Genomic DNA, 70,427 nt, shown 5'->3' on the forward strand with positions numbered 1-70,427 from the left:
GGGCTCGGGTCGGCCTTCCCGGATGCAACAGCGGGAAGAAACTTCAACAATTCACGATGATATTGTTACAGCGCAGTTTCTACGTAAGGATATTGTCTCCGGGGTTTCTAATGGAAAGGGATTGACCAAGCCCACTGTGGTTTGGTAGAAGAGGAGGTTGAGGTGGTGACTGTGCCGGCCGGTTCCCGATCTGTTCGCTTGGCTCTTCCCGGACCACATCACTGTAAATAAACCCATTCCATCCATCAAGACCGTGTCACGTGGTGGAGGTGCGGGGTAACAACGTCCTGGACCCTGTGGAACCAGCGAAATCCTGCGTTCTCCGTTGGAGTAGGCGAATCGCCGGCTTGGATCCAGCTGACATGGCGCCGCCCCGGAAGGGTGAAAACTCTCCCCCGGTTGTGGTCAACGGTTGGCCCCACAAGTAACCACGCTCGTTCTCTGGGGACAATGACGAAGATGTCGAGGAATGGCTCAAACACTACGAAAGGGTGAGCAAATACAATCGCTGGGACACAGCAGCGCAACTAGCCTATGTAGTGGTGTATCTCTTCGGAACAGCTTTGACCTGGTTCGAAAACAATGAAGCAAAGCTCACGACATGGGCTATCTTCGTCGAGGAGCTGACGATATCTTTTGGCGACTCCATTTCCCGCCGAAAAAAGGCCGAGCAGATGCTCGCACAGCGAGCACAGGTACCGGGCGAGACTTGTACGGCGTACATACAAGAGGTCCTTAAGCTCTGCTCTCTTGTAAACCCGACCACGACTGAGGAGGACAAGGTCGCGACCATTTGCTAAAAGGTATAGCGGAAGACGTATAAAATTTCTTGATTGCAAAGGAAAACCTAGCCTCTGCAGCAGACGTGGCCAACCACTGCCGCACATTTGAAGCTCTCAAGCTTCGGCGGATTTGTCCCAAATTTGGCCGTCTTCCACTGTCGCTAGCGTGGACACTGGTCCATCTGAGGATATCGCATCCTTGGTTCGCCGTATTATACGAGAGGAACTAGGGTATCAAGTTCAAGCATACACCGCCAATCCGCCTGCCTATTCGGGGCCTCCTGCAAATTTCGTGTACCACCAGTGCGCCGTTCATGAGCCTTGTTTTCAAGTACCAGCATCCAGATTACAACTCCGCTACACAGAGCCCTGCGGTACGTTTTCGCAAGATGGCGTCAATGTTCAGAGCTTCCGAGCGCCATCCCGGTGACTCGGCTACGAGAATGTATCCCGTAGAGTTGTCGCTGGCTACCCACGCCAACAAGTCGAACCAGCCCGCTACCGGGACCGCTATCGGGAACCACCTGTTTGCTATTTCTGTGGCGTCAGTGGGCACATCGCTCGCTTCTGTCGCCGTCGTCAGCAGCAAGCTCTTCGGTTCTTTGCTTCTTCTTCGCCCAGCCGAAGCGATGGCCCAATCCACAAGGATCCCCTTTTCCACCACCCGGCTCCGCTCACCAACCGCAATGCGTCTCCCGCCGTCTCTGACCGTAGCATCACGCCACCGCTTCGCCAGGGCCGGTCGCCGTCGCCTCGCCGCCGGTCCGGGCCCCCGCCGCTGGGAAACTAGCTGGTGCGGCCGACAGGGGTGAGGTTGCGGAACGGTCGGTTTTACCAAATCCCCTGTCAGTAGTGATGGTAGAGAACAAGGTGTGTATTTGTGTCGACGGTGTGAACGCAACTGCTTTGGTGGATACTGGTGCTAGTGTGTCAGTGACCGCCTTGGACATAAAGTTATGTTTGAGTGGGATGGAACTAGACATTTCCATGGGGTTGGTGGTGAGCCTCTGCGGGTAGTTGGAAATATATCGGCAGACGTTGTGCTTGGCGGAGACACCTTCAGAACTGAGTTTACCGTATTAGAGTACGCAACGCACAATGTCATTCTGGGTATCGACTTTTTGAAAGAATGTGGGGCAAAGTTAGATTGCGGTGCTGGAGAGATTTCATTGCGAAGTGTATTGCCTGTCTGTATCGAGCAAGCCACCGAAACCGGCCGAGGAGTGTTCACTGTTGCCGATGATACGCTATTGCCTCCTATGTCAGCCATGTTCGTTCCCGTGAGGTGCAGCCATATGAGCACGGGTAGCTCCTGTGTGGCGTTAGTTGAGCCCGAACTGGACACAGCGATGAAGAAAAATGTGTTCGTACCTCGGGCTTTGGTTCATCAGGAGGGTGGCTTTACTCACGTGTGGACAGTGAACGCAAGCTCAGAATCCATACTTCTCCCTCAGGGCCTCACGCTCGCCACTTGTGCCGATAATTTAGATACTTCGCTGGACGCTATTTCTATGGCTGCCCCTGCGACTAATGTGGAACCGGACTATACAGCCAATTTCATCAAAATGGTTAATAAATCGTTGCCGTCCGAGCAACGACACGCATTGCAAAAATTTCTGGCTCGGCACGCTTCGGTGTTCGATTTTGCGCAGGGTAAATACCCTCCTGCGCCGCCAGAGTCTCGGACGCAACATCCAATTTACACCGGTGATGTAAATTTACACCATCAAATTTACACCAATTTACAATTTACAAATGTAAATTTACAAATTTACACCAATTTACACCACCCATCCGGCAGAAACCTTACCGCGTCTCTCCTGCTGAGCGCAGCGCTATAAATGAACAGACTGAGGAAATGCTCCGGAACGGTGTGATTCAGGAATCTACCAGCCCATGGGCCGCCCCTGTAATACTGGTTAGAAAGAAGGACAACACGTGGCGATTTTGCGTTGACTACCGTACACTTAATAATGTGACAAAGAAGGACGTCTACCCACTTCCACGGATTGATGACGCCATCGATTGTCTGCATTCTGCCTCCTACTTTTCGTCGGTTGATCTTAGATCGGGCTACTGGCAGATTCCTATGCACCCGGACGACAAGGAGAAGACAGCATTCGTCACACCAGATGGCTTGTTCGAATTTAATGTTATGCCGTTCGGCCTGTGCAACGCGCCTGCAACATTCAAAAGATTCATGGACTCTGTCCTGCGGGGCCTGAGGTGGGAAGCCTGCATGTGTTATCTAGATGACGTCATAATTTTCTGCAGGACGTTCGACGAGCATAACCAGCGGCTTAATGTTGTTCTCCAGCGCATCGCACAGGCCGGCCAGGTCCTGAACTCGAAGAAGTGCCATTTTGGCGAGCGCCAGGCGCTTGTTCTTGGCTTCCTTGTTGACCACGATGGAATCAGGCCCGTCCCCCAAAAGATTGCTGCGGTTCGTGACATTCAAAAACCCCGATCACTTAAGGACCTGCGGAGTTTCCTTGGACTGTGCTCCTACTTTCGTCGGTTTATCAAAGACTTCGCCAAGATCGCCTCTCCCCTCACAGCTCTTCTTCGTAAAGACACGCCCTTTGTGTGGACTCCCGAATGTGACTCGTCTTTCACGGAGTTGAAGCATTTGTTGACGTCCGGTCCTGTGTTGCGCCACTTCGACCCCTCGGCCCCCATTGAGATCCACGCAGACGCCAGCGCCATCGGTGTTGGGGCTGTGCTGGTCCAGCCGCATGGAGGTGCGTATAGCGCTGTCGCCTACGCAAGTCGTACCCTCTCGAAAGCAGAGCGTAACTACACTGTGACCTTACAGCTTTCTCACATAGTGAGGTGTCCCGCAACTTGAACGCAGAGCTTGCACACAACGTCATCGCGACCCTTTCCTGTGACCCACTTCCAGGTCTTTCAGCAGCGCTCCCAACGACAAGTGCTGGTGGGTGGCAGCCACGCCGACGTCGGTGCGAGCCATCTACACGCAGAGCCTTCCCTCACCCAGATAAGGTACGAGTTAACACACAACAAAAAGGAAGTCAAAATACGGTACTGCCAGCCAGTTTCCAAACTCGTGCAAAAGTGGCATACATGGTGTTGTTACAGCCAATGCCGCTGCATTACATGGCGTGTCGCATCAGCTGGAAGCATCTCAACAGCCATTTTCCTGCTGCCCTCTCCCACTCTTCCCTGATAGCTAGCCTTACACGAGCTGCTCGCAGGGCCTGTACAGGACGCCTAGTGTCTCTGCTCACCTGTGGTGTGGCGCGCAGCAGCGACATCCCAGTGCTCCCATGGGAAAGCGGATCACGCATCAGGCAATGTTGTTCAGGTGCGGTTGTTACAGCTCACACTTTGCTAGCTTTGACGCAAAGTCCTCATACACATTCAGGAATCTTATACCCCTGCTACACTAGCATCCGAATGTCATTTGAACCAAATGTCATTTGACTCAAATGCCAAGTTGTGCTGCTACACTAGGTTTTGAAATGCCATTCGGTACAAATGAGCACCCAGAGAAATATTTGGGATTTCAAATTCCATTCCTAGCACTCTCACACGCAGCGTCTTCGATAGACAATAAAAAATATAATACTTCCGTACATAAAATAAACAAAATATTTTTGTTTGTGGAACTTTGTTCACTTTTATATTACTTAAAATATGACATCAACATATTTAATTTTCATACTCTCAATACCAGTGGGTCAGTTGCAAAAAAAAAAATAAATCTACACAAACAGCCACCACATTAGAGTCAAAACTGGTGTCTCTTCTAATTTGATATCATTTTACTGCCTTAGACTGCTCCTGAATTTGATTGTTGTACTATTGCACGAAAACGGAACGGGACGATGACAGTGCCACTACAGCACAGCAAGCAACTGTGAAAGCTTTCCAATGCCATTGGAATTGTAGTGTAGCACGACCGATCCTGAATCGCATTCGAAGCACCCTATTTGAGTCAAATGAATTTGACTAGTACGAATTCTTGGGCAAGTTGGTGTGGCGATCTTGATGAATTCATAGCGCAAAAAAGGACGAGGACAGAGAGAGAACACACAACACAGCGCTAACTTCCAACTAATTTTATTTCACACAAACGTACAAATCTGTATCCCCAGCCTACCCGCAATCACTTCCCACCGTCACCGCCAATGCTGGCGTGTTGCAGCCCTGCGCAGAAATGTTGCCTCCTTATCCGACACATTCAGTGACGGCACACTCACACCGGACAACCCCGCTTTGCTAATCAAATCTGCCTCTGCTATTTCTCTTACTTTTTGTTCCTTGTGCTTCGACCGCATCACACATTGCTCAAACCGCGGCACGCAGCCGCAGTCGTGGCAGTGAACGGACAAATGGCCATCCCTGTATTTGCTGACCTTCCGCCTGTGCTCGCCTAACCGGTCGTTAAGACAACGGCCGGTTTGGCCTATATAACGCTTTCCACACGAAAGGGGAACATCATACACCACACCGACTGCGCACTTAACACATGGTTTCCTATGTCCTTTTACACACCCAACCGGTGCTTTACGGAAGGGGTTAGTCAACTTGCAAATTTTGTTCAATTTGTTAGGTGCAGAAAAAACAACCTTTACGTTCACCCGATTTGCAATCTTTTTGAGACGTATTGTGCAGATATGGAATTACTGCTACTTTTTTCTTTTCACCCTCCTGTGACCTGCCCTTCCTCTGTTCTAAATTCTTGAGGTTCCTCTCAGCTGCCGACAAAAGAATGGCCGCCGGATACCCGCCCTTCAAAGATTACTGAAAAATCATCAACGTATCTACAAACTTTAACATGAACATCATCTAAACGGTCTGCAAGACATCTGTCCAAGTGGGCTAAAAACAGGTTGCTTAAAACGGGAGCCAAACAGGAACCAATACACACTCCCTGCTTTTGAACATAGTATTTCCCATCCCATTCAGCAACAGTTGACCTCAAATAAAACTTTAGTAACTCAAGGAACCCGTCCACTGAGACCAGGGCCGCATTTTGGAAACGCACCGAGCCAAACCGATCAATGCTTTCTTCAACGCTTTTAAGTAGCTCTTTATGTGGCAGCGAATAATATAAATCCTTGATGTCTATCGAGCAGGCCAGAAAACCCTTGTCACTATTTAACTTCAAAAAATCTACAATTTCTTCAGAATTCCTCACCATGAACGGGTCGTCAATAGCTAAAAGGTTCAGTTTCTCTTGCAGGAACACTGCCACTGTTTTTTGCCATGTGCCGTTTTCCGAAATTATAACTCTGAACGGGCAATCCACTTTGTGGATTTCCAAAATGCGGCCCTGGTCTCAGTGGACGGGTTCCTTGAGTTACTAAAGTTTTAGTAGAACTCATCCAACCGAAGCAAAAGAAAAAGGGATCCCACCGCAGTTCATAACTGCTACTCGGAGTTGCGATTACAACACTCAACTCCTGGCCGTCCAGCTGGTGACGGAGGCCCTGGATAACCAGAGGCCTGAAAGTGACCCATCAGATGGGTTACGAGTAAGCCCTGGCTAGGGCCGCTCGGTCACGACGTGAGAGGCCACGTCCCCAAACAGCCGGTGTCTAATAAAGTTGTTTCTCTCTCTCTCTTTGAGGTCAACTGTTGCTGAATGGGATGGGAAATACTATGTTCAAAAGCAGGGAGTGTGTATTGGTTCCTGTTTGGCTCCCGTTTTAAGCAACCTGTTTTTAGCCCACTTGGACAGATGTCTTGCAGACCGTTTAGATGATGTTCATGTTAAAGTTTGTAGATACGTTGATGATTTTTCAGTAATCTTTGAAGGGCGGGTATCCGGCGGCCATTCTTTTGTCGGCAGCTGAGAGGAACCTCAAGAATTTAGAACAGAGGAAGGGCAGGTCACAGGAGGGTGAAAAGAAAAAAGTAGCAGTAATTCCATATCTGCACAATACGTCTCAAAAAGATTGCAAATCGGGTGAACGTAAAGGTTGTTTTTTCTGCACCTAACAAATTGAACAAAATTTGCAAGTTGACTAACCCCTTCCGTAAAGCACCGGTTGGGTGTGTAAAAGGACATAGGAAACCATGTGTTAAGTGCGCAGTCGGTGTGGTGTATGATGTTCCCCTTTCGTGTGGAAAGCGTTATATAGGCCAAACCGGCCGTTGTCTTAACGACCGGTTAGGCGAGCACAGGCGGAAGGTCAGCAAATACAGGGATGGCCATTTGTCCGTTCACTGCCACGACTGCGGCTGCGTGCCGCGGTTTGAGCAATGTGTGATGCGGTCGAAGCACAAGGAACAAAAAGTAAGAGAAATAGCAGAGGCAGATTTGATTAGCAAAGCGGGGTTGTCCGGTGTGAGTGTGCCGTCACTGAATGTGTCGGATAAGGAGGCAACGTTTCTGCGCAGGGCTGCAACACGCCAGCATTGGCGGTGACGGTGGGAAGTGATTGCGGGTAGGCTGGGGATACAGATTTGTACGTTTGTGTGAAATAAAATTAGTTGGAAGTTAGCGCTGTGTTGTGTGTTCTCTCTCTGTCCTCGTCCTTTTTTGCGCTATGAATTCATCAAAATGAATTTGGTTCAAATGACATTCGAACCCTCGTGTTGCCGGGGTATTACCCACACAAAACCGCTGCTTGACGCTGGAGCTTTCCACTCAAGCCTCAGCCACAGCCTGTGATGTGCTTCAGTAGCTGTGCACGCAAAAAGACAGGTCGATGCAGTTCGATGGACCTTCTGAACCGGCCACAAGCTAAGCACCTGCGAGCATGGCACTTGTTACCCACAGCGGCCGGACGCAGCAGAACTGCTGTGAGACAGAGACACACCTAGCACACGACTTCGCCAGGAACTCTTTATTGGTCGTGTCGATGCCGCCTGGCGCCTTCAGGGCTTGCCCCGGCTGCCGAGGCGCTGGGGGTCCTGCGACGGGTAGTGGACGGGCGCGCGCATGTGCGGCGGCACGGTGCCGGGCGGCGCCAGTCCGGGAGGCGGCGGCAGCGGCGGCGGGGGCACGGGCTCGCCCGGCGGGGACAGGAAGGCGGGCGGCGGGGGCGGCACGAACGCCATGGGCGGCGGGTGCAGCGGGGGCGCCAGGTTGAAGTAGTTGTTGGCCAGCTCGTCCGGCGGCAGCGGAAGGGTGCCCGGCAGGCCCGGCACGGGCTCCAGCGGGGGGCCCCCCGGCCGCTCGGCCGCCGCCTCGAGGCCCGGCGGCGGCGGGTTGGACCGGGCCAGCGGCCGGCCCCACTTGATGATGAGCCGGCGGCCGGCCAGGATGAGCTTGTTGAAGGTCTTCTCGGCGGCCAGCTCGGCGCTCACTCGGTTGGTGAACTGCACGAAGGCGCACTGCTGCCGCGCCAGCATGGTCACGCTGCGGATCTCGCCGTACTGGTAGAAGTGGTCGCGCAGCTCTTTCTCCGTCAGCCGCTCGCCGAGGTTGCCCACGTAGAGGGTGGTGATCGAGCCGTCCTCGGGCGGCTCCAGCTTGGGCATGGCGGCCGCGCGGCGCAGCAGCTTGTCGGCGACGGGGTCGTTGACGCCGTAGTAGCGGTCGCGGATGTTCTGGTCGGCCAGCGGGTCGTCCGGGTCCGTCGGCTTCTCGTGCCGGTACGGGCACTCTTCGCCCCGCCTGCACTCGCCCTTCACCCAGAAGCTGCAGATGTGCGGACGGTTGCGCTTGTAGTAGGGAGTGGTGCGCGCCAGCTTCATCAGCAGGTCGCTGGGGCTCTGCGCCTTGGCCAGCGCGCCGAACGGCTGGCTGGGGTCGCCGTCGGCCACGGCGCGCTCCATGTTCTGGGAGTAGTACTCCTTGTTCACGTCCGACTTGGGCATGTCGTCACGCAGGCTAAGCGCGTTGTCACGCACCTGCACCGGAAGGCCGTAGTCCAGGTCCAGCAGGCACGTCTGGCACACGTTCTTGAGCTTGCTGCACGTCTGACAGACCTCGGTCTTCTTGAAGCGCATCCGGCCGCCGGGGCACCAGCGGAACACGGTGAAGGGCCGAGAGCAGATTTTGCACTCCTTGCCGAACCGCTCCTTGGTCATTCGCACGTACGGATTGTCGCCCAGGCATGTCTGGCAGAGAATGGGGAACTCGGCCTCCTCCCAGTTAAGTCGATTGTAAGTATTCGCACTCTTCGACGTCGCCATTTTGCGCCATTCGCGTCGGCTTCGATCAGTGTTGTTGCGCCGGCTTTCTAAATTGCGACGGGGACAGCGCAATTTTCAGCCGTGCAGTTATTATACTTCTCGCGCGAAAAACAAACTTACAGAAGTAACTATACAGGTACAAAGCGTATTTTTGGCTATTTAGCTACATCTTTAAAAGTTTTGAAATATATTTTTGTTACGCGGCTTTCGGTTTCAACGAAATTTGAAGCCAAGCCGTAAAACGAACGTGATGAGCCGTTTCGAGTCAAGCAACGTCTAAGCCAACAGAATCCGTTCTTTTCCAGCGCGTGTTCGGAAGGATTGAGAAGGTATGGATCCGTATCCTATTTCATTCCTATAATTTGTGGAATGTTCTATGCCATCAAGCAGGGGCCAGCTATGCGTCCGCAGCTATGTGGGGCCTGGTTAGCGTAATCTTCAAAGCGATTGGGCACTCAGTATTGCGCGAGTGCAGCCTTTACAGTTGACAAATCCATTCATTCGCGCCCTGAACTGCCCCTCGAGGGCGCATGCCTTTCCCGCTCCGTCACGCCGGAGTTCTTTTGGGGCTTTTGGGTGGCAGCGTATAGAAAAAGTGGGGGTTCGGTGTTCTCACCCCGGTAGACAAGTGTGGTTGCCCTTCTGTGTTGCGGCTGTGGAACAACAGGACGGAGCCTAATTACAATTGCACTGCTAACGCGAGTTGGCGCCATAACACAGCTTTTCTCTCCTTTCTATAGTCTGCTCCTCATCAAAGTTTACCCTCACTGCGTCTTTTTCGGCCTTTCGAAACGCCTAATTTGGCGCGTGCGTTCTAGCGCACGCGTTCCGAAAAGGCCTCGACAGGTGCCAGTCGGTGCAAAGCTAGTTATTATAACGCCACGTAATCATAGCTGCAAATAGCGCTCAGGACGCTCTGACGCGCCTTCGTGTGCGATATAGGAGTGCGAGCAAAGCAGTAGTTCTACAAATTACTGATAGTTCAGGGGAGCTGGCGGCTGAGTGTTGATGTTGGTCGCAGTTAGCAGGTCTCGAGCGTGGTGGACGCCACACACTGAGCTGTGATTGGCTGTTATACTGGACAGCTAGCGCAACATTTTATACAAGTGTCTGTGCGAGTCGCTGACTTAACAGGAGCTGTTATCTCTGGTCTGCTTCGTGGCGCGCAGTTCAGAAACCCGTACAGATGTCTTCCCTGCGAAGCTCCCAGTGGCGGCATGTGCAGTTTGATTTTCGCAGCTGTCTGTCCTTAATTCACGCTGTCGAGATGGGGATTTCGTGCCTGGTGAAGTTATTCTCGAAACGCGCGGCTTGGCTTCCCGCTTCTGCTGAAGTATTCCAATTCTTTTTCCGGAGGGAAAATCAACGTCGGTATTGTTGACACTGTGACTAGCTCGGCGTGCTTGCATTTTACATTCCGAACAGTGCGGAAACCGACGTACACGTTTTGTAGTTAAACGTAGTGTAGCTAAGCTCTAGCAGCCAGTCCCTGTAGGCTCTCGGAACCGCAGCGCTTGGCCTGTTGTGCTGTCAGAAGTGGATGGCACGTTGGCAGTGTGCTTCAAGCTGTGCTCAGTCTTAGGTACTATGTAGTGCTGACGCGAGGAGCAGAGCCACGGTACCACTTGGCTGCGGGGGTTTCAAGTGTTCAGCTTAGCCAGTTTTATTTAGAGGGGGGCCGAGAAGGAAATTTCGGTTGCAGGTCGTAACAGCGAAGGGGTTGTGTGGAGGCCTTTTCTTTACTATGCATTTCGGTATGAACTAATCATCAGTGGGCACTGACCTGCCATGGCGGCTGCTTTTCTGACGGAGGCAGAAAGCAAGAACGTGCACGTTAGAGATCCCCAGGTGGTCAAAATTAATCTGGGGCTCTCCGCTACGGCACGCCTCATCGCCTGTAAAACCCCACAATCAATCAATGCTTCTTCAGTTGTGCTTGAATCGTGGATTGAGACGACCGCTGCATGGTTTGCTTGTGCATTCCAGCTCTGTGTGTGCAGCTTTCTCTTGTTCAACCAGAAGTGTGACTACGAGCTGTTGGGTAAAGGAGCCTGGTGAAGGGAAGCAACCGTGAAGTGAGGCTTCAGAGCCCCACACGACGTTAAGTCGCTGCGGCGCTCTGGACTCAATTTCTTGATTGCCTGGAACAAGCTGCTGCTTGGCTGCATGTCGCGAATGGCACAGGGAAGCTACCAATGCCTGAAAAGTCCTTGGAGAGGCAAATTGCTCGTACCATTTGTCCCAGACTGGGACTTTCAATGCCCGTGTGCTCTGCTTACGTTGCAATCGCCTGAGCCCCCTTTTGATGTCTCGTGCCAGGTGTGAACGCATCTTGCCCGGAAGAACTCGGCAGAGCTGCCCTGTTGTGAGTACTACTTGGTAGCCGCCAACACTGGCGGGTTGCCACCCTTGAGGCGGGGAAGTACAACCAATCGCATCTCGCCGTGCATGAGTTCAGGAGACTGCACCGGCCCAGCAACACTGGTCCCAGGTTTAGTGCAAAAATGAAGCTTGGATGGCGACTCCCCAGTTGCTTTTTCAGAGCCAGGAAATTTCAACATGTGGTTAGCAGTAGGGTCAGTACTAAAGCGTGTCACCCCAGTGGGCCACGGCTTATGTCATGCCACCCGCTACCAAACGGGATAAGCAGCAAACAAAAAAACTCTCTTCTTGTCCTATTTTGTACCACTGTCTTAAATTGTCGGGATCAGTCTCCAACTAGCCCAAATCCTCGCCTTAACTCAGCTGACATCTTGTAGTGCAACGTCTTCGAGTTTTTCAATGTTACCTTTTTTTGGGGGAAAAGAAATGGCCTTTGGAGGTGGAATTCAGTAGGTCATTGAAGGTTTTTTTTTTTTTTTTTCCAGTTTACAGAGGTGTATTACCTATGTCTTCATAGCCCTTTCAAGGAATCTAAACCGGTAGAAGGACCTGCGACAGGTTCAAGGGCGTGGGCTCAAACTTGTTGGCCTGAAAAAAAAAAAAAAAAAAACGCGTCGTCCCTTAAATGGAAATGAAGGAATTGGCAAGTGAGAGTATATCCGGATTTTCCCTGTATACTGCATTAAAAACGTTGCACAGAAGTTATGGCCAAGTCCGAGATTTGTAATCTATCAAACTTCTGGATGTCACTGCAGTAGTTAGCAAGGGTGCCACTTGGTTCATACTTTGTCTCTCCTCCCGTCTTCTGAGCTCTGCAAAAGAGTCGCCATTTGGCCAAGGTGTACTGGCTTAACTTCATGAGGGGCAGCACAGTAGACGAATATAGAGAAAAAGAGGACGGGACAATGAGAAAAGCTCCTTGCTCTGCAAGGGAACTAAGGCTGCATACTTCCGATGAAAAGTAGAGTAAATTATCGCACGAGCGAGTTAAATGCGGCATGGAGACAAAATGTTTTATTTGAAAGGCTCGGTTAGTATCTTCAGCGGCAGCAGAGGGGGCTTTATTCAAATCAAAATTAAACAATTCAAGCCAAAATTTCTATTCTCCCAGTGCGAGGTGTGATCCCTGGCAGCAATGGCGTATTCAGGGTGGGCACCTAAAACGAAAGGTAGTAAGTCCACTGAGGCTGCTGCCGTGCAACAGTGTTTTTCGTAATGCCGCTCAAGGAGCACTGTTCGCACAGGTTTTGCTTTTGACTGGGCTCTGCCTGCTGTATTCTTGTTACAGTTGATGGTAATCATTTCACGAAACATCACCCGACCAGCAGGGTCACGCGAGTAGCCGTGCCGCTTATGTCAGTTGACCAGTGGCGTGTCAGATGCGACCAACGTGTCCGACGGCTGGGCTAGCCTGTTTCTCCCGGCCTAACTGCTTATATGTTTACACGATTGTTTGTGACCTCCATTGTTTACCCTGCCTCTCTTATTGCTATGAAAAGAATATGCGCTAAATTCCAGTGCGAATGGCTCGTTCTGCAAGCCCACAATCCCTGTTTAACTTGCGTTGGATTTTGTGAATCAATAACAAAGAGCAGCCCATAGTACTACGTCGCAAGTTCATGGCTACTCTGTGCTCCTCGTCATGAAGCTTATCTGAGTGAAGCTTGCGTTAACCCTTTGAGGGTCGAATTCTTTCGTCAAATGCGACCCCCGAGGGTCGATTTTTTTTATTGCCGATTTAAATTCTTCGGATGAATCCATTTAGAGAAAAAATTAGCATAATATTTTTAGGTTGACCATAAAGTGACCAAAGAATTGTTTGTGTTGTTATATACATGTGGCTTATTCATGAGTAAAATCGAGGATTCGATGGATGCCCGTCTGGTCGGGAGTGACATTAAAGCACATAATGAAGAAGACGCTGACCATAAGAGAAAATAAAACAATGACGTTTGGGAACCCCGAACAGGACCCTTGTTCACCATGTGGGGTGCCGAAAGCGCCTTCTTCATTATGTGCTTCTATTAATAAGTAATACACGAAAAATTCTAAATAAAAACGCGTGAGTAACAAGCCGGCACCTTTTGAGTGAATCGAAATCAGATGGACATCAGTTTCGTGGTGTGCAAAAAGCAGGAAGCGCCTGGAAGACGATACCAAAACGACCCGCTGTGCCCGCACGCGCACGCGACCGGATGCGCGAGTGATGGAAGGCGCACTGCTCCTAAGAAATACAAAAAAAGGAGAAAAGATCCTCATCAGTTTCGCAGGCACCCTTGGTCTGTGGCAGCCGCAAAAAGCGAGAGGCGCCCGGTGGGCGTAAGGGGCAATACCCAGCAATACCCAGCGCGCCGCTGAAGTAAATCATAAAAAAATACAAAGAAGAGCCATTGGCGCAAGAAAATAATTTGACGTATTTCTGAAGTGTGGCAGCACATGCCAAGCAAAAGAGGTTGGCGAAAAGGCGCGCTTTTTAAACGTACGGGCGACGGCGCACATGTACGCCTGGCGAGGGTTGAAACAGTTACTGTGGCGGGGCAGCAGCAGCGCCGCCAAGTGGGCGAGCTCTGTCCTCCCGGCCCCGTTGGTGCAGGGATGGTGTCGCGGGTGCAGCCGCAGGGCTCCTCCTCGCTGTACCACCTGCTGGAAGACAGCCAGGCGGCCATCTTCTGCTGCTGCTGCGAGGCCCCCTCGCCCGGCTGCGCTCGCCGCACCTCCTCCTCGGACGCGTCCGCCACCCCTCCGCCGCTCGTCAGGTAGGTGCTGGGATCTTTGGAGGCTTGAAATTGAGTGGACGCACTCCTAGTGAAGGTTGTCACCTAGTTTTGGTGTCGCAGAGCTTTCGCATTTCTCTCAACTGTCACTATGAAGGGGGGGAAAATCGCGAGGCCTGTGTCCTGTTTGTGCGATTGGCAGCCCCCAACCCAAGCAACTGCCAAAGAGCCTTGCTGGGGGCCTCTAGTTTTATGTGGCCTCGTACTTGAATGCTCACAAGCACCGATGGCCATGTCTTCAGTTTTTCCCTTATTGCGTCACTGCTGCTTCGGCTGTGTCCCTGCTAACGTCAAGTAGCATGAAATTTGAAAGTTTCTCAGTCTTGTCGTTTTGTATTCGGTTAAAAGAAAAATGCCACTCATGGCTGTAATACAGTTGAGGCTGTTGCCAAAGGCCATCTCTTCTGAACTGAATGAGGTTGCGTTTTGCCTTCTTGGCCACTTCGCATATTGAATCCATGTAACTTGGCGGGAGGAATTTCACGAATTAATGGGTACTTCACGCTGCAATATTTTTTGGCCCCGACTGGGAACTACAGCAACTTTACTCTGCCAAAATAGTTTTTTTTTAAACAACCCAGTTTGGTGCCCATGAACAAAAAATTTTTCAGGGGGAATCTGTCCAAAATTTAGGTACCCTACAAATGTGTAAAACCCCGATGGTGGGACTATGGTGCAGCTATGAGGCCAGGAAGGAAATGTGAAAGAACGAAAGTTTTGCTGGTAGTCTGGGTGGATATCTCTAGCCTGCACTGTATAGTTCAGAACAGAATGTTGTCTTGGCATTACTCTTGTTAGACTCATTGTGTAATGAGCTGCTTGTCTGTTCGGTGGTCCTGTGCATCAGTACACGTTCAATCGTAATTATGGGGGCTGGATTGAAAGTCATACCTGGGATCGTCTGTGTCGCAGTGCAAACCAGTTACCCTGTGTCAAAGGGCAGAAATGGCTGGAAACGAGAAAAAAAATGATTGCGAATGTGTGCGTGTGAAACTGTCTGCTTTTAAGTGAGGCTGTGAGCAGTCCTTTGACAAGAAGCCTGCACAATTGTTACGGAACCAGCCAGGACGGGTGCAATGCCCTCCAATGCTGGTGGCACTCATTGCAGGGCAGCAGAACTTGTCCCTTTCCATGGGGAGGCTGTGAAACGGGGTGGACTAACGGGGGGGAGCTGCACAACGCTGTCCTTGTTGGAGAGACGACTGTGAGTTGGCGTGCAGAAAGTTCTCAATTCCCACAGGATGCAAGAAGGCGCGCGACGCTTCAGATGTGCTACAGAGTTGCCACTTGGTAAATGCCCCAACAGAGTTGTTCCCTGGCGCCCTTGCAGGTCCCCCGAAGGTGTCGGTGGCAGGGAGCCCGGCAAGAGGCTCGTCGTCATGGGTGAGTGGCGGTGTTTGGCCATGATCTCCGTGGCCGCAGGGCTGTGCGTTGGGGTGCCTATTTGACCGCTGTAGCAGGAGTGAGTGGAAGTCTTTTATTAGCGCAAGGAGCGGAAGGGAGAGGCGGTCAGGAGGTCAGAGCGTTCAGAGCTTAGAAAGTGTACTCGGCAATGCGCACAGGTTGAACCAGTCAGTGCCACAGCAACACCGAGTCCGAGAAGCAGTTGAAGGCCAACTGCACTCAAGTTTCACCTGGGCCAAATTTATTTTGAACGTACAGTACGTACCAGCAAACCAGCCGGGACCTGACTGGCAGCACGTGAATGCGAAATTTGGCCCTGGGGGGCTTGATACTCCAGGCATGTTGAACACAAGCATCGGGGGCTACGAGTGTACTCTTTCTTGGCATTACAATGCTGCGAGATGCATGGTATTCAAGCACCCTTGTCCTGTTCAATGTGCGCCAGCGTAGAGGTCGTATTTGTCGTGACGCACTGGGTTTGGTTCCACCTGGTGGCGGCTGTGCGCGGGGGCACTCGTGCTGATACAGCAGAGAGCTCGTGGCGGTCTATAGGGCAGTCGTGGGAGATGCGTCGCGACGTGACTCTCTTGACTAGCGCTTGATTTTTGATGGGTCATTGTGAATTGGCAGGCGCAGTGTCTGTACGGTTGGAGAGGGGTGCGCACTTTCATGAGTGGTAGAAAGAAAACGGCCCAGAAAACTGGGATGCGGTAGGCAGATAACCACAAGCGTGCCAGTTTTCTGCATTGTTTTTGCTGGCAGCGAGTACCCAACTATCCCAGAGTCAAGCCTCGGTGCTTTGTGACTGGCTTTTGAATGGGCTCTCACAAAACGTGCATTACAGTGGAGCCTTGCTGCGAGTGAAGTGTTGCGAGTGCTCGCTGGTTTCACGACTCCCAATGGAACAGTGCACCGCCTGGTCTTCTCCTCCTGCCATCCCTTGTGGCGTGTTGTTGTGCACAATCTGTTGTGCGGTTTTCTAGCTCATCAGGTGCCACTGCGCGTGGTGTGCACTCCTGAGGCACGTCCCCGTTGGCCGGTGCGGGGCTGGAGTGGGCAGGCTTCGAAGGAATGGGCCAGACTTGTGCACGAGTATGCATGCAGTGTTGCTCGCACAGCTGGCACGTGGAGAGTGTGTGGCAAGGATGTGACTCTCCCAGTGGAGGACCAGGGCCTTGTCAAAGCCTCGTTGTGTGTGGGGCCTCTCGAGCGAAGGGGCTGGAGCCGTGGCGAGCGGGTGTGTGTGCTGTGGCGGCTGGTGTGCACAATGGTGGTCATGTCCCCGACAGGTGCAGCGCAGCAGCAGCAGCACGAGGAGCCCACCCCGCAGCAGCAGCAGCAGCGGGACACCGGGGGCGCCGCCAAGGCCGAGGAGGACCCCGAGGGCCCCTGCCTCTACTCCCCCTTCCGGCGCAGCCTCTTCCCGGGCGTGCCGCCCACCCTGCACTTCTACACCGAGGGACACCAGGGTGAGCAGGCCTCTTGAAGGGAGGACGCAGGGTTCGCACAGGTCCTTGAAAACCTTGAAAACCCTTAAATTTAGAAGTGCCTATTTCAAGGCCTTAAAAGTCCTTGAATTTTTAAATGGTCCTTGAAAACCCTCGATTTTCCTGGAGAGAATCAATGGCCCTGTCTTTTCACGAAAATTCAAAGTGTTTTGTCGGGGATTTTAGGTGTTAAAAAGTGTAAAGAAACATTGCAACAATCAAATTTCAGGGTATTGCGTGAAACTGCAACAAGTTTGGTGAATTTTCATTACGAGGCAACATTGCGAGCAGGCACTTCTCAATCCAGTTCATGTCAGGATACAATCCAGTGAAAGCCGGCTTGTGTTCTCTATCTTGCATCTTCCATTAAGTCTGTGGACGCTCGCTCATTGCATGTTTGCTGTGCCTCATATGCTCCATCTGCGTTTGCTTTTACGTGCAAATAGCAGATGTGTACATAGTTTGTCCTGCCTTGCAGCAACACTCGCCGATTTAATTTCATCTGAAACCCTTGCTGACAAGCAAGAGATGCAGGCAGGATTAACGAAGTTTTGAAATAAGACAGCCTGAGCAAAACAGCAAGAAAAAAGAAAAACGCGAATCATGAAATAAAAAAGGGTGGGGGAGCATTCATAAACCCGTTAGCGCCTATATAAATGTGCACTAATGTGCTTCGGTATTGTGCAATAGAAAAACTTTTGCATTGTGTTGAAAAAGTTATAATCTCAGATAAAACATTAGATTGGGACCTTGAAAATGTGCTTTCTGGTCCTTGAAAGTCCTTGAAAACCTGGAATTTTTGCTTTTGAAGCCTATACGAACCCTGGGAGGGCACATTCAGGGCAGTGCCTTTCTTTGCCCCGTCCAGCAGAGCAGCGCCAAGTGTCATACCAAAGTCATATTTTGGGGGTTTAAATGGGCCAAAGTTGCATGTCGTAGTGGAGGGCTACGAACATGTTTAGACCACCTGGGGATGCTTGACTTGCACCGAAATCTCAACAACAGGACGTTGTCGTTTTTCACCTACGTCATAAAAACAGCTGCTGTGGCCGGGATCGAACCTCACACATTGGTTTACAACGGAACCCTGATTATACGGGATTGTGTGAAAACGTTGTACGGCCAAAGTGTTGTATGATTGCAGTTGGAGTAATTTTTGTCGTTGTCGAGTAAACGCTGTCCGTTGTGGCTTGTAAGCAAAGAACTGATTTAAACTACCGTGTTTACCTTGTAATTACATCCGTGTAATTTGCAAACACCTTCTGTGAATTGTGTCTTGCATAATTTGCGAGAACCTAGCTTAATACCCAATTTTTGAAAGGATTATTTTTTGCTCATTTTCGAGAGAAAAAAATACTACTTGCACATTTTGTGTGCTCCTGTGCCATTCTGCACTAGCCTGGTGGCCGTGTGCCGCACGCGCATAATGCGAGCTCAAGAACGGCAACTGGATTGAGCAAGGAGGTCGCGAATGTCACAGCCACCAGGAAGTCGTACGGGGCCGTCAGAAGCCGTCACTGGCTTGTGCGAGAGTGGTGGTTGCTGCGCATCTTTGGCCACTTTCATCTAATCTCCAGGGGTTAATGGCATTCGTTGTCAAGCCGGTGTGCATAGTGAAAAAAGTCAGAAGCAACCTTGTGTGCCATCTGGAGAGGTAAGCCGAGAGGGGGAGAATGAGTGATGGTGTGAAGCTGCAAAGGAGTGAAAGACAGGAAAAACAGCAGGGGACATGGCATAGCGTGGAAAGGCCCTCATTGTCGAGACCAAGGTAAGAAATCAGGGGGAGGCAGAGGAAGCAGTGAGGTGACAGTGGGTCCTTGGAGGGGGCCAAGAAAGCAGCATGAAAGGTGGAAAGAAAGGATCTCGACCACTGTGGGCGTTGTGGACTCGCCCTAGCTGCTGCATTCAGGGTAGCGGGCCAGGAATGGAATGACTGTTGTCCTCGCTACTCTTGCACAGCAGGGGCTGCCCACAACGGGTTTGGACGAGCCATGTTGTCGCTCACTCCGAAGGGAGGCGATGCCATTCATGGCACAGGGGTTTGTCACGTGGGCAGCCACAATACAGAGACAACGCGGCACTGTGACCCTCGCCCCGGGTGTCTGCCCAGCCCGACATCGGGCGGCAGTTAGCATCTGCCTGTGACGCCCGCTGCGGCACGAGAGAGGAGCTCACGGTGGCTGCTGCATTGCAAGCCTCGGAACTTGACTGGGCGGCATGGCCGCTTGTGCGCAGACTTTAACACCGCAAGCTGTCACTGTATGTGGGTCAACCCAACAAAGGGCGAGGAGCCACCGGACATCGGACATGCGCAAGTCAACACAGTGGGCGCCGTGACCCTACTGCGTAGGGAACAATGGCCAATGCAACGAAGTGGGCATGAGCGCTGCGCTGCCTGATGGTCTCTCCCGATCGCTTGCACATGTCGCTGAGGGAGCGAGAGAGACGAGGGAGGATGCCCTCTCCCCTTTGCTAGTGCCCCAAGTGGAGCGGTTTGCGTCCCCACAGCATTTCCAGTCACACGGGCTGTCCTGTGAAGCAGACCCTGTGTGCCCTTGCTTTGTACGAGCAGTGTTAAATTCGCTGTTTCTCTGGAGAGTTTTCGGGGGCCACAGCATCTGGTTCCGCACTGTGCTTGCTCTCCCAGAAGCGCCTTTGTGTTGTGCCACTTGTGTTGATTAATCGTGCGGCGCAGTTCTCCCGCTGCCAGCGTGCATTCGTCGGCAGCTGCGGTGGAAGGTGACCACCATCACTCCCCTCCTCATCCGACAGACAGTGGTGCGGTCGGGCTTCCGGCTCACTCGCGGTGAGTGCCCCGTCTGCTTCATCACAATGGCGGGCTGCTCCCTAACGCCAGAGGCAGTGTTGTAGGTGGCAGACCACCCAGTCACAGTGTAACATGTGTTACACTGAGTATCAGTGTAAGTGTAATCCATTTTAACCCTTTCGGTCACCGTGTCTTCATATGGAGACGCTACTTTCTTCGTCGTTTTCCTCGTGGAAACGAGAAGAGTTCATGCTGCAGAGCGGTGCGTCTGATGTTCGAATCCTACGGAAGTGAAAGGTAGCACCATGTGATGTGGAATGGCGAAAGTGCACTCATAAACATCGTTTCAAAATGAACGGCACCAAGTTTTGTAGGAGCTCCGGTGCCATCCTAAGTTCTCTTTTACTGCGGCGTAAATCATTTATAAAGGCTAAAAACACCTCTTTCATGTGTTTAAATTATTATTTTAGCTCCTTGTTTGTAAACTGCCTCAGGATTTTTATTTTTTATAAGAAAAGCAGGATTCAGTAATGGTGCCTCCGTATGAGGACGCGACGCCATTTGCGTAATAAGTATTCTAGAGAGACTGAACCTTTTTTTCTTATCTCTAGACACTTGACACTGCTAAACCTCCAAGTATGGAATTTTTCTGCAGTGAATATAATAATTCGTAACTGAAAGGGTTAATGTTTGCACACGCGAGATAGCTCAGAGCAGGTACCCTTTTGCAATCAGCATCAGCATGACACCATCTGCTCTTCCTGGTCCCAGCTGCCGACATGAGGGCCCCCGTGACGTGGCCAATGCGTGGCTCTGGCATGCGTCACGTCACAGGTTTTGAGACTGACATCGTGGTGCCCAGGCACACAGAGAGGGGGAAGACCACGGCCAGTCTGGGTGCGGTGACGTCATGGGCACCCTTCTGTCGTGGCGGCCGCCTTGGTGTTCGTTTTGTTTGAACCGAAACTGACACAGGCAAACGAGGCTGTAAATAATTATGTACGCTGCGACCACCCACCGTCTAATGTGCCATTCTGTGATTAGTGGACTGTTAGGGACGCATAGCAGTGGGCAAAGTTACGTGTTAGTACTTTTGGGATGGGAACATGAGCCGCAGTGTTGTGCCGAGAGTGGTCCGGAGAAGGTGCTGTCCTGACCCTCGGCTGTGTCCCTTGCAGACGGCCCCTACTGGAACGGCACCTGGGGCAAGCACATCAAGTGCTTCACCTTTGCCGAGATCAAGGGCTTCCAGAAGGTGCGTGGGCCTCTGCTCCTCTCATCGCTTCCCGCTGCTGGGCGGAGGCAGCCCCGCACTCGCAGCCACATCAGTCGAAATACCGGTCGACCCGGCAACCTGGTGCATAGGCTGAGGGGTGACCTTTGGGCAAACTTTGTAGTGAAAAATTTCGACCTATGGTAGCTCAGAATGGGGTGCCACCTAGGGCAGTTTAGGCCTCTTGCACCGGCCCTTCTGGGCAGGAGGCAAGGGTAGAAAAGCCCCTTCAGAGGGCTTCAAAGTTGGTGACGAAATTTATAAATGAAATGGCAAGGTTGTGAGTAATTCTGTGTGGCGGTTGAATGCCTAGGATGCGGTGAATGGAACATTTCGTACATTTAGAAAGGGCACAGACGTGTGCCTCTGAGCATGCAGAGCACACTTTGGTCCTTGATTCATTTGCATGAGGGAGTCAAATGAGGGCTGGAGGGCACAGGGAGAGTTTTGCGCCATTCGTTTCTCTGTCGAAACGGTGCTGCACCTCATGGCTTGCCCAAAGTCCGCAAGCCCCATGTACCCCTGAATGCTCCCCTGTCGGCAAGTTTCCTGCACAAGAATTGGCCTCCTTGCGTGGGAGCAGCTGCTGCGACTGTACGGAATACCTTGGGGATGGTTTCTTCCGATGTGGCGTCGACCTCAGTCCCAACAGACGTGGCTGTGGAAGCATGCGTTTCTTCTCTGGGATCCGATTGGATATTGCCAGATGCTTGTTGACGTTCCTGACCTCAACAGGCTCTTTTGCCTTGGAGACTTGTACTTCAGCTCCCACAAGGCCTTCTACTGGCAAGGGGCCCATTGTGCAGGCCACGGGTGCGTCCGTCTGTGTTACTGCTGCCCATCGTACGATGCAACGGCTGCAAAATGGGGCACTCGCTTTCCTCAGCAGCTTCGTTCCGTGCGCACCTGAACGGTCAGGAAAAGGCTGTCCAATCCACAGCAGAGGCGGGGGTCGACAATGGACTCTTCTGGGCCGTGCTTGTCAGCAAAGGGGATGGAGCGCTTTTCTTCAGCGAGTACCAGCAGGACATGCGCACTGGCTCCTGCCTAGACTTTTGGTCCGTTTATCTTGACGCTGGTGTGTTGTTGCCTCCCTGTTCAGCCGTGCGCATTGCCTCCGCAGCAAAGCAGAAGTCTGGGTGCAACAGCTATCCCACGGCGTTTTTGAATGCTGTGGAACACTGCCTATCCATTTCTGTCTGATTGTTTCACCCTGACCGAGAGAGCGTGCTGCCATAGGTCTTTGGGATAAGCAAAACCTCAACTCATGTTCTGTGCAGATGGGGCATTGAGGCAACGTTGCCTGTGTAAACATTGCCGAACGCGTCACCCGCTTTCCAGGGACACTTAGTTCAGGCACTCGTCCGCTATGTGGTGCACACCGGCAGATGTCGCTGCTCATGTGTCGCAAACGCTGCGCCCACTTCTACGACGTGTGTCTGTCAGCTTGCCTGTTGGCTTTCAAGAGCCGTTTTGCTTGCTCACACCTTAGCTGTGACGGGTGCTAGTTCTGGGGCACACTGGGGATCTCGTTCAACGCTTTGCTCGCTTCACACCTGCTGCATTTTTCGCAAGATGACTGACGTAGGCGGAACTGAAATAGTATAAGGACATATTGCTTGCCGGATAAACAAATAAGCATAGAAGCGATATTTTCGGATGGTACAGCCAGTGTTTTACTGATATATTTTTCCCTGGGGGATTTAGGGAAGAAAAAATTGGGTGTACATTTTCTGTTCAAGTTCTCACTTCTACTATTACTTTCCAAAAAATAGCACGGGCTTGTAAATTTCAAGATATAGAAAAGAAAAGGATAAGCAGTTGAACGTCCAGCCACGCTTAAAGGGACACTGAAGTGAATTTGTGAAGCTCCCGTTTTTGCTTGGACTGCGTAGACTGGCTCAAATTAGCACACTTTTCATCGTTTATCCGGTTAACAAATCGGTAATTATTTTACAAAGCGCGAAAGAAGAAAAACTACCATGCACGGTTTGCGGCGGCCGCACCAACTAAAGCTGTGACGTTAGGAGGAGCGGGCACCGTGATTGGACGATGCCCAAGGTGAGCAACCAAACAAGTTTCGGTTTCGGTTCTGTAAAACACAACTGGTGGCGTTGTTGGATGGGCATTCTCAATAACTCAGTAATCATCGTACCGCGCTTCTGCCATGTTGTCAGCTGTGAAAATGCATAAAGATAAGCCTCCCAGCACGGCTTGGAATCGTAGCATTCACTAGCCGAGGCCTACGCAGTGCATGGACGCCCTCCGCGTTCCCGAAGACGCACAAATGTCATGCGCTTTTCCCCCATATTTGGAGCTTGCCTCACTCATGCCTGTACCGTAAAAAGCGTGTTCGCACCAGGCCAAGGGTCTGTTCATTCTGGCCTGTGCCCACTGCCCGCAAGCAGTCGGTGCTTATGGCAACTGCACGCCAACGAGAACTCGCTAGCGCGCCAGTGCCAGCCTGCGCGCGTTCTGTGAACTAGTTCGTGGAGCCATGAACGTTGCGGCCCCAAAAAAAGGTGAACTCAATGTAGAAAACATCGGCAGAAAACGAAAAAGTTAACTTACAAAAAAAAAAAAAAAGCACGCACCCGCGGGGACTCGAACTCGTGACTTGCAAAACACTTGCGACAACACACCTAGCGCCCCAGACTACTAGGCCACGAGACCGGCTCAGCCGACCTTGGTAATAGAAGGTATATATTGTACAACACGTTTACACTTTTATTTAGTTTTGGCATTTCAAGCAGCTTAGGTGACTATTTGTTGTATTGCGCTCGTGCAGTAAGCGTACCCCGAGTTTCCACAATAGCTCAAGTCTAGCAATTGCATTTCGTAGACGGAAAAGCGTTCGCAGATGCGTAGTCGTGCTGCGAACCTATATTAGGCGTAGTCGTACCTATATTGACATCGCTGACTCTTCTCCCGCCTTCAAGAGGCCTTATATTTTCCTACTGGCGTACCAGTCAGCGAAGCGTCGCTTGTGCGCTTGTGCAGCGCTTGTGTGAAGCGACCTTGACTTGGAGCTAGATACAGTGTACAAACTAACCAAGTAAAGAAAGGCACATTCTTCCATTCACAAACGTGTCCTGGCTTCGTTTCAACTGAGCGAACGAATTGCGACGACCCGTCGACGGCCGGCGGACGAAACGCTGGGCCGACTGACTCTGTGTGAAGGCCGGGGAGCCGTGCAGTAGCGCAGCCAATTGCGAGCTCGGCACCTCCTGACGTCACACGAAAACGCCACAGAAAATGGGCGAGCGTAAAGAGAGGAGGACAGCATTTTCGAATTAATTTTTCTACTAAATAAAATCGCGTAAACGCGCCCAGAGTGGTCGAAACGTGGCCTGGGGACTCCGGGCTACAATTTGCGCTAGTAATCCCTCAATGTTTACATATCACTTCAGTGTCCCTTTAAGGACGCTTCTACAGTACAGTCTTCAGTTTTAAAACTGTGTACCAATGCGGAGTGCGAACAGCGGGGACAAAACGAGGCCGAAACACAGAGGGGACAGAGGGGGGATGCCCCACTCAGAAAATTTCAGGGCCCGTGATCCCAGTACGTAAGCCGCGCGCAAAGCCGGCATCAGCCTGCGGCACCATAAGTGGTTTTGCGTCCGCCGTGGCGCAGGAGGTTTTCTCAGCGTCAGACCAAGACAGACAGGCATAGCGATAAACAAGAAGGCGTAGGAGCGCCGCCTGGGGAACGCTAGACAAACTGTCAACTATTTTGCATAGTTTCCAAGAAGCGGCGCTGGCTGGCGGACATGAAAGCACGCAGGAAGGCTGCGGAGAGGGAAAGGGTAGGGGAGAGCAGCAGGAGAGTGGCTGTTTGGCCATTTTTCGCTCGCGCATTAGGCAATGATTATACAGGCAGCGTGGGCGGAGGTGGCACACGTGCCTGTGTGCAAGCTGAGGCACACACTCGTGGGCGCTCAGGACAGGCTTCCGAGAGAATCGCTCCCTGGCTACCTTGTGAAGGGTGCGACTGCGCATGCATCGGGCAACTTTAGACAGAGACTAAGGCCGCATCAGGATGGTGTGGAAAAGAAGCGTCGATCGCTCTTGCCGGGCACACCAATGCAACGGGCCGCAAGATTGACGGGGAAAACCCGAGAATTATTGGTCAAGAAAGAGACCTACGATGGCGGCTTTATCCGGAGCCGTTAAAATGCAGAGAACATGTCACACACTCGCTCGAAATGAGGGAACCCTCCCAACTCCGTCGTACACGGGCTGCTTTCGTCACGTGCTGAAGAACCACGACTGGAACTGTGGACAAAAACGAGATGATAGAAGGGAACACGCACAACTGCATTGTGTGTGTGTTCCCTCCTCTCGCCTGGTTTTTGTGAGCAGCTCCAGTCGTGAACCATTTTCGGGTAGTTTGGCTTTTTCCACTGTGCTCCTATGATCTTCCCTCGGCCGCATTGTGCACAGGGCTTGCTTAGCAAAGCTGGAACGTCTCGTTTTGGTTGGTTGGGAAGGTGCAAAGAGTGGCCTGGGGTGCAGGTGAACCACTTCCCGGGCAGCTTCCACCTGGGCCGCAAGGACAAGCTGTGGCTGAACGTGCAGCGGCAGGCGTCCTGGGCGTGCCCCTCCACTTCCCCCCTGCTGCCCGACACGTTCCTGCTGCCACAGGAGCTGCCCCTGCTAAGGGACGCCTGGCAGCGCGACCGGCCCCCCGGGGGGCACTGCTGGATCATCAAACCCGTGAGTGGGCCCCTGCGGGACGGCGGCTGGGAATAAGGCGTTGCGCTTCTGCGCACGAGGACGCGGGTTCGATTCCCGGCCACTTTTTTGATGGAGGTGTGTGCGAGGTTTCGGAGCACGTTAAAGATCCCCGGGGGGCCAAAATTATTGATGGCAGCTATCTGTCCTTCATGCGCTTATTGAATGCAAGATGTGCAACATTGAAAGGAAACGTCGCTTTAATGAAGTTTACACATATAATATTCCCTTGCACCCTTCATTAATTCTTGCAGACCATCCCATGTTCTCTTACAAAAAAGTTTTTAGCTACCTTGCAGACGTAGATTTTTTAAAACACATATCTTACTGCCCATAACCTCACCTGTGCTCATGACGTGTTGCAAAACAGTGGCGGGACCTGAGGCTTTACACCTTAGGTGCCTGCACTCACTGTGTTTTGATGTGACCCTATATAGGCACCCTTTCTCTTAGTATACTCATTATGTTTTAACATGGCCCTATACACCATTTCTCTTAGAAAATTTTTAATCTAGTGCCTTTATTACAAATCTTTCTCATCTCATTCATGATCGTCATGGCGCTCTTTGCCTTTGTCGGCCTTCCGCCATTAAACCTGAAATCATCATGAACGCTCCATCCCTACAATCAATCAATAGCTTGGAGGGGGGCTCTCATCTGGCGCCAGTGAAAGCTGACCCATGCCCACGAAGCGCCTGACCTACTTTTTGTGTTCTTTGACAATGTAAGATGTAGCATATCCACGGACAGGCCAGTTGTGGCTGCACACATCTTGAGGGGATTGACCTGTTTTGAAAATTGGCCTCACAAAGGGCTGAGATATTGTGTGCACTGTGCTAGAAGTAATGGCCCGTTTGGTTGGCTGCTAACGTGCATGGTCTGCGACTGAGCTTATTCGATTCGAAATTGTACCACCTAGGGTGCCATTCATACTACTGGTGGAGGGCGTAGAACTGTCAGAAGTGTGAAATGTGCAGAAATGGAGCTCCTACCCACTCATTCCACTCATTCACATCTTGCAAGGATGTCCTCCTCACCCTGTTTTGGTGTTGGACAAAGTCCCCCCTTTTATTTGTGCCAACAAAAAAAATCACGCAAAATGCCCCCCATTGCTCGGATTGCCAAAGATTGAGGCCTTGTGCTTCTTCTCTTCCTCTGTTGCCCTCTGTGTTTTGCTTGCTGATACTAGTGAGAGGCAGGCTGGGTGGTTGCGTGCAGGTGCAGGGAAAAGCAGTTTCGTATGTCAGACATGGGGTTTCCGGGCGCTCTATTTGTCTGCTTGATTTGTCATTTCGGTCTGCCCGGGAACTGCCCTAGAGAGCAGCTCTGGTGTTCTTTGCCCACTGGCCCCCATTGCGAGGACAGTCCTTGAGCATGCCAATCCCTGCAGGGCATTTGTGGGGCAGTCCAGAAGTGACATATTGGCGAGACTCTCCCAAGGCAGTTCTGCGGTGTCACTCTGATATGTTGCCGTAAAGGCGTGGCGTCTGCCAGCGGCTCTTGGCACGAGCTGGCCGGCTTTTGTGGGTGATGTCTTCTGGGGTGGGAGGTGTCCAGGTTGTCTCTTGTGCCACTGGGATACGGGAACGGTGGCAGTGAGGGAACACCTGCCCACTGCAGGCAGCGCTGTTCCAGCATGTGGGGTAGTTGCCAACAGCCTTTGGGTGGGTGTGGGAGTGGCATTCCTGGGGGGACGGGCCCCTAACCGACCTGCCCACGCTGCAGCCTGCGTCGGCCCGGGGAGCGGGCGTGCACGTGGTCCACCGCTGGGACCAGATCCCCAAGAAGCAGCCCCTGGTGGTCCAGAGGTAGGTGCTGGCTGCAGGAGTTAGAGTATGGCACACTCCTGGCGGAGTCTGGCAGTGCTCCTCCACTACTGCAGGCCTCATCGCCTGTGTTGCAAACTCTGGGGAACTCGCCAGTCTTGCTGCTTTTTTCCCACTGATTTCAAATATGCCACTATTTTTTCACTTGGTGAGTTAGCTACCAAGATGATTAGCCATTTCTGGAGAAACAATGGACAAAACAGTGGGTGCCATAGAGCTGTAATCTGTATATTTTCCAATGCTATGAACCCTGGTGAGTGCAATAAGATAATCGGTTTCTTGATGCACCGCTTGGAAATAATTTTACAGCTTGTTAAAGTTTAGTGTTTGAAATGGGCATTCAAAATGGTTCCTTGCCACTGGTGCCACCAAAGCATAATGAGCTGTAAAATTATTTCCAAGCGGTGCATCAAGAAACCGATTATCTTATTGCACTCACCAGGGTTCGTAGCATTGGAAAATATACAGATTACAGCTCTATGGCACCCACTGTTTTGTCCACTGTTTCTCCAGAAATGGCTAATCATCTTGATAGCTAATTGACCAACTGAAAAAAGTGCCATATTTGACATCGGCAGGGAAAAAAAAACAAGACTGGCGAGTTTCACAGTTTACTTAGACATTAAAGGGAGCTGTTTTAAGAGCAGTGTCCCCCCTTAAACCCCACTTAAATCAATCACATCTCGTTGCCCATTGGGCTCCCAGTTGGTATGCCCAACTTCACTGCCGACAGAAGCACCAACGCAGTGCCAGGGTCTTGGTACACGCAACCCAAACGGCAGTGCCAGGTCAGCTGCGAACTCTGCGCTCGGCTTGCTCGATTGGTATGGTGATGCAGTTCACTGCAGGCCAAGCTAGGTGCACTGGTCCGTCTTGATGGGCCAATTGTGTTGTGCCCTAGATCCCTTCCAGAACACTGCACGGGCCCTACAGTGGGCACTGGTGCACTGCTGGAGTGGCATTTCTTACATTTTCTTTTCTTTGTGGTGCACTCACTGGGGAGTGTTTCAGCATGTCGCTGAGCTGCAAAGAAGAAAACCAAGTAATTTGTCAGTCATTTATTACAGCTGAGCTGCTTTATTTGTAGAGAAAGGTTTTGCTCTGTTAAGCAAAATCAGTTGCTTTTCCCTTTTTAATTTCCGTCGCCCCTCTTTCTCTGTAAGGTTGGTGAAAGCTAGGTGCAAAGGTTTCTTTTTTTTTTTTTCTTCAAAAAAAAAATTGCAAAAAAAGCGCAAAGGCCGTGGACAGAGAAACACAAGTAGACTGGGCGAGCAATCATCCAGTCTACCTGTGTTTCTCTGTGCATGGCCATTTCGCTTCTCTAAATTACTTTGGAGCCTTGAACCAACTCGCCCAACAAAGCATTTAATTAATAAGTTTTTTCTTCTTCGCAAAGGTCTAATGATTGCTGCACAGAGCTCGTCTCGTACTCTGATGCGCTTGCAAGGGCTGCCAATCAAGTTCTTGTTAACACGTGTGCGGCAACTTCGTAGTTGCGAACTCTACAGGATGGCTCCAAAAGTCTGCTTGAGCGAGCATGCACGCAGACGGGACTAGGAGACAGAGTCCATTCTCTTTCTCTCTCTCTTCTCTCCTGTGTCAGTGGCCGCGAGGTATGTGAAGTGAGGGGTGGCCTCATGGCCACACTTGCCTCTTTGGGAGCAGGCCTTGTGCAAGCAGGTCTCAGTGATGAGTCGGGGCACCTCTCCTCGACACGGCCGTGCAGGTACGTGCGCAACCCGTACCTGATCAACGGGACCAAGTTTGACCTGCGGCTGTACGCACTGGTGACCAGCTTTGACCCGCTCAAGGTGTACCTCTTCCCCGACGGCCTGGTCCGCTTCGCCTCCAACAAGTACTCACAGGAGTGCGAGGACCTGAGCGACCGCTACATGCACCTCACCAACTACAGCATCAACAAGAAGAGTGCCTCCTACACGCCGGGGGCAAGCGGCACCGACTGCCAGGGGCACAAGTGGTGAGCACTGCTATACGCGTGAAACGCAACGGCGGGGAACGGGAATGAAAGAGGCCCCAAGATGGACCCCTGAGGCACGCCTTTGCTGATATTAGCCCCGTGTGATGTGTTACCACTAATGCAGATGGCCTGAAGCCATGAAGCCAGTTAGGAGGAAAGCTTTTTAAGAGAGCTAGGGATGGTCCAACAATGGCACAAGTTTAAATGTTGACATACCAGTGCAGAGACCAGAGTGAAAACTGCTAAGTAATTGAAATTCTGTTAAATACCGGGGCACTTTCCAACTACTTATCCAGGTGTGAGACAATGGGAGGCAATGACGATGGGCCCGTAATTTCAACAGGGTTGGAGGTGATTGCTGTGCTTGAATATTACTACAGTCATGTCTCGTTAATACGGACCCCATTAATATGGACACCCCGCATAATGAACAAAATTTTTGGCGACCGATCTCTCGCCATACAATTCTGCCCCGTTCATATAGAAACCCGCAGTTCGGACTATGGACGGCTATTTTGGGGACGAAACGGGTAAATACAGGCATTTCTGTCTCGATAGTATGTACGCGGGCCCACAAAGCAAACAATAAAAGAAATTACTGGTGACCCCCGAGGCCCCACCGCTTACCAGAAATTTACTTTTTGCTGAAGCGTACTAATCCGACGCATGAATTTATCTCAGAACGCTCTTCCAGTACCATCAAATTAGATCGAGAACATTCGTGATCAGCGAACAACACTCTAGGGTAGTGACGACAGGGCTGACACCATTCTCCTATCAAACAAGATGGCCCGGTGTGGCATATGCCAGAAAGAGCAAGTCCTCAGGCTTAGGACAAGGTAACAGGACTGTAATAGTGCATGCTAATATTCGCTTACCATAACAGGCAAGGCTTCTCTGGTCAGTTCGGTAGAGGCAATGGCTGGTGTTAAGCGTAAACAGACCGAGCTTTCCCTTATGTTTCCTTAAACAATTATTCCTAGAACGAACTTTTATTAAAAGAATATTCCTTAAAGGGGCACTGACACAAAATTTTGAAGGCGAGATAACTTCGGAGATAGATTGGTGGGAACACATATACATCATCTGCAAAATATCGACGGCGAATACAGCCTAGAACATATTTAAAATCAATTTTGAAGTGTGCGAAACGCAACCGAGCAGCCAGCAGAGGACCACGCGCAATTGTAAATAAACAACATCCAAACACGTCACGAGTTTGTGTTTGCCGCTTCCGCACTGTCGGCGCTTTTCGCCGGCTCGGCCGGCTCGCCGCTCCAATCGGAGGGCCGGAGGGCGGAGCTTCTGCTCTCGAGAACGAACGACCCGATCGTTGGCGGCGGAGGCGCCGTGATTCCGTCAGCTCATCGGGCAGCTTGTAGCGACCAAAGTTCTACAGCGATTCCAGGCACTCTGTTTCTATTACTTTTGATTTACATTGGACGCGAAAACGCGCCGGAGGCACGAAAAGCTCACTGAGCTAGCCGCACGGTCGCTGTGCAGGCGGCGGCCACGGCCGCGAAGTGACCCAGGCCGGCGCAGGTAGCTCGAGTGATAGCTTGTAACCGCTGCACGAAATTGTCCCCAAGTCCCGACCATGGTGGCTTACATGAGAAAGGAGTTAATGATGCGATGGCGGGTTGCATTAAAAATTGTCATCTGACCGCTTACGAGAGCGGCACTCGAATATCCACCGCAGTGCTGAGCCGAACACATCTGTAGGCGGACCTGTAGGCAGACCGGCCGGCTGCTCCCAGCGCGCGTCTTGCCACCCACCGTCTCGAGCGTCGCGCGTCGTTCTTTAGCCGCGGTAGCATTTGCACTCGCAGCGCCTGCGTCACATCCACGGTCGCTTTTTAATTAAGCGCCTCACGAGATCAGTACGTGGGGGCATTCGCAGAAACTGCCGTCGATGCGGATTCGACAGTGCTACGGCGGCTCTGCTCTGTGATGTCCCTCCGACGGTCACGTGGTCAGCTTTGTTCACACAAAATCCACAAAATCCATCGTTTCGCGACACTCGCTGAAACCGAAACTGCGACTGGCCGCATTGAAAATTCCTCTAATTAAACAACCGCCGCACGTTGAAGCAAATGAGGTTTCTACAGGTTATAAGTAGGTAACTAGCTACTTATCGCAACAAAAAAAACAAGATGCAAAATTTTTGTGTCAGTGCCCCTTTAATGTTTGTGTTTTTGACCTTGATTCGTTATTATGGACTCCCATTATGGACGATTTTTCTGGGGAACGGGGGTGTCCATATTAACGAGACATGACTGTACCTTTGCTTTTTAATTGACAGAAAAAAAGAAAACATCCCTCCCAAATACAAAATGAAAACTAGGACAAAGCTCAACAGTAATAATGCTGAGCCCAAGGATGCCCGGTCACGGTGGCAGCTTTTCTGATAAACGCAAAAGCAAAAACGCCCGTGTGTTCGAGATTTCGGGGCATGTAAAGATCCCCAATCCGGAGCCCTCCGTTACGGCACACCTCATCGCTTGTGTAGCGTCAGAGCGCTAAACTTCATAATCAATCAATAAATCATTAGGAATGAAATTAGCGGCGAGCATGGTATATGCTTTTGTACATTACTCAGCTGTCAGGGTAGGGCTAACACAGTGGAACCCTAATGTTACGTCCCTTGGTCTTGCAATGATCCGCTTCTTACGACAAATCACCACGGTCCCGGCAATTTCCCCATAAAAACAATGCTGCATTACAAGCCTCGAGTATACACCACTCGGGTGCACGTGGTCTGCTTCACACGACAGATGCGCATGGGGATAGACCGGCATTTTCCCCACTTTTAACGCCGCTTTGCCACTTCAGCCCGGCCTTAATTTCTTAACCCCCCATTTGACGCTGCTTGATGTACAAAGATAAAACAGTGCGTGGTGGGCCCGACCTCTGACAGCCCACCGCGGCAGCAGAGCGCCACCCACGAGGAAGTCAAAGGTGGCCGGCGGACCTGCCAGTTTGAAGCGGTCAGTCCCTCAGCTGCAGCGAAATCCTGCCCTGCTACAGAGAAGGGCGGAAAACTTATCTGGCTCCCATCGAGCGGACAAATGTGGAAACATACGCGATACCCTGGAGCGATTGTCGCTTCGTTCCTTTCTTTCCTGCATTTTCTTCCATCACTGCCTCGTACTGTCGTTCGTTTTCGTTTTGCCTGCCCTTCCGTCGCCACTAGGTTGCGGCCTTGACGGTTTAACTCTCTCGCCTTTTCCCCTGTCAATTTGTTTGGCCGCATTGGCCTTCCCATCTCATCTTGCCCGCACAAGGTGCAGGGCTGGAGGGCTAGCGCTGGGCGACAGGGGGCGCACGGCTGCCTTTTTCTACTAAAAGAACTTGGGATTTCAGCTAGGGGCTCACGAATTACGGGAGAACGCTCAAATCTAGTAATATAAATGTGGGTGTGACCATCTACCAGGGCGGCATTTACCTGTACGCCAATCATACGACACCCCGGTCACACGACGCTCCCGCCCGGCCCTTTGAAAGTCGTATTATCGGGGTTCCACTGTGTGTACAAATTGACTGCATTGACGAAACATAGCACGGGATTCACCGCTAACATTTCGAAAGAATGTGCTGAGAGCGTTGTCAATTCCTGTTGGCTCAAGGAAGCAAGAATCATTGTGGTTTGTCGAAGTAGGGCTTTGTTTTGTCTAGTTTCCACTTTCTTGGTGTCGTAACCGCACTACTGGAGGGGGCTCCTGTGTGCTTTCATCGTGCTCTCTCTCCCCCCGGCTGTTGTCGCGCCAACCGATGGGTGGGTCCCATATTCAGGGGTGAGACAGCTGCACATATTGCGCAGATTTGATACAAATTTGTTTTCCTTGTGCCAGGCTGCTCCAAAAGCTTGGAAATTGCAAAAATTGCGCCAAACTGCTCCAAAACAGTCTGAGAGCCAAGTATTTTAACGCTCCCGTCAGTTTCAGCGGGGACAAATTGCCTACTGACGGCACAATTTTCCAACACCCCCCAAGGTGACGCTGTTTGTAAAAGATTAATTGATTGGTCAATCAATAAAAAACCTGCATAAAATTTTCCTCAAGATAGCTTTTTCGAAAGTCATAATGTCGGGTTGCACATGTTATATTCTGTGCGTTTTCCCATCGGAAACCATTCCAAAGTCCTGTAGAAAAAATACTTACATGTACTGAGGCGTCAAACAACTTGTGCAAGTTGATGCAAAAACAGCAAAAAAACAGCCGTATCTCCGGAACGACATCACTCGGCGCCGCCATCTTAGTGTGGTGGAGATGTGACAACGGGGCCGCCGGGCGAAGCAGAATATTGCTTGGGGTTCAGGCAGTGGCTCTTCGCCGATTTCTACCTTGGTTTTAGTTATTGGGGTGGTTCGGTTTACATTTACTCGTTTCATCTGTTGCGGGAAGTTGCGGGACTCGAAAGATGGGAGTTCATCAAAAATATCGTGGTGCTCGCGAATTCGCCGTGTTTCGGCCTTGAGTGTGAGGCCGGTGCATGCTTGAAGTGAAATTTCGGACTCATCGCGGTGTTATAAAACACTGGGTTATTGCTGCCTTTCACAGCGAGCTTGCGAGCGGCGGGAATGGGGCGATCGATGTTGCAGAAGTAGCGACACAGGCGCAGTGTGCGATAGCAGGACAGGCTGTTATTTCATGCTAGTAATAGTGGTTCATCTATCTGAAGTGAAATTTAATGCCAAGAGGCAGGCGGCTAAACATACCAACGTTACTCAAATTACGATCGTATTGAACCTGCACCTTGGGGATTGAAATAGGAGGGCTGGTGTGGTGCGATGACTGTAAGGGACCCTCGCTTTGCGCAACTTTTGCTGTGGCTCTACACTTGTGCATAAAGCCGAGTCTGGGATTACAAAAATAACAATTTCGGCATTCACATGACAATAAAAATGCCTTACAATCGCTTAGTTTTTCTATTCGATATTCTCAACGGCACTCCACGCTATCTATGCATAGCGCCTAGAATTCAAAAATGGTACAGTAAAATCTCGATAATACGAATCTCGCGGGACCGCGAAAAATATTCATATCATCCGAAATTCGTATGAACCAATACAGACCAAAAAATGTAGCGCTGAAAAAAGTTTTCGTGTATTTCTTTTTTTACTTTCGCCTGAAGAAATTCGTGCTTTTCTTCTGCATTTTTTTACCCCCACGTCGCAAAGCAGTCCTTTCTGGAGCGCGTAACGCTTCACGCTCGTCACCTTACTCGCAGTGCCGCAAGTTCGCTACATGCTGCAAGTCAAGCGTGAACCGCATGGTGCGTTTTTCCACGCGATTCACACACCTCGGCTTTGCGCGCACTGTATTTTCACGCCTGTATCGACGATTTCGCGCCCGCGGTAGCTTCTACCTCAACCAGAAAATTACGCACGACGCGCGTGGCAGGATGGAGGAGCCTGACGACTTGCGAGACAGCCAGCTTAGCTCCGCCGGAGATGGTTAGGCTTAGCACCCCGGCAGATATTTCATGGGCGCTTTCACTAGCACCGTGGATGATGTTTTATAGTACCGTTTTCGCATGCATAACCGGCTCCTTTACCCCACAAGAACTTAGCGTCTGCCTTGAGCGGCATTTTAAAGAGCGGTTAAGAGCGGTCACTCGAGCGGCCTCGCCACTTTGCGGCCGCAGCCGGCCACGCTGTGAGAAGTGTGCGGGGTTTCGCGGCGGTGTCAGCAAGCAGAAAACAACGGCCCGGCCGTTTCTAGAGAAAGAGCGACAAAGAGGGGGGAGAGAGCCGTCACTTGCTCGTTCGGCAGTCGGGCCCCTCGCCGGCTCGTTCGTATCATCTGCCGGGCCGCGCAGGTCCGTTCGGAACAGCCAAAATTTTTCCCATTGCTAACAATGCAATTTCGCCAGGACTTTTCAGAAATTCGTATCATCCCGAAATTCGTATCACCCAGAATCGTATCATCGAGATTACACTGTATGTAAAAAGGTAGTGCAGTTCGTACCTTGTGATACTCTGGCAGAAAAGACTTTATTGAAAGGCTGTTTCAGTCTTCTGTATATTCAAAACCGATTAAAAACTGCAGTTGTCCCCTGTGAGTTGCCGAAAATTTTATTTTTTAGGCTCCTAAGGTGACATAATAAATGTCGTTCTTCTGCTCCAAATCAAGGTTCTTGTGCTCCAAAATGGGGATTTAGCTGCTCCAAAAACTGCTCCCAAATCTGATTCGGCTGTCCCACCCGTGTGCCCTTGCTGCTGTTGCAGGTCGATCCGTGCCCTGCAGCGCTACCTGGAGGCCCTGGGCGTGGACTTTGCCGGCCTGTGGGAGCAGATGGTGGACATTGTGGTGCGGACACTTGCCTGGTGAGCCGGCCTCAGGTGCTCCCCACCCTGTGCGACCCTTAGTCTGGGTCAGGCGGTTTTCCCAGGGGTCGGTTGGTGAGGGAGCGCTGCATCTGAGCTGCATGGCTCTCTTCTCACCTGTGTCGAAATGCAGGGGGAGCGGGGCATTAGAAGTGCCGCTCTCTAGCTTCCTGCCGTTGCGCAGTGCTTGGGGCCCCCTCGCTGAGGATGGGTGGGTGTGAGTGTGACCGTGCCCTGCCCTCTGGCGTCCCAGTGCGGAGGGCCCCATGAACCGGCTGATCCAGCGGCACACGTCCAGCCGCTACACGTGCTACGAGCTGTTTGGCTTCGACATCCTGCTGGACGACCAGCTCAAGCCGTGGCTGCTCGAGGTCAACATCTCGCCCAGGTCAGCTCCTCCACTCTCTCCTCTCGGGAGCCAGCTGCTGGGGCCAGTGGTGTGAGGGCGGCTTGACCCAGTGGCCTGTGGCTTACCCCGTTTTTACCGCACCATTTCATGTTTTGGCAGTGTGGGATCAAAATGTAAGCTATAGAAGCAGCTCCAGTTGGACGCAGAGTTGGGATTGCCCTGTGGGATTGAGTGCGCATCATTCCGGGGTGGCAAGGAGCTGTGTTCTTCAGCGCGGGTGGGGGCATTGAGCAAGGGGCTTGTGAAAGCCCCCCGCTTCACCCTGGCCCTTGTCTCCTCTTGCAGCCTACGGTCGGCCACGCCAGTGGACTACGCTGTCAAGGTACGGGGCACTTCCCACTCTCACTGGCCACCTGATTACGCTACGTTTATGCGTGGTCCTCTGCTGAAGGGCGACCCAGAGGCGCTGGCCATACAGCAATGCCATAATGCGTTGGCCATCTTCAAACACAGCTCAAAACCAATGGGAACATGGGGGCAAAGGAAGGACACTAGCCATCTCTGTGTGTTGTTGGGAAATGTAGGCGCCCAGTGAGGGACAGCACTCTCTGCACTGGCGGGTGGGATTGATGGCTGTGAAAAATGTCAAAGGGGTGGAGAAGGGTCCTCTGTGATTGGGGGAAGGCAGTGCTCAGCGTTTCTCTTTTGGAAAACAATTTGAGGCAGCAGAGTTTCATGCACTCATGGTGTCAAGTTTTTCTTCCTGCTGGTTCCAGGCGGGGTAGGTTGATGTAGAGCGTGTGTGCAGATGCTGTCTGGAGGCACAGTCAAACCCCGCAATAACGAAATCCCATAAATACGAAGTTCCCGTGGCAGTGAAATATTTTCAGATCTCCGAGGAACATCTGTAGAAGCGCATGTATTTCATATCTCGGTGCAACAAAATGTTTTCGGAAAGCGATCCTGTGTTACAAAATTCGCTGCACGTCCAGTCGTCATTTTGTCTACCCATTTGAGGCCAACAGTGTCCAAAAAGTGCTCAAAGTGAGTGAACTTGTGCCACAGCGCACTTGCATGGCTGCCACCCGATTTGTGACAAAATGCCGTGCAGCAGGCGGCCGGGGAGGCAGCCTCGCAGTGACACCCCCAGGGGGCGGCACCTGGTGACTCACGGCACGACTGTGGCTGGTGCTACGCTAGCTGGCTACAGCTAAAGTGCACATGTGCGACAATCGGCACGTTTGCTCTCATTCAAAAGCGGCAGTTTTTATCGTTACAAGATAAGGCAGCCATCATTGCCCAAGCCCACGTGGAAGAAAGGAGGATAGCGCCTGCAGCTTGCTCTGCCTTTTCGAAAAGCAGCAAGGATGCCACTCTGCAATGGCGCATGTGCACGAAACGTAACTGTGACGGCTGTGGCCTTTCTGGACATCAACAAAGTGGCGCTCACTTAGTTTTGTGGGCAGCATTGGAACAACGAGGTGCCACTATCAGGCAAAGTTTGTCAACAGAAGAAGCTGGGCTTTGCCTGCTGCATGTTCGTAGGTGCGCACTGATATCAGTGAATTACTTCTTGTAGTGTGAGAACTGAGCTGTGAAGTTAAGGCTCGCAAAGTAGCATAACCGACTTTCAGAAACGAATTTTCAGTTTGCAGGCGATTTTTCTATAGTTTGTTTCATTCTCGTGGCAACAAAATTCCCGCGAAAGTGAATGTCTTGGCTTTCCCCACCGGATTCGTTATTGCGGGGTTGTTTCGACTGTAATATGCAGTGCAATTATTCCATACAAACATGTCTCATTCTCTACAGCACAGCTGCGGTGGGTTTCCCAGCAGTGATGCATGAAGTGCTGGTATTGTGCTTGCTGTGTGCTGTTTTCATTCTCACTGCTTTGAGTTTTGTATTGGAGGAAACATTTTCCTGAAGCCACCCTGAAAACGAGGAGGCTCCCCACATTACAGGGACTGCCTGAGTTGAATCCCTGCCGGTGCGCTGGTTCAACCTAGAGACTTGAATTTTTCACATTCTACGCGCACTGCTCAGTAGATTCGGGATCAGTGGGCTGATTCTGTGCCAGAAGGCAAGTGTCCGAGCAGGAAAGGGCGAGCGGCTTTGCTGCAACCTGGTTAGGATCTGTGGGCTGCTCACCGAGTCCCTCGTGGCCGGCTGTCGCAGAGTGAGGTGGTGAAGGACATGCTGAACCTGGTGGGCTTCCAGATTCCCCGACAGCTGCGGGACGACCTGGACGAGCGGCTACTGGCCTGCTACGGGTGAGTCCACGGCCGGCCGGCAGGGCACGCTCGGCTGCCCACTGTCTGCTCGCCACAATTTTCGCTGCGTTCCAATTCGCGGACAGCTGGTAGACAGCCTACGAAGCAGTTTAACTAGACGTCTAAAGGAATGAAACTGGAACGGCGCCGTGGTCGCAAACGCAACACCAGCGCGGATGACAGCGTCGTAGCAGACATGTTGAGATGCGCAAGCCGCAAGTGTCATAACTCATATTACCGTTGTCATTACAAACGTTACGTAATTTAAAAATTAAACAATGTCATCTTCATCACTACTAAATTATATTAAATATTTCAATAAAAGAACATGTGCGTTTGTTACACATGTCATGGTTCGACTGCATACAGTGTCATGGTTCGACTGCATCGTGCAAGGTGTCCTGATGTGCAGTGTGTCGTTGTCATAACCGCCTTTATTGCTTTGCGGTCTATATGAAGCTGGTGGGGATCGATCTTCACCAGTCCAACTTCTGTGGGGATTCTTGTGGTGTAGTTTGGAAGTAATGTGCACCTAAAATGTAACCTAGAGTTCGGCATCTTTCTAGATGCTTAGAGTTCGGCATCTAAAGCGGCTCTTTCTCTCAAAGGGCCACTTTGGCTTGGTTCTGCCCGAGTCATCTGCGCAATGGCAAAGAGTGTGTCCCCCCGCCCTTGTCCAGGCTGGAGGAGCAGGACGAGCTGGTGCTGAACCCCCTGCTGCACACGTACACCCTGTCCCCGGCGGAAGTGCTCAAGCACAGGCACTTCGAGACCAGCCTCATGGACGTGAGTAGTGGGCCACTCTCGGGCCGGGGGAGGAGCAGGGCGAGAGAGAGAGAGAGTAAACTTTATTAAAGAAAAAAGGCAAGTGGTCAAGTGGTCGGGTTCCTCAGTCCAGGACCCCGTTGGAGCGTCCAGCCGTCTCAGCCCGGTGAATCAGCCGAAGCTGTTCTTCGACGCTCGAGCTGGCCAGTTCTCCCTCCCACTGCTCAACCGAGGGGTTTGAAATCTCGGAAAGCCAGGGGTTGAGCTGGCACACCCACACCATGTGGTATAGAGTGCAGGACGCTTTGCAGAATCGACACTGCGGGTCGTATTGCGTAGGACTGATAAAGTGCAGCTTGGTAGGATGGGGAAAAGTGTTCGTTTGCAGGAGATGCCAGTAGCGCTCCTCTTTCTTGCTGATAGTGGGGTGTGCAGGGGGATGTGTAAGCCGGGTTAGCCTGTAGTATTGCGTCACCTCCTGGAATGATGTCAAGGGGATGGCTGTCTCTAGCCAACTCTCTCGCGGCGCTCGGCTGGTTAGACCTCAAGCAGTCTCGTGGGCAAAGACATTGCCACGGAGAAAAGTGGGAGGAGGTGTCCAAACAACCGATACCCTTTTTTTCGGAGGGTTCTGGCTCAAGATCTTCATTGCGGTGCGTGAGATGCGGCCTTGGACGTAGCTCCTACACGCTGACTGAGAATCTGTGATGATTACTTCCGCAGGTGTTTGCACTATCGCCAGTGCTATAGCTACCTCTTCAGCCTGTAGCGTCGTTACTTTCGTGAGAGTGAGGCTCGTGACGTGGCTGTCTATCTTCGTTACGATCGCCACTATGACTCCGCGTCTTGCATAATCCGTGTAATAAACTTTTTAGTTGGAGCCATATTTTTTCTCCAGGGCTTTAACTCACTCCTCTCTCCGTCCCTCGTGGAACTGCGGGTACATGTTTCTTGGCAAGGGGGCCACTGTGATGTTTCGGCGTAGTTCGCCAGTGTTACGAATCGGCCAGCGCCGCCGTACTTTCCCACATCACTCCTTGGCTGTGCGGTGAAGCCACTGCGTGTGCCTTTCAGTCGTCAGGCGCCACCATGTCGGTGACAAGTTTTGACAAGCCGAGTCAGACGCTTCGCTTTCGGCGCATTTCAAAACTTCGGCGGCTGCCGGCGAGGCTTGTCTCAACGCTCTTCAAGAACACAGAGGCCCCGCGAACTCAGCGGAGTCCTCCTCTCTCCCCTCTCTCGGACTCAACGTGCGCCAAGGCTACTGACCGTCACGAACTCTGGAAAGAGCGTTATGTGTGTCTGTGAAGTGCGTAGCGTGTGCAAAATGTAGAGGGAAGGCTGTTTGACCGTTACCGCTTTTGGGTATAAATAGAGCTGCCCAAGCGCTGTAATTCATTCCTGTTAGAGCAGCGAATCCATGCTGTCGCTCTGCTCGAGTCCTGTATTGTAACGTCGCCTGTCGGGGCATTGTTCTTTGGCTTCGGCTCACCTCTCGCTATGAAGTAAACAGTTACGTTAGCCTACGGCTTCTGGACTTCTTCAGGGCTGCAACAGCGGCTGGCCGCTCGCATCATACACGCTACCACTCGTATGTCGGAGGCCACGGAGCTCGGATCGGGTGCCCCCACTCGGTCGCAACACCAGGGATATTTTCCGTGGATTCTAGAGGGCGATCATGGATGTTCATGCCCAGTCTCAGTATAAGGGCCCTGCCCGCATCCGTCCTTGATAGCCGGTAGCGCTGACTCAGCAGGTGGCCCTCAATCAGCTCGTCCACAGTGTTGTGAAGCCTAAGCTTGAGGAGACGCTCGTTGGAGGTGTAGGATGGCAAACCCAGCGCTTGTTTGTACACCTTTCGCAAGAGCGTATCCAACTTGTCCTTCTCAGTCTTCGTTAGTAAAGCATAGGGCGTCACATAGGTGAACCTTGAGACGACAAATGCCTGGACAAGTCGAAGTGTGTCAGCCTCCTTCATGCCTCTTCCGTTGACTGTGATCCGATGAAGCATGTGAGCAATCTGTCTACTCGTGCTTTCCAAATTCCTTATCATCGTGGTGTTTGCGCAATCTGCTTGGAAAATCATGCCTAGAATTTTGATTTGCGGAGACGGGGTGATGGTGGCACCGTCCAGCATGATGTGCATTGAAGGTGCATCGGCTTGCCTACCGCCTTTACTGCGCACTAGGAGCAGTTCCGATTTTTCTGGGGCGCATGAGAGTCCACAATTCTTGGCACACTTGTTCACCGTATCAGCCGCCATTTGGATGCGGTCCTGCATCTCCCCGACCGAGCCCACACCGGTCCACACCATGGTATCGTCGGCGTAAAGACCATGGTGTAAGTCGGAAATTGATGCCAGTTGTTCAGGCAGGCCGATGAAGGCAATATTGAAAAGTAGGGGCGACAAGACCGCCCCTTGGGGCGTGCCGCGTCTGCCGGTGCAAATGGGTTTTGTTTAAAAGTCTCCAATCTTGAGAGGGCGGCTTGGCGTTTGGAGAGAAAGTCCCTGACGTAGGTGTACATGCAATCTCCACATCCGAGTTCATTGAGATTAGTCAGTATGGCTTCGTGAGTGACGTTGTCAAAGGCCCCTTTTAAATCAAGTGCTAGGATGGCCTTAGGTGTGTGTCTGTTGGCGCGATCTATGATGTCCTCCTTCAGTTGTAGCAATACTTCTTGCGCCGACAGGTGCTGTCGGAACCCGTACATAGTTGGTGGCAATTGCTTCGTGTCTTCGAGGAAGTTTTGCAACCGGTTGTGCACGACGTGTTTGAGCAGCTTCCTGATACATGGCGTGAGCGATATTGGCCGTAGGTTTTCGATGCCGGGGTCCTTGTTTGGTTTAGGTATTCAGCGGACCTAAGCGGATTTCCATTCGAGTGGTATAGTTCCGCGCTCCCAGCAGCCATTGTAGTAGCGCGTAAGGGATGCGATAGAGGCTTCATCAAGGTTGGCCAAAGCTTTGTTTGTGATTTGATCCTGACCTGGCGCGGTATTTCAGCGGATTTTATGAAGCGCTGCTTTCACCTCAGCCGTGGTAATGGGCGCATCCATTTGCGGGTTTGGATGTCCCGTGTAATCAGGGGCCGCGTAAAGGCGGTGTGTGGGCAGGTATTTCTGCTGCAGTTTGCCGAGCAGATCCTCTTGCGATCCCTTGAACTTGTGTATAATGGTCTGAATTATCTTGAAAGTCACGCTTTTGCCTTTTGCAGGGTCAATGAGGTATCTCAGCAGTTTCCAGGTTTTGGATGCACTGAGGGTCCCCCGCAGCCCGTTGCAGAGCTGGAGCCAGTTTTATTGCAGAGCTCCGCTGCGTATTTTGAGGCCTGCTCAGAGAGTGCGGCTATTCTCTTTTTAAGTTTCTTGTTGTGGCATTGCCGCTTCCACCTCCTGATGAGGCTGCGGCGGGCCTTGGGGTCAACACTTGGAGTCTGAACCGTAGTCTTGATGTCTTGCGTTACTGATTTAATATCTTTTCGAATTGATGAAACCCAATCATTAATGTTCTCGATTTCTGAGGTAGATTGGATCGCCCGATGCTCCCGGAACTTCGCCCAGTCTACGATTCGGGCTACACTCGATGTTCCTCCCCTTCGACAGCGGTAACTACAGTGTAGACCGCTTATAACATATGTCGCGGGAGCCGCAAAAATCCGCACTATAAGCGGTACCGCACTATAACCAAAACGCGCGCAAATTCAACCACATCGCCACCTATCTCTCAAGTCAACCTATATTTATCATCACTCAAACGCACAGCGCTTAAAAACGAAGGCACGGTCTATATGTAATATTATTTTTAACATCAGCCGCTGCTACAGGGCAAAAGCGCAGTCTCACAACGGTGAGCGCGGCTTTAACTTCCGTTGTGTTTGTTTTGAAAGACCATGGCTGCGTTTTTAGCGTCTATGAACAGATGCCGCAAGATGTGATAAGAACGCCAGCGGGATGATTTTTCCCCACCTTGTGTTTACGATGCCGAAGGCGGCTGCTTATCAGCTCAACGTACTGGTGGTGGATATCTTCGGCTTCGCGCGGCTCGAATGTTCGGAAAGGGAAAGAGCGGTGGCTTATCTGCAACAACGTTCTAAAGCGTGAACCGCGTGGTAGATTTGGTATCGCGTAAACGTGCAGTGCACGCCAGCGCGGATACAACTGGTGTGGTGTGGGCGGTGCGGTAAGACGCGGCAACATGGCGTCGGCACTGGCCGTGAAGCGGTGCAGGCAGTTCCAGTAAGTTCCAGCGACCACTTCTAACCGCTCGCTGAAATGCCGCACGGGGCGCAAGCGAAGGTGCTCATGCAAGAAAAGAGGTAATAATGTGGGCGAAAAGTGGAATATAAACTGCCATCCACGCTGCTTGTGAAAGCGCCCATCAAAAAATACCGCGGTGGTAAGCTTAAACATCTCTGGCGCGGCTAGCCGGCTCTGAGCGCTTCGAATCTCCCGCCATTAGGTACGCGTCTCCCCATTGGTGCAAGTCGTCAGGCTCCTCCCACTGCCACGCGAAGAAGCCACCGCGAGCGCTGAATCGTCGATACGAGCACGAAAAAAAAAAAAAACACGCGCAACGCCGATGTGCACGATTCGTGCGCGAAAACGGGCCATGTGGTTCACGATCAATAAAATCAACTTGCCGCGCGCGGATGGGGAGTCTGTCGCTATCTTCCGAGGTACATCAAGCAAGGTCAGTTGTGGTTATAACGTACGCACGAACTAAAGGGTGCCTATCTTTTTTTCTTTGGGTGTCTACGTTAGAGGAGGGCAAGGGGTGCACACTGCGTCAGATGGCCGATTTCATCCCTTCTTTTTTCTTTTGCTACCCTAAAACGATGCCTTAGCTGCGCCGGTCAATCAGCAGACCCGCCGAAAAACCGCCCTATAAACGGTATTGTGCTTCGGCCAACTGCATCTTAAGCGGTATGCTTATGCATTGAGTTCTATGGGAGGCAAACCGGTGGTCGCAAAAACCCGCGTTATATCCGGTCCCACACTATAAGCGGTTACGTTATAAATGGTCTACACTGTATAATTGCGTGGTCACTACCTAGGTATTCCCCGGTGTTTTCCCACGTGGCTTGAGAGACGTTTCGCCCAAACGTGAGATCCGGGCACGTGTCTCTGGACACACTAATGCCCAATCTGGTAGGTGCAGTCCAGTCGGTGAGGAGCGCGAGCTCGTGCTCTTCAATGGAAGCCATGAGTTCGTTTCCTCGCCTATTTGAGTAGTGGTATTCCCATACCGGGTGACCTGTGTTGAAGTCGCCTAAAACTAGCAAGGGACGTGCGTCAGCCATCTGTACTGCTTGCTGTATCAGACTGCGGAGCTCTGACAGCTTCCTCTTTGGCCTGTAATACAGGTTAAGAATAAAAATGCTGTTTTCTCTCCCAGTTTTACAAGGTACAGACCTGCCAAGTTTTACGATTTTATCGTGAAGTGCCCGATTTTCAGCAAATTTTTACGAGTGTCGTAATGACAACTATATTTTTACGATTTTTTATGTTTCGTGCCAAAAACTTAGTAAAGTTGGTCCTGTTGGTCCGTACAATCCAATCTACTGGCTGCATCTCGCTATTTCACGAAGTCATGCTGGCAACACTGTAACGGCTTGTATCCAGAGCCAAAGACAAAGACTATTCGAAATGTGCTTGCTTTTCTTTGTTTCCCCATGTGCTTCGTGTGGTGCGTTGTATGCGTTTTTTTTTTTTTTTTTTTTTTTTTTTTTTTTTTTTTTTTTTGCTGACCGACGTTGAGTACAAGTCTTCAACCACCCAAAGAGATGATGAAGACCTAGTAATTGGCAGCCATACCATGCAGAGCTTGTAAAGCCTGAAGAAAGAAGCGGGGGAGGAGTTTTTTACATGAATCAGAAGATTCTTCGTGCCGGATACAGAGTAGGTACATGATCTTGAAATTTCCACTGAAGTGTGACCTGTTGAAGAGTGCAGAAGTGGCATGGCTTGCTTCCATTGAACATGCCAGGTTTGCTGATATCAAATATCTAGTCAACCGCTTCCCATTGCTTGTACCAGTTCAGGAGGGGCAAGGTGTCAATCCTGCTCTGGACGACGTTCAGGCAGTTTGCCCATCTTCAGTTGGAAGATCTACCCGCTGAAGTAACAAAGCAGGAGCGGATCGACGAGCAGTGGCGTGTGGTCTCCGATCTGCCAGAAGTGGATGGCACTTTGAAGTATGGTAAACTTGCGAAAGTTATGTTGGCGGTCTTGAAACTCCCGCATAGCAATGCAGAGTGTGAAGGAGCTTTCAGCAAAGTCAGAAAGGCTCACACACAGTTCCGTGCCTCCATGTCCGAAAAGTCAGTTGAGCATTTGATTGTTGCAAGATGTGCCCAGATGTGCCAAGACAGCAACGGCCTCTAGCCCAGCCGTCCACTTCCAAGATTTAATTCTTAGAACATTTTGTGCTTCTTTTGTGATATGTTTGCTATGTATTTTATCCAAGCGAGTTTCTGAGGAATAAAATGGTATTTTAGTATTTTTGTATGCAATTTCAGTATTTCTTGGCATCTTCTGTAGTACTTGGAGCAGTTTGGGGTTGGCAGGTCTGAAGGTATCAGCTCTGTGAGAGTTCCCTTCATTCCGGATTGCCATAGCATGTGTTGCACTGCAGTTACTCCCTTGCTGACAAGCTTTTAGTGTCACCCCATTCCGGGTCACCGTGTGTGATGTAGGGAGTCTGGCATACGAGTTGACTTCTTGCAGTGCGATAACATCCGGTTTGTCTGTGCACGACTCAGTGTGCTGTGAGAGTGTCCCAAGTTTTCCTTTGATGCTTCTCGCATTCCATTGCCACACTATGAGTTTTCGCTCTTGCCTCCCCTATCGAGCTGCACCGTAGTGGACAGTAGTGGACACACTGCATTGCGGCTGTCATAAATGCGACTGCAGCAGCTCTCTGTGTGGTCAAAGCTCGGTCAGAATCTTGCCCTGGCCTTGTTTGGGGCGTAGGCCAGGCTCTGGTTGAGTCCCACTGGAGTCACTCGAGAGGTGGGCCTCCCTGACCCTATGTCACGTGATGGTCTAGCCATTGCTCTGTACCTCATAAGGCAGCGGCTGGTTCTCTCAAAGGGAAGAAAACGGTACCACAAAGCACCCTGAAGGTAACTCAAGGATACACGTTCTGAGCAACACACCCAGGGCAGACGCTATTTGTCACCAGGAGGTTACTTGACATGGCAGTTGGTCTCTAACACTGAGCCGAGTGCACACTGCACAGTGGGAACTTCTAACACATTTCGGTTGGCCTGGGCAAATGACGAGTTGACATGGGTGTAGTGTATGGGCTACCAGGTACCGGTGAGCGCAAGCAATTGAGCAGCGATGGGGCAGCAGTACTTCGGAGGAACTTCCCGGTTCAATTTTGAGTTGTTTGGAAACTTGACTGGATGTTTTTCAAGGAGCGAGAGGGCGTCTCGGTGGAACGCCCGTGTTGTGTTCATCAGTTGGAGCCAGTACTTGCAGTCCAGCCTTTTGGTTTTGGAAGCAGCCTGGGAAGGGTGGTACAGTGAAACCTCGTTGCAAGAGACGCTCAAGGGAGCCAAGAAACGTGTCTCTTGTAACCGAGGTTTCTTGTGTGCAGTGTTGCTAACATGGCCACCTCAGGAAAACCAACCAAACCACTTTCATTCAAATCTCTCTTGTAACCGAGTGTCTCTTGCAACGAGATTTCACTGCTTGTTGTTGATGGAGGAAAGCTAGAAACCGGCTGCCAGTGCCAGTTGACCCGCTAGCAACTCCCATGTGGACCAAGCTTATTTTATTATTTATTCGACAAAATCTGCAGCCCAATAATTTCGACCCAAGCTTCAGGCTTCAGATGCAGAAAAGATTACAATGAATGTTTGTCCCCAACATTTGGTTGGACAAGTGTTTCCTAGTTCAGTAACGAAATCCCCGCAGAACAGTCATTGCAAGATTTGAGTGGCTGTTTGTGCTCCTCCTGACGCATTCGGGTAGCTGCTTGCCCCCCAGAGGAGGCGGTTGTGTGAGGAGGCAACTGGTGCTGCGCAGGCGGAGGAGGCGTGCTCGGCCCTGCTGGAGCAGCTGACCCCCGACGACGTGCGGGTGCTGGTGCAGAGCGAGGACGAGCTGTGCCGGCGGGGGGCCTTCCAGAGGGTCTTCCCCTGCGCCCAGCCGCACCAGGGCCCGCCCCTGCCCCACCACCGCCGCTACTACAACCTGCTGCTGGCCGCCTGGGAGCGCCGCTTCGCCCACCAGAGGCACAAGGGTGAGGGGCCTCTGGAAGGGCCGGGTGGTGGTTGCGGAGGTCCGGCACCTGGGCCTAGTCCCCCACCCACTTCTGGCAACGGATTGTTGCCTTCCCAGCAAACTCCCCATAGACATATGCCGTGGCAGCGGAGGCACTGTCTCAATCCTCCCTGCTCTGCCGTCCACTGTGTGGCCTTGCCCCCTCCGCCTTTCCTTTGCCACCTGCCATTGTCGCATGTGTCAATTCCACCGCCCCCTTGGCTCTCCCCGGCTGCGCTGGTTTTCCTTGTTAGCAAGCAGCAGAACGCTGCTGAGTTTGCTGCCTTTGCTTTTTCCCCACATGATAACGGCAAAATAATTCTAGATGCAGTATAAGACATAAAGGCTTCTGAATCTGCAGTCACTGCTTCTGTTGTAGCCAATAACAGACGTGCATTTTGCTGCTTTGGTATGACTTGTGCCTAGCCATGGCTTTCGCTTCCTTCTTTCAGTCATCCATTCATGTTTTATTGCGTGTCCAATACTCCATAGAGGCTCTTACATTGGTACACAAGTCAGATAGTAAAATGTGATAAAGTGAAAATTAAAAACATCACCAATTTAATGTAGCGACAAGCACATGCCGATATTGCGAGCACAGATTTATCAGTGAAATAACCGTGCATGGAAGGCAGAACCACAAGTCATGGCATTAGAAACAGGTTTGTTAAGGTACGATTAAGGGGGGAGGTGGGGATCGGAGCAAACTTTTTTATTTTTTGACATAGAGTAATGAAATTTGGTAGGTGCATTAACAAGCACTCCAAATGGTGAAATTTGAAATTTCAGGTTGATACCTTCAGCAGTTTTTGTGTTGCAGAGGTGTACATGTTGCCCGCTCGTGGAAAGCCTAGCAAGGTATTGACATATGGTAGGAAGTTCAGAATACTTTTCAATTGTAGTCAAAAGAACACTACAGGGTATGACATTCTTCGAATTTTTTTTACAGAGAACATCATTTTCACTTGTACCCAGTAGTATACAGCTGACTCAGCTGTAAATGTCACAAAAAAAAATAACTAGGCCATAACTAGGTCACATAAAAAAATAATAAAATGAAAATCCAACAATGTCATACCCTGCAGAAATCTTCAAGGATCGAAATAAAACACAGTGTCAAAATCCGCCCAGTGGTTGCCATGTTATCCTTTCCACGAGCAACGAAGAACTCGTAAAACGCACTTTTGAGAAAACGGCTCTTAAAGTTTACGAAGACTTCACGATTTTTCAAACTGCACCAGCAGCATAGTCCTTGCTTGGGGACAACCTCAAAGACCTTTGCCCCTGGATTTGGTGCATCTGGGATGCCTTCCTGGCCAAATGAAGGTTTTCATGTGCAGGCCTTCAGATGGCAGAAGCACCAGTTTTACACCTAGTGTACCACAAAGTTCACTATGGGCTAGTAGGGTACCTATACTTTACTTGATGTATGCCTAATGCATAGCTGTCTCCAAAATGAAGAGTAAGGCATGGTTTCGTTTTATATGAATGTGCCAGCATACTTTCAGCAGATTTCTGGGTGTCATAACATGAGGGTGTTCATTGCCAAAAAGTTATATCTGGGCATCACAAGCATAAGATGAGCTATTTGAAAGCAGAATATAGTTCTTTTACACAATTACAACATTGTTTATTATTAGCATACCATGCTCTTCATCTTCAAGCAAATCAATCTTTGCAAAATAGACAACAAAATTGCAAACATTGCAAAAATAGAAAACCCAATCAAAATATCGAAGTGTAAAACGCGGCAGCTTTATGGCGTCTTTTCTCATTTATTTAACACTGAAAATATAATTTTGTAATCCCAGACTTCGTTGTACGGCCTAGTTTCGAGCCATGGCAAAAGTTTCTCAAATAAGCTGGGTGACGGTTCATTGCACACCCCCCCCTTACAATCCATGAAGCGCACATTCCCCACGATCGTAACTTATGGGAACCTTGCTCTATTTAGCCACTTTGCTTTTACCATTAAATTTAACTTCGCGTACATCAATATTAGTTCTCGCGTGCAATGGCGACCGATCCCGCTATCGGCCGCTGACCGAACCCGTCGCGCCATTGCAGTGCGCGCTGCAACTTCTGGCGAGTCGGTCCTTCTATTTCTGAAGCTCGTGAGGCTCGCTGTGAAACACAGCTATAACTCGGCGTTTTATAACATGACAATGAATCCAAAAGTTCACTTCACGAACCCCATTTGTACTCGGACGCACCGTGTTTCCCACTCAAGGACGCACCACAGCGGCGTCACGGGCACGTTTCCGATGTGCCTTTTGAGCCACGCACTTCCCTGTCTGGTGCATAATCTCAAGCATTATCGCCGCGATAATGATTACGTCACTGTACAGAATCAGAAAGCATGAAACTACTCAACGGGAACCGCGCCGACCACGAAACCGAAAAAAACAGTAGCAAAACGGACTGCGTGCGATGCGCGTTAGCCGAACCGCCCGGCGGCCATCTTGTTGTTGCCATAGCGACACCCAATCGGGAGAGCCGTTTTAGCGAACGCGGCCAGATAGCCAATCGCGTGCTAAAATCCATGGGTTGCTTTGTTTCACTGCCTCTCTTTTTCTGCTGCGTCTGCGTTTGTGAGTGAGCGACAATGAAAGCAGCGACCGGAAAGTGAAAGTTGAAGACTCGGCCGATCTAACGCGACCAAAATGGCGGCGCCCGGTGCCGTCGTTCAGGAGATACAGCGCTGTGAAAATTGCCGTCTTTTTGTCATTTTGCCGAAATATTTTGTCACCTGAGCTGACATAAATATTTTTCTTCGGCACTTCATGATCGTTTTCGATGGGGAAACTTTGGAAACACATAGAATATAAAACTTGCAGTCCGAAAATGTGACTTCCGAAAAAACAATTTTTTGGTCACTTTTCGCAATCTGATCCTTGCGTCCCCCCATAAGTTTCTAATACCCCAGTCACACGGGCACTTCCAATCGCGATTGAGTTTATCCGGATCGAGCACAGTCTGGATCGGGCGTTGCTACGCAACAGTTTCAATCGCGATCGAGCCCAATCCTGCTCGAACTCGGTCCTGGTTTTCCGAGCACGATTGAGGCTTCCAAGCATGATAGGACGAAAGCGGTGGTACTCTTGTCCCCGGTGACTAATGGTGCAAAAGTTGGCAACTTCAGCTAACACCAGAAATTGTATCAAATAGCTTGACCCAAACAAGCATGCGGTAACATTCATATAGGGATGTATACCTATGACTGAGCAAAGTTACCAAATGCCGGCCGCGAAGTACATTTCCAGCGCCAACTGGCGTACGTGAGTGCAACCGGTGCAACTTCTCTTCGGGGTTGAAACATGCCACGTAGCAGTGGCGGTGCGTCGAGCGCACTTGAAAAGTCAATTGTGCTTCGCTTCAGTCCAGATTGAAAGTGCCCGTGTGACAGGGGTATTGCAAACATTTCACAATGGACCATGTGCTAAGACGGTATTTACTCACATCCCAACCGTAACAGATGATGTTTGACCGTAACAGATAACGTTTTTGTGTGGTCTTAAAAAGGTTGTGTAACCGGGATTTGTTCCGCTGTGCTGCACAAGTAGCTGCAGTGTGGTGATGCCCCCTTTCTGCCCCTGGTGTGCAGGCATCGAGTGGCTGCAGAGGCTCTGTGCCAAGGGATTCCACCTCATGTCTCCTGAAACGGTGAGCTTTCCTGCAGTGTGTTCGTTTCAGTTAAGTGTGAAATTGTGTACTTCAATACTACACTCACACCACGGCAACGAAATAATCTCAAATCTTCCGTGAAGGTCCATAGAAGCCCATGTATTTCATATCTCTCGGCAACAAAATGGTTTTAAACAGGTATCCCGCGTTAACGAAATTCGCTGCAAGTTCAATCGACATGTAGTCTACCGATTTGATTTTGACTTTTAATTTGTTTGTCCTTTTCTGAACACAGACAGGTCTGATACAGAAAAACGGGGGGAAGGCAAAAGGCAGAGGCCGTCCCTCCAAGCACAGTACGTGTGCAGAACCAGAACGTGACGAGGAAACTGATTTACAAAAAAAAAATTTATTGGCAAACCTAATAAAAGAAACTTAATAGTTTCTTTTATTAGGTTTTTAAATCAAAAGAAAAATAGAAATGTACAGCTGTATATATTAATGAGTTAAGACGCATATAACAACGTTTAAGTGTCCAAAACATGCTCAAATGCATCTTCTGCTGACTGAAATTGCGTAAACTTCTGCCACAGCGCGCTCGCATCGCCACCATCGTATTTGTTTGCAAAAAGAAAAGGGCTGTGCAGCAGGTGGTCGTGGAGGCATCCTTACAGTGTCACTACCAGGGAGCGACACAGTATGGTGGGGGTGGGGACTGACCGAACGGCTTGTGCTACTGCTGGACATCACACGTGCGTTCGTTGTGCGTGTGGCAGTCGGCACATTTCCTCGTGATAAGGTGCTTTATCGCTGCAAGATAAGGCAGCCATCATTGCCCAAGTCAGTGGCCCAAACGGAGGAAAGGGGAATAGTGCCGACAAGTCTGGAACCACTTGGAGTTTGCGCTACCATTTCGAAAAGCAAGGACGCCACTCTTGCATGGCGCACGTGTGCAAAACAAAACAATGCCGACTGCGCCTTTCCGGACATTGACGAAGCAGCGCTCACTCAGTTTTGTGAACAGCACTGGAACAACGAGGCACCCGTGCCAGACAAAGTTCATCAGCAGAAGCTAGACTTTGCTTACATGCTCGGTGCCAGGGATGAAGGAGGAAAACATGCAGGGAAGGCAAACCTACGGGATGTTTTGGGTGCGTTTGGCACGATTTGGACGTCCTGGGGTGCGCACGCCGACGCGCAACAAAGAACCACTTCTTGTAGTCTGAGAGCTGAGCAGTGCAGTTGCTGCAAGGTAAGGTGCGGAAAGTAATATACAGTCGAATCCCGCTACAACGAAACTGACAGGATGGGTGGAAAATTTTGCTGAAGCAAAAATTTGTTGAGGCGAAATCTGCCTGAACACGCCACGGAAGGGCAAGAGAAATAGCCCCGTATATTTCCGTATCATTGGCAGCATAATGCGATGGTCAAAAAAAGGAGTGACGTGCTATAACGTAGTGTTTATTTGGATAACACACTGCAATGGTCATCTGTTTTTTACCTGCACGCAAAGAGCGCGTCATGGAGGGGGGAAGAAATGCAGGCTCAAAATGTATTGCTGTACAACAAGGTGTGTCCACCGAGCTGATTATTTGCAGATAGCTGCTAGGCTGTGGGAAGCCCCCTTGCTGACTGGGCACGGCAGCAACTGAACTTGGTGGGCAAGTCATGACCTAATGCGGGTCCAAGACTAAACACGAAAACACTATTTTTGCTTTTGACTTTGAAGAAGCTGCTCACAATGCGTACATGACGGCGCCACGCCGGCAGCAGAGCACATTCGCACGATTTCAACTGGATATGGATTGGCTTGGCAAACTGGCCTGGCTCTATGTAAAGATGGCCAGCCGCATTGTTATCACGAGCAAACAATGGTGTCCACCTATGAGTTTGTTTTTGTTTTGGTTTGTGGTGTGAGCTCGCGGCGCACATCTTCGGTGAAACTAAGCCTCCTGAATGCATAAAAAGTTACAGAGCTGGCGTTACGCTTATTTTATTGTAAAGCAGATGTTCAAACCCAGTCCCACTGAGTGAAAATTTCGTTGGAAGCGAAAGCAAGCCAGAAAAATGGTTCGTTGTGGCGAGAACTTCGTTGCATTGACTTCTATGGCTAACTGACGGGGAATTGGAAGTATTGCGTTGAAGTGGAGTTGACTGTAATTGACTTTTGTTAATGTTTCGTTCCCGCGGCAACGAAATTCTCGCAAAAGTGAATGTCTGGCTTCCCCCAGTGGTTTCCTTATTGTGGGGCTTGAGGGTAGAAGTTTCCGCCGCCCAGGACTGCGGTGTTATGAACCCTCAATGAGGTAAAATACTAATGGGCTAGCTACAGCTGTTGCAAGTTTCACCAGCCAGTACTGGTGAACTGCAAGGAGGGCACGATGGGCTGGGGTGGGGGGCAGAGGAATTTTCTTTGCAGGGATGCCACAAGCAGAGCCTGGGCCAGCGCTCGTGGTTGCCCCCTTCTTCTTGTGTTTGGTCGGTGTTGCGCTGTTCCCTTGTTTGTGATCATGCACCAATTCTTAACCCTTAAGCCTTAACCCTTGCAGCACATGTGGAAGGAGCGGCACTTCGTTCACTTGCTGCTGGGTGGTGTTGCGTCTTAGCAGAAAGAGGTCAATCGTGTTCTGCGATGTGAACAAAGCGTCACACAGTCGGGGCCCAGCAGAGACAGATCGCACATTTCGTCTCTCCTTTGTCTGTTTTGCAGGACAGGTCTGACTGTTTGTCACATATTGAGGTTTGTGGGACCGGGAGCAGAGTCTGTGTGACAGCATGGGTCTCGCTCATGCATGGCGACTGAGAATAATGCAAGCTGTGTTGTCTCTTAAATAGCTGCTCCTGTAGTTTCAATTTGAAACAAGGGCAGTTCCAAAAATGAGGTTTCCTCTCAGGCGCAGGAAGTTTGAAGTTCCTCCCTAGCTTAGCCAACTCCCTTGTCAGCTTCAGCTCGGGGCTGTGCTTCCCCTGGCGTGGCGGTCTGCTGACTGCTGCTTTCGTGCGCGCCTTGCAGGAACGAGTGCCCACTGCCGAAAGCCAGTCCCCCATCGTGGAGAAAAGGTGGGTTCTCTGTTCAGTCGCCGTGTACGTCATGGACAGATGAGTCAAGCCCGGTTAGTGAGCACGAAGAAGCAGTACAACAGTCACTGACCACAACAAAAGGGCTAAAGACGTCCTGGAAGCATGCCAGTTTGATAATATATTGCTGGTTTTGACGTGGTCAGTGACTGGTGACTGTTCCAAACAGTGCATGGCCAAATGAGCTTTTGCCAAACCCTTTGGTACAGGTGGCACGCTTAAAATGGGCGCTTCTCATTAAAGAAGCGGTGGTTTAAACGGGCTCGTTACAAGCTAGAGAAACTGCTCTAGTCACAGCATCGTCATGGTTGTCGTGGTGGTCATTTTTGTAGCAGCCTGTCTGCAGGGCATAGTCTCGGCTGTGCTCACAAGGCAGAAAAACAATTAGCAGAAAGTTCTGCTATGCAAGGTCAAGGGGGTGTGCTGTGCTCTTGGGACCAGACTTTCCTTTGACGAGCGCTGTTAAATTTATGCTGCCTGTTGTGGAAAAAGAATGTTGCCGCACCAGAGCCGTCTGTGCGGGCATAGCAGGGGGAATTCGGGGCCCAGTGCAACTGACGCTCCTCCTTTCTGTCGTGTCATGTTGGCAAGCATTCAGTTCGTCTGCCAAATCGGTGTGTAAGTGCAGAGTGGTTCCGTCACTGCTGTGTTCGTCAACACGGGAGGTTGGCCCAAGAGCTTGGTAAGCATGGGTGTAGTCGGCAGTGGGTCAACGCATCCGCTGCATTTGCACGGTTTCTGTGCTGGGTGGAGGACCCGCCAGTGGTTTCTACAGCCGGGTGCAGTTGAACCCCGTTGCAAGAGGCAGGGATGTAAGAGACACTACTCGCCCACGTGGTTGGCCGCCCTATCTTTTCCAGTTAATTTGACCTGTTGTATAACAGACGTCAGATGTAGAAGGTGGTCGGTTGTAACGGACAAGTTATCCTTGAATTTTGGTCAACACTGTCGCTTGTAATGGACATTTTAAGGGGTACCCTGGTCTTAAAACAACTTGTTTTAATTTAAATTTTCAAGTAAACTCTGGGAAACTTGTCAGTCTTGCTGTTTTTTTCCCCACTGATTTCACATATGACATTTTTGTAGTTGGTTAATTAGTTACCAAGATAATTAGAGATAATTAGCCATTTTTTGTCAAACAATAAACAATAGTTTCTGAAATATACCGTATTTTCGCACGTATAACCCGCCCCTGCATATAACCTGCACTTTCCGTCGACAAATAAAAAGAATATATCCCTGCGTATTGCCCACATATTTCATCCATAAAAGGATGAACCAAAGCTACTATTTGAGCAACATTACATATTTGTTTATTCGAAAGACCTTACCTAGCTGTTTATTAATGAGATGATTGGCGGATATATTTTTTCAGTTGGTATATTGTGTAGCTTTGTGCACAAAATAAGCACTGTCAATTGGATAACAGTGGCTTAGTTGCTAATACTGCTGTAGGGGAATCACGTACCGGCGCGCATTGCGGTGAAGTTGCACCAAAGGACATACGTCGCATATAATCCGAACCTCTACTTCACCCCTTAAATTTTCGCATTTTCGGTGCGGGTCATACGCAAGGAAATACGGTAGCTACAACAAATAAGTTTGTAGGCAGTCAAAACTTACCACATCGTAATGTCCATGTTGAAGTGCTTGATAAGAAAATGGTACAAATAGATAACAAATAAAAGACCAAGGCAAGATGGCAAAGCAATGGAGCAAAAATTTCTATATGTTGCAACGAACAAATGCCGGTTCCTCTATATGGGGGAGCATGTTTGGTGTCCTTCCAGTCAGTGAAAAAAGGCCATAGATGCTGGTGGCATGGTACCTTGACTCCTCGCTCACATCACTATGTTTACAGGGAACCTACTTTCGGCCTGTGAATTTCACGCGAGCAGCGTTATACGTTGCTGAGCCCTTGCCCTGTTGCGTTATGGTGGTGCAGTAAGAGTCTGATGAGAAATCCACCTTGTTGCGCCTGAGCGTCGTTTCCTGTTGGCAAAATGTTATCACAACAGGAGTTGTGCAGTCGTTCCAGTGTAGACAAACTGTGCGCTGTCTCTGCGGTTCCTTTATAGCAGGTGTGAGTGTGCGTGATGGGAGTACAAGAGGGAGCCTGTTTGGGCTGTCTTTCCTCATTTTTCGCTCATTCACATTTACTGTGAAGAGCACGGGCACTGCGGTGGAGGCAGTGGACTACCATCACTTACAGAACACACCTGTGTCGGCAAAAATTGGCTTGCGTGAAGGAGCGAACGTTTTCAAAAGTTCCTCTGGGACCTGAATGCGGCCCACGAGCACTGCCGCAGTATACACGCACAGGCAAAGCTTGAGCGACCTGCCCTCACGTGCGATGCAGCCGCAGGGGTGGTGACCAGTGCACTGACCCTGTGCCGTCCTCCTCTCCTTGCAGCCAAAGGCGCAAGGTGACGCGCAACGTGAGCATCCTGGCCCACAAGGAGCGGCAGCACCGCGGCTGACCCCGGCCACCTTTGTTGTGTACAGGCTGCCGCCCAGGCCCACACTCCTCTTCCTCCTCCTGCTCGATATTTATGCATTCAGCCAACTCAGCCTTTCTTCAATAAAGCACCTGCGTTTGTTAGGACGGCCTCCCCTGTTTATGGGAAGGCAGTGTGCAGCCTCCCAGACGGTTGGCTTTTTTTTTTTTTTTTTTTTAATAATGGTGAAACACTGTGCGATCGGGTACACCTTTGCTGAGAAAATGGTGATGCCAGTTGTGTGTGACTGAGGAGGAAGGCTCTGCTTGCTGGTTCTTCCACAGCATCATTCACCTAAAACAATGTGTCAACGTAGCCTCACTGATTTAATGAACGCATCTGGGCAAAGTTTTTTCGGCTTCATTTCACTCAAACACGGCTTGATGCTGCAGAATGACCTGCAAAAAGACTCTCCCAACTGGGGTGGGGTTGTTGGTTGGGCGTAACAGAGATTGGCTGATCATAAGGTTTTGTCCGCTGGACGGTGTATCAACCAATAGAGCAGTGACATTGTATAGCTGTGACATCGTGAAGGGAGACCAGGCTGTCTGCGCCAATCCGCGCCTGTCCAGTCCAGATGGCGAGTCCTCGGATGTGCCTCTTCCAGGCTTTAATGCGCGAGCGTCCAGGTCAGAACTGGTTGTCTTGGGGTTTGGGCAGAGCTTCCTAGTGCCGGCTGTGAGATGTGTCCGGTGACGAAATTTTGAAGTGGAGTTCTAGAATGGGAATTGTTAGCTCTGGGAATGGGGATGAGCATTAGAGCCAGCACTATGGCCGCCTCTTCCGCCATCTGTAGGCAGGTGATCGAACGATGGCCAAATTGATAAGTCCCTTGAGGGAATTTGTGGCTACAATCGTGTATGCGTCATGTCACGAAGCCAAAGATGACGCAGCTGGCTTGAAGGAAAAACGTTTATTGGAGCGAACTTCTGCTCCCCTAACAACTCGAGAAATACACAGGCAGCGAAGCAGCACTCAGCAAAGTGACGTATGAGGTGAGTGTCGGCAAATCGAATGCTGCGGCGTCTGCTGCGGCGCGGGTGATTCTCGAATCGTCGAATTACATCCTGTAGATAAAAGAACACTATTCTAGGCTAGTGGAGTGAGGGCGAAACATTCTCCCTCTCAAATGAGACACCGTGGGGTAAGAAAGGAAGAATGGAACATGCGCTTCACTCGGGGCACAGATAACACGGCCCAACTCAGCCAGGTGGTAAAAGCAAAGCCATAAACAAATACAATGCATTGCAAAAATCGACCCAATGCTAAAATAAACGAGTCTGAACAAACAAAAATAGTCATCTTGTGTAGTGAGGTTCTAGGCGAACCACGTGGAAGACTTCGAACTGCAGGTGGTGTTGCAGCTCGCAGAATGCTTCCTCTTGGGCATTTTCCCAGCTAAAAGGGGTGCTATCTTTCGTCAAGCGCATGAGTGGCTCTGTAATGCATATGAAGTTTGCGATAAAGCGCCGGTAGTATGCACACAGAGAAATCTTCGCACGCCCCTCTTGTCTTTTGGTCTTGGGAAGTTCGCTATCACTGAAGTTTCCACCGGGTCAGGCAGGAGCAAACACTACCCATGAGGCTTTGCGCTTTTTACCGGTCGCCTATATGTGCTGTACCGCATACACGTACACAGCTGTGGGATTGTTGCCATAAACCATGTGGAGTGCTTCCGCTCGCCTAGCGACGAGGTGCTGGCGGAATGGGCGTCGGCAAGGAGGTGCAAATGTAGTTTGGAGGGGATTGACGCTAGCATAGGATGTAGTTGCGCAAGGTTTGTGTGCTGACCAATCAATGCCCAGTTCCAGAAGGATATGCCTCCCTGTAGCTGTTCGGGCTAGTCGCTCGTACTGACTCATTAAGTGGGCCTTTATCAGCTCTTGAGCCGCATTGTGGGGACCCATCCTGGTGAATCGGGCAGTGGGTGTGCCGGGAAATGAGTCGAAGCGCTTATTTATAAGTTCACTTAATTAGCACATCTACTTTCTCATGGTCGGCTTTAGTTCGGTGCCGATAATGGGGAGAGTAGACTAGCCGGCATAAGACAAACGCTTGAATAAATGCAAGCTTTCTCACTTTCGGTAAGACCCTTATGGCTGTTAATGACCCTGCGGCTGTTAATGTCTTGTCTGCCCATCGGTTGTCAAAAGTTGTCACTTTTGAGGTTTTGGATATGTGAACGTAAGGCTCGAATTATCGGGACCTCTGGGAACGGTTTGCTGTTCATGTCGAGCCTGACATTCTGTTTCTGGGGTGGTCTTTGAGCTGGCGACTGAAGTGAAGGAAGCTCACATTTAGATGGAGGGCAAGAAAGTCGTGCTCTGTTGGCTTCCTCTGTGACAAAGTCGATGCCCATCTGCACGGTTTCCTCCATTTTGGGCATCACTACCTCTGGCGGCCCACAGTGATGCCATCCGCACAGAGATTATAATAGAGATGCAGGATATTCTTTAGTCTCAGGGATTCTTGGAATGGCCAGACTAAACAGGAGTGGGGAAAGAATGGTTCCTGTAGGAGTGCTCCTTCCTCCAACTGAAAAAGTGGGGCTTACAAGGTTGCCTACGCGTAGTAGGATAGCCGTACTTTCCGAGAGACAGTCCTTGTTTTTGTGGAGGTTGTGGCGTCATCCCCATCCTGGCCCCCCCAAGCGACTACCCATCTCGCCTCATGAACATCGCTCCAAGGCTCTTGGAATGCGTCAGCCCACCCTAGCCCCGGTGAGCCATAGCTGTAACCACTCCCCAGCCACGTCCCACGTGTCACCTGCCGAGTTCAGTCGAAAAACCAGCTGCAACGTGACCAGACCGGACCAGACGAGACGCCATTCCGGCGCGTCTCCAGGGGCTTTGGAGGTGCCTTCGTGACGTCGACGACCATAGGCGTGCGCAGAGTTCTCAATTTGGGGGGGCAAAGTCTTACCGCTGCGCCCCCCCCCCCTCCCCAGAGCAACTCCCAACCTCTTCTCACTGAAGGCCTTGCGGTGCGAACGCAGTGCAAAGAGGGATGGTTATAAAATTTGTATTTCAATGTGATGGAATTGCAACACACACAAAATATTTCTGAGCAGAAATTTTACTTTCATGTGTTACATCGGCAAGGCATGGGGCAAATTTGGCGCCCCCTTCAGATGATTAGGGGGGGCGGCCGCCCCCCCTGCCCCCCCTGTGCGCACGCCTATGTCGACGACACCGCTGCTCCCGGGCCAGTTTGCAGCAAGATCATGCTATCCATTACTGCAAGGACTTCCGATTTTTTCTGCTCCTTCCAGCTTGAATTCTTGGCACACCTCGACCGACCGAGGCAGTCGGCTTCTTTTTTTCTTTTTTTTTTTTTTTTGCGAGAGTTTGCCTTACGGCATAACAGTTATATATATACTACATCGCATTTGTTTCACAGAAAAGTCAGCAGCGACCGATACTGAGGGCCCCATATCCACCGCTGTAGATCAGGGGGAATCCCAGGATGGAGCCCTGTGCCCCGGAGGTGTTGCAGGCGAGAGGTTTGAAGGGCAGGGCAGTTGCGTAGAAGGTGCACCGTGTCGGCTTCGGGCGCAGGGACCGTGCAAAAGGGACAGGTGTCCGCAAACGGTGCGTGATAGCGGGCAGGCCAAGCGTGGGTCACTGCTGGGGATAAGGCCACCCCAACTCGAAGCCTCCGCAGCAGGACCTCCTCCCAGCGAGCAAGCCCACTGGCCAGTGGGCTTGCTCGCTGGGAGGAGGTCCTGCTGCGGAGGCTTCGAGTAAGGTCGGTTCCACGCGGTGGAAGTAAAGCACACGTGGCGCGGCGGAGGTTCTCCTTTTCCACCAGCAGTTCTTCTAATGTGGACAACGGAAGAAATGGTAGCGGCAGGGGAAGGTCTAGACGACGACAGGCGCGATCCGCCGCTATGTGGGCAAAAAGCATATCCCGGCGAACTCACAAAACACGCACAGGTCATGGGTATGTGTCCAGGATCTCGTGAACACGTGCCGATGTGCTGATGCTACGCGCAACGCGACGTAGATCACGTATCGCTGTTGTTGAGTCAGTGTAAATTTCCAGTTTCGCGCCGGTAGTTACTGTCGATGCAAGCGCTTGGAGACCATCCCGAATAGCAGTAAGTTCTGCCAACAGGCTGGGTAGAGGGTGGAGGGTCTCGTAGGCGCAGCACTGGTTTAAGGTTGGGTGAGTGGGACAAGCCAAGGCTGTGGTTACGAGGGAGTCGTGTTCCCCGGCGTCCACGAAAGCCTGCATGACTCGTGGCCGCGTCGCAGGCGCCCAGTGACATATGAAGGAGGGCTGCATCCGGAGGTTGATGAAGGCCAGAGGTTCAGACATGTTGCCTTGCCAGAGGCTTGTTGTCCGTCACTTGATGGTAGAGCCAGGGCGGTCTGGCCGCAGAAAAGGCTGACATCGTATCAGGAGCTTGGCCCATATATGCAGCGAGAGCCGCTGCCTCCGGTACGTATCCACGCTTTAGCAGGCGGGCGAGGCGGCGCTGATCAATAATCTCATCTAGCGTGTTTAGCTGGGCTTCGGCTTGTAGCGGTGGAATTGGTGTTATGCGAGGGAGGCCAGTAATTGTGCACATGGCGGCCCTAGCTGTTGATGGCCTCAAGCCGAGCCCAGTCCGCTTGCGTCATGTGCTGAAACTGTGCCTGATGTACAAGCCGTGTGGTTATAGTACGGCGCGTACTGGCAATCGTCCAGCGAAACTGGCAATCGTCCAGCAGGCCCATGAGCAGGCCCCGCCAGACTTCTGAGAGATGCGGCGAACGAGGTGGAGCATCTGCTGTCCGGCTTTCTGTCAAGCAGATCGTTGCCACTGAGCTGCTGACCCTGATGCCGATATTTTTAGTCATAGGACCCGAAGACGGTCAACCGTAGTTATGTCGTTCCCATTCAGTTGCAGTGAAATGGGAGACACTGCAAGGAGGCGGGGGCCCCAAGCGTTGGCCACGGGAAGTAAAGCCGTCTTCTGTTGCGAGAGAGTGAGGCCCGCATGCACGCACCATCACTGGCGGTCTGTTAGGGCTTGCTGGAGGCACTCGGCTTGTCGTGACAGGTCTGGATACACTGATCACACCGTAATGTCATAGATGTCGGATTGAAGCAATGTGCGAAGCTAGCGGCAACATGACGATGTTGAAAAGAAGCGGAGACAGAACAGACCCTTGTGGTACGCCTCGGACTGGTGTAAGTGACCGAAACTTGCTCCGTTGATGCGGATCGAAAAACAACGGTGTTGAAGGAAGTATCGGACGAAATCGCAGACTTTGTCTGGAAGGTGGAGGGCATTTAGAACTTGTAGGAAGGCAGCGCGACTAACTTTGTCATACACCTTGCATATGTCCATGGCGAGCACAGATCTCGCACGGCGGGATCGGCCTCCAACTAAAACCATAGATGAGAGGTATTCCAACCCATCCTCAGTACCGAGATAGGGCCTGAATCCAATTTGCGCCGGGTGATACCATTGGAAGGTATCAAGCCACCACTGAAGCCGTGTTGCAAGCATTCGCTCTAACAACTTGCACAGCGTCGATGTCAGGGTGATGGGGCGAAAGTTCTGAAGTACAAGTGGTGGTTTCCCGGGCTTTGGAATTTGAGGAACAACATCCGCCCGAAGGCAAGAGTCAGGTAGTTGACCGGAGAGCCACACCTGATTAAAGGGACACTGAAGTGATTTGTAAACAATGCGGGATTACGAGCGTACGTAAATTGTAGTCCGGAGTCCCTAGGCCCTGTTTCGACCACTCTGAGCGCGTTTACGCAAATTTATTTAGTAGAAAAATAAATTCAAAAATGCTGTCCTTCTCTGCACTCTCACCCATTTTCTTTGGCGTTTTCGTGTGACGTCAGCAGGAGAGGAGCTGGCAATTGGCTGCGCTACTGCACGGCTCGCCGACCTTCCGCGACCGAGTCAGTCGGCCCAACGTCTAGTCCGCCGGCCGACGACGGGTCATGGCAATTCGCTCGATCAGTTGAAACTAAGCCACAACACGTTTGTGAATGGAAGAATGTGCTTTTCTTTACTTCGTTAGTTTGTAATCTGTATCTAGCTCCAAGTCAAGGTCGCTTCACACAAGCGCTGCACAAGCGCACATGTGACGCTTCGCTGACTGGTACGCCAGAAGGGAAATATAAGGCCTCATGAAGGGGTAAAAGAGTCAGCGAAGTCAATATAGGTACTGAGGAAATAAAATCAACTGATATTTTTACCGTACAGCGTAAACTAGGGTGCGGGAAGCACTTTTTTGCGCTGGGCGAACAAGCACAGCGGTCAGCAGCACGACTACGCATCTGCGAACGCTTTTCCGTCTAAGAAATGTAATTGCTAGTCGTGAGCTATTGTGGAAACTCGGGGGACGCTTACTGCACGAGCGCACTACAACAAATAGTCACCTAAGCTGCGTGAAATAATAAAAGTAAATAAAAGTGTAAACTGGTTATACATTATATACATTATATTTCTAATGGCGGCAGCGCTTTCGCCCGTGGCCGTGTGGTTTGGAGCGTTAGGTTCATCATCGCAAGTATTTTGCCCGTCACAAGTTCGAATTCCCCGCGGGTACAATCTTTTTTTTTTTAAATGTAACTTTTTTGTTTTTCGCCGATGTTTACGATACTGAGTTCACCTTTTTTTGGACCGCAACGTTCACTGCTCCACGAACTAGTCCGCAGAACTCGCGCAGCCTGGCACTGGCGCGCTAGCGAGTTCTCGTTGGCGTGCTGTTGCCATAAGCACCGACTGCTTGCGGGCAGTGGGCACAGGCCAGAATCAACAGACCCTTGGCCTGGTGCGAACACGCTTTTTACGATACAGGCATGAGTGAGGCAAGCTCCAAATATGGGGGAAAAGCGCATGCATTTGTGCGTCTGCGGGGACGCGGAGGGCGTTCATGCACTGCGTAGGCCTCGGCTAGTGAATGCTACGATTCCAAGCCGACCTGGGAGGCTTATCTTATGCATTCTACAGCCGACATGGCAGAAGCGCGGTACTACGATTACTGGAATATTGAGAATGCCCATCCAACGATGCCATCGGATATCGAACATGTTGTTTTACAGAACCGAAACCGAAACTTGTTTGATTGCTAACCTTGGGCATCGTCCAATCACGGTGCCCTCTCCTCCTAACGTCACAGCTTAGTTGGTGCGGCCGCCGCAAACCGCGCATGGTAGTTTTTCTTCTTTCGCGCTTTGTAAAATAATTACCGATTTGTCAACCGTATAAATGATGAAAAGTGAGCTAATTTGAGCCAGTCTACGCAGTGCAAGCAAAAACGGGAGCTTGACAAATTCACTTCAGTGTCCCTTTAACCGAGTCCAAAAGCGACACGAAGGCTGGGTCGTCGATGTTCTTGTACATGACAGACAATAACGCGCTTAAACGGGGCGCAAGAAAGATTGACAAGACAAGGCGCTGACTAGCAACATCAAGGTTTATGCCATCGCAACGGAATATATACCCTCGGAGAAGGAAAACGCAGAGAGAAGGAACAGATAAAGATAAAGAGATTGTGAAGAACACATTCACATACATAGGCACGCGCGAAGAAAGTTGTCGTCGGTCAAGATAATCATGCTCCTTTTGTAGCAAATGAATAGATGGCTTGCTGACGGATGAATCCTTTCACGTGTGAATGACGTGCGCCTCGAAGATCGCTCTGGCGCACTGATCTTTGTATTTTCGAAGCACACGTGTCTGGTCGAATTTCGCTGTGCACTTGCACTTGACGTAATGTACGGCGAGATTGCTGCCTGTTACTTTCTTGCTGCCTGTTCTGCATGTTCCCGCAGCCTGCTGCCTGTTCCCGCATGTTCCCGCAGCCGGTCATTCAAACAACGTCATGTTTACCCGTGTAGTACCTCCCGCACGGCAGCGGAAACGACGCCTGTCTTGCACTCCACGAATGGCTTGTCATGTTTCTTTGCACAAGATCTCGCTGTAGTTCCTTCCCCGTTCACTATGCTGTAAAGTCCACCTAATTTGTTTGGAGCGCTAAACACCACGGTGACTCCGGCTCGAGCAGCAACTTTTTAGATGCAAAGCATCTCTTGCTCGGGGCTATGTCCGGCGTCCGTCCGTTGTCCGCACCTCTCCCCCTACACTATAAAAAAAAGAAATAGCGGCGCCCGGTTTCGATCCCACGACTCTCTGGCCGTAACGGGAGGTACGCTGCGCTCTTCCCACTGCGCTACAAAACCAAGACAGGAGCAAGTGCTACAAACCCGCCTTATGTCCTTGACTCATTCAAACTACGTCAAGAAGGTACTGATACAACGAAGGCCCGCGAAGCTGAACGCCAACGAAAACGACGAACTGAAAACTTTAGAGGAGGATGTTAAAGGAGCCATGAAGACAAAATGCAAGTTTGTGTTATTCGAAAGATTTCGTGTTTTATAGTGCCCCCAGCGCTTGTCCGAATGCAAACGATGCTTTACTCACTGAGAAATTAATCAATTCAGGTAAAATTTTTGATTTTCCCGCTCAATCGTGAGTTTTCGTGGTCCCAAATGACATCACAGGAACCGACCGCTCTGCAGCCTAGGGTCCCTTGATTCACGCATCCGCCGTACAGGGTGGAGACACGTATGCGCTGGCGCCGCCATTTTGGTCCACTCGCTCGCTGCCGAAACAAGTCATTGTATCAAAACCGCGCTAAAATTATCGCCGCAACGGGGTTAACTGGCGAAGTTTGAATCATCTTATCTGTTTCGCGTTGCTGGGTCTCGTGGGAAACGAGAACGACGTGTTGTGCACGTTGACCCAACGGCAGCGGCACGGGACCGTTCAAAGGGTGTCTCCACCCTGTACGTTGGCGCTGGCACTGAGGGATTCGCGCGTTTGTTTACGTTACTGCACCTAGATGGCGCCACCATACCGTGGCGTGTCGTTTTTTGTCTTTTTTTTTGTTCTGGGAGAAAATGGTTTCATGAAACATAGTGCTCGCTCGACAAATATGTTCACGTAAGACACCGTCGCGTCAATCAATCGGCCAGTGTCGTCTGAGACAACCCCAAAGCCCCGCAGTTCTGTGCAGCTAAACAAGCATAGTGCGCGCAGTACCAACAACAGCAGTACAAAGCGGTACTTCTATGTTTACATGTGCTTTCGTAACTTACACTTACCACCATTCTTACGGCTTTAAAAAGAATGTGCCCTAAATTTAAGCGCAAATAGCTCGTTCGGCAAGCTTGTAAGCTCTGCCTAATTTGCGTTTACTTTCGCCAGCCTCCGCCAATCGCAGAACTGGCTCGAATGACATCATAGGTTCTGTTGCGGGAAATGAGCTAGTGGGTCGCATGGCCATTCCCTTTTTTCCTAATTATGTAGCTTATTTGAGCGAAGTTTACGTTAAAAGTGATGTCAGTATAATTCTGACGAGGCAATCTTTTGAATGAACCCAACTTAAGTTTTCTCTTCACGGCTCCTTTAACGTCTCTTAACCCGCCGCGGTGGCTCAGTGGCTAAGGCGTTGCGCTGCTGAGCACGAGGTCGCGGGTTCGATTCCCGGCCGCGGCGGCCGCTTTTCTGATGGAGGCGAAAAGCAAAAACGCCCGTGCGTACGAGATTTCGGCGCACGTTAAAGATCCCCAGGTGGTCAAAATTAATCCGGAGCCCTCCACTACGGCGCGCCTCATCGCCTACGTTGCGTCGGCGCGTTAAACCCTACAATCAACCATCAATCAATTTAACGTCTCTTGCTCGGGGGAATGTCCCGCGTCCGTGCCCCGTCCGCAGCGCCTCTGATGATGATTGTGGCAGGATGCTACAACTTCGCCAGCGTTGATTCCTATCGAAGACCCGCTCCTCGTTCGAAGCCCGACGGAAGTGTCAGATTTTCTGCAGCAGCGGAACCCATCAAATGTAAGCGCATTCTCAATCGACGTCAAGGACCTTTATTTTTCTTTGCCTCACGCAGCTCTCTTTAACGTCGTTGAAGAGGGCATCGACAAGTATGGGAGTGTTCGGTTCCAGAACGCAACGGGGACGTCCGTATCAAAATTTCTACAGCTTCAACAGTTCTACCTGGAGTCGTATGTGATGGTTTTCCAAGGAGACCACTACGTTCAGAACAAGGGGGTCTGCATTGGCGTTTGCCTCGCTCCGGTTCTAAGCGACCTGTTGCTCGCCCGCTACAACAGGGAACTCGAAGTGAAACTTTCTGGAACCAGCGTTGTACAAGTATTTAGCTACGTGGACGACTTTTTGATTCTCTTCGAGTGCTCCACAGCTACAGACAGTCAGCAGCAAGTTCAACGCATTCTGAGTGCATTTCAATCAAGTCTTGGGGACTTCACGCTGACGACCGAAGAGGCATGTGACGAGCGCCTCAGGTTTCTGGACCTAGAGTTGAAGTTGAATACAGAGCACGTATGCTGGAAGTATTCCCCCCGATCCAAGAAGAGTTTATTGCCATTCACTTCAAACCATTCGAAAATCGTGAAGAGGGGCATTGCAATCTCAGCTCTCAGGAACGCTCTCCATCGGTCATGCCTGCATCAAATGGGCGACAGCTTTTCCGCTCAGGCTGAAAGGCTGACAAGAGCAGGATTCCCCACACATTTGCTTTTCAAAGGAAACCCACCGCCGCAAACCTGTGGAAGAGCACGAAGGGAAAGAAAAAAGGAAGGTAGCAGTCATTCCGTACGTTCACGGTGTCTCTCACCGACTGAAAAAAGTTGCTGCTCGAGCCGGAGTCACCGTGGTGTTTAGCGCTCCAAACAAATTAGGTGGTCTTTGCAGCATAGTGAACGGGGAAGGATCTACAGCGAGATCTTGCGCAAAAAAAGCATGACAAGCCATTCGTGGAGTGCAAGTCAGGCGTCGTTTACGACATTCCGCTGCCGTGCGGAATGTCGTACACGAGTCAAACAGGACGTTGTTTGAATGACCGGCTGCGGGAACATGCGGGCACTTACATGAAAGGAACAGGCAGCAATCTCGCCGTACATTACGTCAAGTGCAAGTGCACACCGAAATTCGACCAGGCACGTGTGCTTCGAAAATACAACGATCAGTGCGCCAGAGAGATCTTCGAGGCGCGCATCATTCACACGGGAAATGATTCATCTGTCAGCAAGCCATCTATTGATTTGCTACAAAAGGAGCATGATTATCTTGACCGACGACAACTTTCTTCGCGCGTGCCTATGTATGTGAATGAGTTCTTCAGAATCTCTTTATCTTTATCTGTTCCTTCTCTCTGCGTTTTCCTTCTCGGAGGGTATATATTCCGTTGCGACGAAATAAACCTTGTTGTTGCTAGTCAGCGCCTTGTCTTGTCAATCTTTCTTGCGTCCCGTTTAAGCGTTGTTATCGTCTGTCAAGTATGTACCAACAAGCCCGCACTACCACGCTTTTTCAGTTCTTGTACACCTCGTAAGTTATGCCTTCGGGACCCGGAGCAGTCTGCTGTTTAGCGTGATCGATCGCTGCCAGGAATTCAGCCACTGTGAACGGTGCCTGAATTCCTAAAATGGCTTCACGAGTAGGCCGTAATCCAACATCGTTCGGCAGGGGGAACGGAGGCGGCATGGCCACTGGGACAACATCAAATGCAGGAAACAAGGCCCGAGCAACGTCGGGGGCGAATTGTGCCGGATCCTTGTTTGACGCAATACAAGCGCTGGCAGCTGCATCCGGAGGGCGACTGCCCGATTCCATGGCGCGAAACGTGCGCCAGACAGACGCCGTTGAGGAAGATGGGCCTAGAGAGGCGCACCAGTCAAGCCAGTGCTGTCTCGACAGTCTTTTTTCGTGCCGTTTGGCAGCAGCGGTAAGGCGCTGATACTGAAGCCTGGCCGGTATGGATGAAGGATCCCGTGCTGAAATTACTTCAGCTTGCTTGCGCTGAGCCCAAAGCTGCAGGAGCCGAAGATCGGGCTTTGGGCAGGACTCCTCGACGAGGGGCAGATGTTACGAGAGAGGGAAGATGTGAGCAGCGGTTCATGACGCTATGGTTCCAGCCCCCGACGAAGAAGGTGAGGTTGGGTGCAGCCAGCATGCGCTCGCGTGGCCGCCATGTAAATACTGTAAATACAACTTTTGCCTAAATCGTGGTTCATCCCTTTGTCCCGCTGCAAAGTAAAATGTGCGTGCTCTAGGACTGACCGATTGTAGCCCATCGAGAATGCGTTTGTAGTCAACGTTGGAGGTTGGAGTTCAGCTCCAGTAGCAGCACTGCGGAGGTCATGGAGGAAGAGAGGCCCCCAGCATCCCAATCATGGATCCCAATTCATTGCGAAAAGTGTGAAGGACGTGACGTCATTTTTCTTGAGTTTTTCACGGCTGCGGTGGCTAAACCGGGCAAAATGCCACGGACAATTTTTTTACGGCGCTTTGACTGTGGCTTCCTCGCTACGTTGGCAACACAGCGCGGCAGCCGCTGGCTAGGCGTCGTCGTCTGCAATCTGTGCACTACAGCTGATTTCGCAGCGTTTCTTCTACTGCCATTGCCTTTGTGGTCTAATGTTCCTTCGAAGGCAACATCCGATGGTTAATAATTGGCGTTGTGCGATTTGTTTCAGTTGGGAATTTATTCTCAACGAACACAAGGCAAAGTGAGGCAGACACGTAGTGCTTCCGTTTTATTTGACAAATAGAGCATGGGCGAATATACTTACCTGTGAAAAGTGCGACCGGCAACCCGGCACGCAACAGTGAGGCATCTTGCAAACCACTGCAGCCACTTATTCACGTGAAGGACCTCTTTAGGTCCTTCACAGTTCTAGTTTCACGAGTGTACAGAGTTCACGTACGCAAACGTGAAAAGCGTACGTAGTCCACGCGCATGCAGTTTGAAACTCGTACAAGACGCGAGTAGGGTGCCTGGATGCGTAGCGCCATCTAGGAACAGACACTGCTGTAGCCACTCGTGGTCCCGCGAGCCTGTTGCTATGACGACGACAAACGCTACTTCACCAGGCTGAAGACATTAAAGAGCCGAAAAATCGTCCTATCTCAAAAACGAAGGCCGTTTTTCCATAGAAACTTCTGTGAGGGTTAGAATGGGCAAATTGAAGGCGAAATCAACAGCTTAGAAAATGACATCGCACCGAGGAATTAGCGACGAAGCTGTTTTCGCTGCAAAGCGGGAGAGCAGAGCGCCGCCATATTGGTCAAATCAAGCCGGAAACACCAGAGAGAGAGAGAGAGAGAGAGAGAGAGAGAGAGAGACAGAAAGAGAGAGAGAGAGAGAGAATGAACTTTGACTGAGCCAATGCCTCCTAAATTTTTTTAGGAGGCGTTGACTCAGCCCTTTAAAGGTGGGTGCGCGCCAGCATGCGGTGGTTCCCTAGTCACGGGACCCATATGTGTGCAGCAGCTCCTGGCCCCTGGCCACCAGTCCGTACTGAGTGGCGAGGTCGGGGCTGGACAGCAAGGTCCCCCATCGCTCGAGGGGGTGGAGGGAAGGGAAGGTGGGGGGTCTTGAGTTTCGTGCTCTTCCCTATGATGTGCGCGAGTGCCTCTCTTCTCCTTGCAGAATGGGCACGAGCTGTCGTGCTCAGCCGGGTACATCCTGTTCAGGAGCACGGGATGGGCTAGTGACCCCGCTTGCATGCGACGAACGATCGTCTCCTGTCGTCTGTCCAGCTGCAGATGCGGACCGGGAAGCCTCATCGGTCGTTTCGGTACATTTGGACTATGTCTTTGTAGCTCGGGGCGGGGTGCGGTAGCTCGTCCTCGGCCCGGATTGACATTTCTCGGGCGTGGTGGTCGGCGAGGAGGTTGCC

At 51.0% G+C, this 70,427-nt stretch overlaps 2 protein-coding genes across 3 annotated transcripts; one reads left to right on the forward strand and one right to left on the reverse strand.

Annotated features, from left to right (window-relative positions):
* Window positions 1–7,576: 7,576 nt before the first annotated feature.
* LOC144168691 (pre-mRNA-splicing factor RBM22) lies at window positions 7,577–8,935 on the reverse strand. The gene has a single exon (XM_077697625.1). The coding sequence runs from the start codon at window positions 8,892–8,894 to the stop codon at window positions 7,632–7,634; it is 1,263 nt and encodes a 420-aa protein (XP_077553751.1). The 5' UTR covers window positions 8,895–8,935; the 3' UTR covers window positions 7,577–7,631.
* Window positions 8,936–9,076: 141 nt separating this feature from the next.
* Window positions 9,077–56,806, forward strand: LOC144168690 (tubulin monoglutamylase TTLL4-like). Of its 2 annotated transcripts, XM_077697623.1 has the most exons (19): window positions 9,133–9,223; window positions 11,214–11,259; window positions 13,870–14,032; window positions 15,381–15,433; window positions 16,744–16,923; window positions 19,637–19,747; window positions 20,887–20,963; window positions 25,497–25,697; window positions 27,441–27,523; window positions 29,268–29,519; window positions 35,749–35,847; window positions 36,101–36,235; window positions 36,542–36,578; window positions 38,372–38,466; window positions 39,147–39,252; window positions 47,266–47,482; window positions 51,107–51,165; window positions 54,140–54,186; window positions 56,618–56,806. In XM_077697623.1, the coding sequence occupies exons 3-19, from the start codon at window positions 13,872–13,874 to the stop codon at window positions 56,682–56,684; spliced, it is 1,980 nt and encodes a 659-aa protein (XP_077553749.1). In that variant the 5' UTR covers window positions 9,133–9,223; window positions 11,214–11,259; window positions 13,870–13,871; the 3' UTR covers window positions 56,685–56,806. The 2 variants fall into 2 exon arrangements, with proteins under 2 accessions (XP_077553750.1, XP_077553749.1); XM_077697624.1 differs by lacking the exon at window positions 11,214–11,259 and having other exon boundaries at window positions 9,077–9,223.
* Window positions 56,807–70,427: the final 13,621 nt, after the last annotated feature.

Source organism: Haemaphysalis longicornis, unplaced genomic scaffold (genome assembly GCF_048455015.1).
Source record: "Haemaphysalis longicornis isolate Haplotype H1 unplaced genomic scaffold, Haemaphysalis longicornis Haplotype H1 scaffold_2, whole genome shotgun sequence".
Taxonomy (NCBI): Eukaryota; Metazoa; Arthropoda; class Arachnida; order Ixodida; family Ixodidae; genus Haemaphysalis; species Haemaphysalis longicornis.

What these genes read in the sequence shown, in the direction of transcription:
- LOC144168690 (XM_077697624.1), top strand. Translation starts at nt 13,872, where the DNA reads ATGGTGTCGCGGGTGCAGCCGCAGGGCTCCTCCTCGCTGTACCACCTG. An exon ending in CTACACCGAGGGACACCAGG is followed by an intron (nt 16,924 to 19,636) that starts GTGAGCAGGCCT and finishes CGTGCGGCGCAG; the next exon opens with TTCTCCCGCTGCCAGCGTGC. An exon ending in CAGTGGACTACGCTGTCAAG is followed by an intron (nt 36,579 to 38,371) that starts GTACGGGGCACT and finishes CGGCTGTCGCAG; the next exon opens with AGTGAGGTGGTGAAGGACAT.
- LOC144168691 (XM_077697625.1), bottom strand. Translation starts at nt 8,894, where the DNA reads ATGGCGACGTCGAAGAGTGCGAATACTTACAATCGACTTAACTGGGAG.